At 43.0% G+C, this 70,009-nt stretch overlaps 1 protein-coding gene across 1 annotated transcript; it reads left to right on the top strand.

Annotated features, from left to right (window-relative positions):
* The first annotated feature begins 6,302 nt into the window (after positions 1-6,302).
* LOC132830756 (beta-1,4 N-acetylgalactosaminyltransferase 2-like) lies at positions 6,303-29,315 on the top strand. Its single transcript, XM_060848593.1, has 9 exons — positions 6,303-6,316; positions 6,389-6,495; positions 6,587-6,624; positions 11,214-11,394; positions 16,147-16,254; positions 16,338-16,525; positions 21,454-21,594; positions 22,996-23,221; positions 29,076-29,315. Exons 1-9 carry the CDS (start codon positions 6,303-6,305, stop codon positions 29,285-29,287), a joined length of 1,215 nt encoding a protein of 404 aa, XP_060704576.1. The 3' UTR covers positions 29,288-29,315.
* The last annotated feature ends 40,694 nt before the right edge of the window (positions 29,316-70,009 follow it).

Raw genomic sequence — 70,009 nt, forward strand, 5'->3', positions numbered from 1 at the left:
AACTATTCATTACTTGCTAAGCAAGAATCTGCCTATCTCTGCCTTATAAATATGGAAGGACTCTGCTTTGAATGCTAAAGTCTCGTGAATTTTGTGAGAACAATTCTACCCTCAACTTTGTCTTAAATGGGTGGCTCCTTAGTTTGAAACAGTGACCCCCCCCGATTTCTAGATTCTAATTTCAAATTGTAGATTCAAATCATCCTGAGAAACAGGGCTAGATTTGAATGTGAGTACAAAAGTCAAGAAAGTGTACTGGAAAACATTTCTGCAGCTTGGATAATGGTTTGTAACAACATTTGAAACTTAATCCAATTTTAGGTGGAGATTCCGATTAATCAGCAGAAATTTGATTCAGGTTTGTTGCAGATTAAATGAATCAGAGTATACTCGCTAAGTGGTATATAAAGGGCCCTCTTGTGGCGCATTGGTAGTGTCCCTATGCGCGGGCCAAGAGAGGATAGAAAGCTTTATTTCCACCTCCAACTCCATTTTGATTTAATCCCCTCCATCTATCCCTAACCCTCCTCACCTTTTGAGGATGGCATTGCCCTGCACAGGATTTGCTTGCTAATGTTCAGTTGGCCTCATGGGTGTTCTCCTGCTGGTGGACAATAGAGAACAAAACTCTTGCATAATGGTGTCATTTCAAATAAAAACATAATGAAGTAGATACTGTATCACTATACATTAAAATATGCAGACTCAGTTCTATCTCACGACATATATAAAGATGGATAGAGCAGGGTGGGAAATGGATGCTGCAGATTCCAGGGCTTAGATCTTTCATTAAGATAAGACAAGGCGGTAAAAGAGGGGGAGGTGTGGCCTTGTTAGTCAAGGATAGTATAACGGTGGCTGAAAGAACTTTTGATGAGGACTCGTCTACTGAGGTACTGTGGGCTGAGGTTAGAAACAGGAGAGGAGAGGTCACACTGCTTGGAGTTTTTTATACGTCTCCGCAGAGTTCCAGGGAGGTGGAAGAGAGGATTGACAATATTATTCTGGGTAGGACTGATAGGAACAGGGTGGTCATTATGGGGGACTTTAACTTTTCCAACATTGACTGGAAATGCTATAAATCTAGTACATTGGATGGATCATTTTTGTCCAATGTGTACAGGAGGGTTTCCTGACACAGTATATCAAAAAGCCAACAAGAGGGGAGACCACACTGGATCTGGTGCTTGGTAATAAACCAGGCCAGGTGTTTCATTTAGTTGTAGGTGAGCCCTTTGGAGAGAGTGACCATAATTCAGTTATGTTTAGTTTAGCGATGGAAAGGGATAGGTACATGCCACAGGTCAAGAGTTATTGAAGGGGCAAAGACAATTATAATGCAATTAGGCAAGAATTAGGATGCATAGAATGGGGTAGCAAAATGCAGGGGATGCAGACATTGGAAATGCAGAGCTGGTTTAAGGAACAGATGTTGCATGTCCTTGATAGGTAAGTCCCTGTCAGGCAGGGAGGAGGTGATAAGGTATGGGAACTGTGGTTTACGACAGAAATTGCATCTCTTGTTAAGCAGAAGGAGGCTTGTGTTGATGAGGCAAGATGGTTCAGATTAGGCGATGGAGAGTTACAGATCAACTAGGTAGGATTTAAAGAGACAGTTAAGAAGAGCAAAAGGAGGGCAAAAGCAGCCTTTAGCAAATAGAATAAAGGATAACCCTAAAGCATTCTATAGGTTTTCGCAAGGTTTGTGAAGGTTTGTAGCTCAGGTTAAGGTTTAGGGTGTAGGTTTGCTCGCTGAGCTGTAGGTTTGATATCCAGACGTTTCATTACCTGGCTAGGTAACATCATCAGTGGCGACCTCCAAGTGAAGCGAAGCTATTGTCTCCTGCTTTCTATTTATAGCTTTCTCTTGGATGGGGTTCCTGGGATTTGTGGTGATGTCATTTCCTGTTCGTTTTCTGAGGGGTTGATAGATGGCATCTAGATCTATGTGTTTGTTTATGGCATTTAGATCTATGTGTTTGTTTATGGCATTGTGGTTGGAGTGCCAGGCCTCTAGGAATTCTCTGGCATGTCTTTGCTTAGCCTGTCCCAGGATAGCGGTGTTGTCCCAGTCGAAATGGTGGGAATGGCCTCCGCTATCAGGATTCATAGCAGAAGCGGTAATGCAAAGGCTAGAACAAACAGCCCTACCAATCATCAAACCAAAAATCTGCGTTCGCTACATAGATGACACCTTTGTCATCACAAAACGAAACAAGATAGAAGAGACATTCAACATCAACAACACCCTCACAGGCATAAAGTTTGCCAAGGAGGAAGAAACTGACAACAAACTCCCATTCCTGGATGTCACAGTAGAAAGAAAGGACAAGGGAGAACTACAAACCTGCGTATACAGAAAACTGACAAACACTGACCAAATATTCAACCACACCAGCAACCATCCTAACACACACAAACGAAGCTGCATCAGAACACTATTCCAACAAGCCACCACACACTGCAGCAACTTCGAACTTCGAAAAACAGAGGAGAAACACCTATACGACGTATTCAAGAAGAATGAATACTCAAAAATCACAGTGCGCAGATTCCTCAAGAACAGACCACGACAAGCATACAAAATACAGCCAGAAACCCTGACCACTTAACCATATATCAAAGACGTTTCAGAAATGACAGCCAGACTACTGAGACCCCTCGGAATCCTAGTAGCACACAAACCCACCAACACTCTCAAACAAAAACTAACAAACTTTAAAGACCCAGTACAACCCATGGACAAAACCAACGTCATCTACAAAATTCCATGCAGCGACTGCCACATACACTACGTAGGACAAACAGGAAGAAAGTTAGCCACCAGGATACATGAACACTAGCTAGCCACAAAAAGACACGACCCTCTCTCCCTCGTAGACCTACACATGGATGAAAAAAAAACACCATTTCGACTGGAACAACACATCTATCCTGGGACAGGCTCAGCAAAGACATGCCAGAGAATTCCTAGAGGCCTGGCACTCCAACCACAACGCCATAAACAAGCACACAGATCTAGATGCCATCTATCAACCCCTCAGAAAACAAACAGGAAATGACATCACCACAAACCCCAGGAACCCCATCCAGGAGAAAGATATAAATAGAAAGCAGGAAACAATAGCTTCGCTTCACTTGGAGGTCGCCACTGATGATGTTACCTAGCCAGGTAATGGAACGTCTGGATATCAAACCTACAGCTCAGCGAGCAAACCTACACCCTAAGCTTTCTATAGGTATATGAGGAATAAAAGGATGACTAGTGTAGGAATAGGGCCAGTCAAAGACAGAAGTGGGAAGTTGAATGTGGACCCTGTGGACATCAGGGAGGTGCTAAACGAACATTTTTCATTGGTTTTCACTCAGGAAAAAGGAGAATATTGTAGAGGAAAAGAATGAGGTATAAGATATTAGACTAGAAAGGATCAATGTTAGTTACGAACAGGTGTTACCAATTCTAGAAGGAGTGAAATTAGACAAGTCCCCTGGGCCGGATGGGATTCATCCGAGGATTCTCTGAGAAACTAAGGAGGAGATAGCAGAGCCTTTGAGTCATCATTGTCTACAGGTTTAGTACCAGAGGACTGGTGGATTGCAAATGCTGTGGCCTTGTTCAATAAGGGCAGTAGAGATGACCCAGGTAATTATAGCCCAGTGAGCCTTACCTCTGTTGTAGGAGATGCTATGGAAAAGACGATAAGAGATAAGATTTATCATCTAGCAAGCAAAAATTTGATTTCAGACAGCCAACATGGTTTCGTCAAGGGCGGGTCATGTCTTACAAACCTCATTGAGTTTTTTTGAGAAAGTGACCAAGCATGTAGATGAGGGTAGGCAGTTGATGTGGTATACATGGACTACAGTAAAGCCTTTGATAAGGTTCCACGTGGTAGGAACCTGTTGGAGAAAATGCAGAGGCATGAGACTGAGGGAGATTTAGCAGTTTGGATTAGAAACTGGCTTTCTGAAATAAGGCAGTGAGTGGTGGTTGATGGAAAATATCCAGCCTTGAGTCCAGTTACTAGTTCTTCTTTTGGGACTACTGCTGTTTGTCATTTTTATAAATGCCTTAGACACAGGCATAGATGGATGGATTAGTAAATTTGCATATGACACTAATGTCAGTGCAGTTGTGGACAGTTTGGAAGAATCTTACAGGTTGCAGGGGAACTTGGATAAACTACAGAATTGGGCTGAGAGGTGGCAAATGGAGTTCAATGCAGCTAAATGTGAGGTGATGCTCATTGGGAAGAATAACAGGAAGGCAGAGTACTGGGTCAATGGAAATATTCTTGGTAGTGTGGATGTGCAGAGGCATCTTGGAGTCCATATACATAGATCCCTGAAAGTTGCCCCCCGGGTTGATCATGCTGTTAAGAAGGCATACAATGTGTTAGGTTTCATTGGTAGAAGGATTGAGTTCCGGAGCCGCAATATCATGCTGCAACTATACAAAACGTTAGTGCGGCCACACTTGGAATATTGTGTACAGTTCTAGTCACCTTCTAGTTCAGGAAGGATGTGGAAGCATTGGAAAAGGTGCAGAAGAGAGTTACCAGGAAGTTGCCTGGTCTGCAGGGAAGGTCTTATGAAGAAAGACTGAGAGACTTGGGTCTGTTCTCATTGGAAAGAAGAAGTCTAAGAGGGGATTTGATAGAGACATACAAGATGATCAGAGGACTAGAGAGGGTAGACAGCGAAAGTCTTTTCCCAGGATGATGACGTCAGCTTGTACGAGGGGACATAACTACAAATTGAGGGGTGACAGATTTAAGACAAATGTCAGAGGCAAGAATGCCCTGCCTGCAAATGTAGTTAACTTAGTCTCATTAGGGAGATTTAAACAATCCTTGGATAAGCACATGGATGATGGGAGGGGATAATGTAAGGAGGGGTGGGGGGGAGCTGAGAATAGTTCACAGGTCGGCACAACATCGAGGGCTGAAGGGCCTGTTCTGCGCTGTATTGTTCTATGTTCTATATATAATACAAACATTAGCAATTTCTGAGAAGATTTGTAGCTCAGGTTGATGATAAATATGTGAGTTAGCTCACAAAAGAGGAGGAGAATGACGTGACAGTTGAACATACAGCTAACGGACAGCTTCAAACCAGCATCTACAGAAAAACAACATACACAAACCATATACTTTGCTTCTGAAGCAATCATTCCAACATCCACAAACAGAGCTGCATCAAAGCATTATTTCAAAGAGCTACATCACACTCCGGCACCCAAGAACTACAAAAGGAGAAGAAAAATCTCTCTGCAATGTTTTCAAGAAAACCAGGTGCCTAGTAAACACAATTCACCGATTCCTGAGAAACAAACCTAAACAAGCAGATAAACACAACCAAAAACTATAGCCACATTACCTTACATCAAAGGCATACGATAAAAGACTTCCAGACTAATCAGACCCCTTGGCATCATGGTAGCCCACAAACCTGCCAACACACTTAAACAGCAACTAATGAACCTAAAGGATCCATTAGCTGATACCAGCAAAATTTGCGTTATTAACAAAATACTATGCAAGAACTATAAAAAGCACTACATTGGACAAACAAGCAGGAACTTGCCATCAGGATACATAAACACCAATTTGCCACCAGAAGATATGACCCAATATTACTAGTTTACATACATACAGACAAAGAAGGACACCTCTTTGACTGGGACAACACACACATCCTAGGACAGGCCAAACAAAGACACCATGAGAATTCTTAGAGGCATGGCATTCTAACCAGAATTCCATCAATAAACACATCAACCATCCCTTGAAAAAAAGAACTGGAAATGACAGCACCCACCTTAAGAAAGCAAAACCTAGAAATAAAGAGGCGGGACATACCACCAGCACTTCACCAGACACTCTCACTGATGATGTTGCCTAGTATGATGACAAAACGTTTGAAAACAAACTTTCAGTTCAGCCAGCTAACTTACATGCTTACAATATATATGTATATATATTAGCACAGGTGATTGGGAAAAATATATAACAAAGGGCATTTTTCAGCCCTACAAAAGATGAAAAATATATATGATACTGGTGATTTGAGAAAAAAAAGGGACACAGGAGTCTTCTAATGGTGCAGTGGTAGTGTTCCTACCGTGTACTGAGAGTCTCAGGAAAAAGTGGTACGTAAGGGGGCTCCTTGTGGCACAGTGGTGGTCTCCCTACTCCTGTACCAGGCGACATAGGTCCAAGTTCCACCTTCTCCAGAAATGGTAATAAAACCTCTGAACAGCCCGATTAGGAAAAATAGGTTAAATTAAATAAGTGGTATACATGGTGATTCAGAGGTATGTCATTATCAATCTGAACAGGTTGATTACAAATATCTACGTGGTATATAATTAGCTATTTTTACACAGGATCGAGTCACCTTTGAAGAAGATAATCACAGCCCAACCCAATTCCCCACTAAGCTATCCTATCCATGGAGTTGAAGTATTGCCATTACAGTCCATTGTCATTCCAGGTGAGAATATCAGCTTAAGTTTCATGAAAGCAATGAATGTTATTCTTTTTTTACTTTCCCATTTTGTATAAAATACAATCTCTTCTTTTAGGTTTGGGTGTGTTTACATTTGGTAGACGGAACTATTCGGTAGGTACATCTCTTGTTTCTTTCAAGTTTTTTTTATATATGAAACTATGCCTGGCAACAATTCCATTGGTACTGATAGACTTCCTGCGCCATGTTCAAACTGCTCGTCTGTGTCTGGAAGTCCAACATGGACTGACGAGGCTCAGTAGAGGTGTTCTTACCTCAGAATCAGAAGATGGTCGGCCCTTGTCTGGGCATGTAATCAAGGCCAAAACTACAGTGTATTACTGAGAGATTCAGGGACACTGCCCTTTAGATGAGATTAGATTCTATTCCTGTTAATTAAACTCACTTTCACATCAAGAACAGAATTATCCAATATTTGGATTAATCAAATAAGTAAGAGTGAAGTATGGATGCAAATGTCATGATAAAAATGTAAAAATATTCAGAATTATTTCAACACTATTCACTTTTGTATCATTTCCTGATGAGTTGAAACAATAATTTGCCTAACCACCTTACAAAGCTTGATTTGTTTTCAACTAAAAATGCCAGCAAGAAAATAACATATTGCACATGCAAATTGTAAAACTAAGAGAACAAAGAACAATACAGCACAGAAGTAAGCTTTTCATCTCTCCAAGCCTGTGCCAACACATTTTGCCTTTCCATACTAAAATTGTCTTCACTTACAGGATCCATATCTTGCTATTTCCTCCTTATTCATGTATTTGTCATCTATTTGCTGTCACCACCTCCCCTGGCAGCACAGTCCAGGCGCTAACTACCCTTTGTGTGAAAAATTGCCTCGCACATCTCTTTGAAACTTCCTCTCTTGCACCATGAAACTGTGTACCCTGGAAACTGACACCTCCACTCTGGGAAAAAGCCTCATACATTGTACTCTCTCCATGGCATTCATGATGTTATAAACTTCTATCAGGTCACCCCTCAAACTCCTGCATTCCAGTGAAAATAAACCTTGCCTAGCCAACCTTTCTGCATGGCTAAAATCCCCATTACCAGGCATCACCATAGTAAACCTTATCTGTACTGTGTCCAAAGTATCCACATCCTTCTGGTGGTGTGGTGACGAGAACTGTACACTGTTTTCTAAGCATGGCCTAACTAAAGTTCTACAAAGCTGCAGCATAACTTGTCTCTCCTTTATACTCAATGATCCCTTCCTATGCCGAAGCCAGGTCACTCCTGATACCATGTGACTTTTGTACCAGTCTGCCATGGGGATATTGTCAAAAGCTTTACTGAAATCTATGTAGACAATATCAACCATTTTTCCCTCATAAATCATCTTTGTCACTTCCTCAAAAAACTCGATCAAATTAGTGAGGCACAACCGCCCCTGCACAAAACAATGGTTTCTATCACTAATAAGTCCATTTGCTTCAAAATATTTATAGATCTTGTTCCTGAGAATCTTTTTGAATGGTTTCCCCATCCCAGATGTGACACTTACAGGCCTGCAATTTCCCTGCTACCATTCTTTAGCCAATGTTGTCCCATTGTTTTTCCCCAGTTCTCTGGGACCTTACCTGTGGCCAAAGAAGATACAAAGATTCTGTCAATGCTCCAGCAATTTGTTCTCTTGCCTCCCTCAATATTCCAGGATTGATCCCATTGGGACCTGGGGACCTATCTACCTTAATACTTTTTAAGGTGCACAACACCTCTTCCTTCTTCATAGCAACTTGGCTTAGAAACTCAACACTCCCTTCCCTGAGATCATCCTCCACTAATTCCATCTCTTTGATGAATATCAGCTCAAAGTATTCATTTAAGAAATTATACTCTCAAATCACAATTAACAGTATCAACAGCAAAGACTCAATGCTTTTTTCCTTTGCCGTTCCTTTATCAGATTTTGGTGTACATGTCTTGATTATCCTCAGTTAGATCTATTACTTTGAAATGAATCAAACTGTACTCACTAAATGGCATATAAAAAGGCCTTTTACGGTGCAGTGTTAGTGTCCCTGTATCGAGGCCTGGAGGCCCAGATTCAATTCCCACATGATAATTTTATATTACTTTTGTGTCTTCCTGTTTCTTTGTGCTCTCTCTCTCTCCATTCCTCTCTCTCTCTCTCTTTCTATCCCTCTCTCTCTATATCCCTCTCTCTCTCTTCTATCTCTCTCTCTCTCTCTTTCTATCCCTCTCTCTCGCTTTTTATCTCTCTCCCTCCCTCTCCTTCTCACTCCTGCTTCAATTCTGGGTCCCTCCTCTCCATGATTTGGTGTCAAATTGTCCCATTTGACAAAAGAAGATGAAAACCAAATCATATCGAAATAACTCCATGAGAGGCTGGTATCCCACATCAAGTTACAATTATTTACACACGAACCATCCAATACTTTATTACTGCCTCTTCAGAGTCAGCTACCAAAGTGGCAGTATCTCTGACACTCCTGTTTTTATCTCTCAGCGAGGGCTCTCTTATTGGATCAGATTAAGGGCCCAAATCAGGGGACTCATATTCTATGATGTTCACCTGGCAGATCTTGTAACAATCATTACATCCCTCCCCCTCTGAGTCCAAGGGCATTGGCCAGTGCTTTATCTTGGAGAGCCTCCTGGGATGTTTCAGCACTGGGGCTGGTTCCTTCGACTTAGCATAACCGGGCAGGAAGTAATGGAAGGGAGGTCACCTCTTCCACCAGGAGCATCTGGGCAGAATTTCACTCTCGCCTTCCGGCGACAAAGTTGTCGAGGCTGTTACGTCCATCATGCCCACCTCTGATTCCGAAAACTCATCAATGCTGGGCTTGTTTTGCTCCTGCAATGTTTGCAAATTCATATGGCCCGCGTGTTTGTCCATGACCATCACACCTACCTGAACTATCTATGTCACTGATTCTGACCTCCCATCAACCATGCCTCTTACCTGTGTGGGACCTTTTTCACGATTCTTGCACCAAACATTGCCCCCCGTAACAAACCGTCTCTCTCACCTATGTCTGGATTGGCATTCCTGAAGCCATTTCATCCTTCCCTCCCTCCCTGCATGTCCAGAAAGATCAGAATTAACTTGATGCAGAGTCATCTCCCCACTAGCAAGTCAGATGGAAATATCCCTATAGCTGCATGTGGGGTGATCCTATAACCAAATAGGAATTGGATAAAGTAAATTAATATGCTATAGCCAAGTTTACGGAAGGCACAAAGTTTGGTGGGGGGTGGGGGGGGCAAGTGTGAGAATAACAGAGTGTAGAGAGGGACATAAATAGGTTGAGTGAATAGGAGAAAACCTGGCAGATGGAATATAATGAAGGATAAACTGAGAATATGTATTTTGGCAGGAACAAGAGAGGAGGTGAATATTATGTATATGGAAAGAGACTGCAGACAGCTGCAGCACAGAGTGACGTGGGTGTAATACTTAAATTCCACAAAAAAAAATCTACAATCAACTTTAGCAAGTTATAGGGTAGGCAAATGGACTGTTGGCCTTTATTTCAAAGGGCTATCAGTATAAAAATAGGGAAATCTTGCTAAAACTATACAAGGCATTGGTTAAACCACAGCTGAAATGTTGTGAACAACTTTATTCCCCTTAATAAGTTTAATAAGTTGGGCCTGTGTTCACTGAAATGTAGAAGAATGAGAGGTAACTTCATTAAACATATAATATTCTTTGGGAGCTTGACAGGGTAGATGTTGAGAAGCTCTTTCCCATTGTCTCAGAGCTTCTAGAGTCAGAAAGCATAATCTCAGAGTAAGGAATTTCCTAGATAGAAGAAATTTCTAGTCATCTCTGTCCTTTCAGAGAGTAGGGAATCTGTGGAGTTCTTACGACAGAGGGCTTATAGATCGTGGGTTGTTAAGTATGTTCAAGGCTGATATAGATAAATTTTTAATCAATAAGGAAATCATAGGTTATGGTAAAAGGCAGGAAATTTGAGTTGAGGATTATCAGATCAGCGATTATCGCATTGCATGTCAGAGGAGATCTCCCAACTTCTAATGATCTTACATCTTATTGTCTTATAGATACAAGACAACACATAACAGCTCAACAGCACCTCTGCAAATACATTCAAAGATTTAAAATGAAAAGACTTAAGATGTAGCATTTTTCAAGATCACCAGACATCTGATGCATGCAAGTGCATTCAATATTGCAATGTAGGAACCATTCCAGCCAAACGCTAGACAAATGATGATCAGATCATCAGTTTTTGTGATGTAGGTTTAGGGGTAAATGTTAATCAGAATATCACAGATGACACACCTGTTCTTCGTTATTTTATATCTCTTCAAGCAAGTTGATGGTACCTTAACTGAATACCTAATATCAAAAGACAACATTCCAACAATGCAGCAATCCCCCAGTATTTTATCAGAGTGTCAGGATTGCTTGTTGCACTCAAGACCAGAAGTGGAGTATGACTCTGAAGCAGGCAACTCAGAAGCAAGTATACTACCAACTTAGCCATAATTGTCATTCACTTACACTCTATTCAAATAATAAATAGTGTGATCATTCACTCACAAGAGTTTAAATATCACTATCTTTTCCAGATGCTCAGCTGCACAAGCATCTGTAGCATTCTAAAGATGTCTCGCAAACTCTACACCACATTTTATGCATTTGTGTGAGCTTAATTATCTATTTTCTTGTTATTTAGGTGAAACTAACAGCTACACAAGGAATATTTAACACAATTGCTGAGGTCCCCAATGGTGTGTTGAAAGGATTAGGTGAAAAAGAGTTAATATTAAAAAGCCCAAACTTGGAATTCATTAATGCTGTGCTTAAATATATTACTTACACAAGCACAAAATACCACATCAATACAGTTGATATAGGTAAGTACAGCACTTAATGTTTTATCTGTTAATATAGTCTCAAAATTCCTTTCCATTTAATATGAAGGTGAAATCAACCCCATAATTGACAATTTTATCTGAAACTTCCTAACTGACGTATGCATCAAAAACAAACTTCATTTTCATTATTGCGCAGTTCAGGCCATTCAGCCCCCGATGGATTTTCAGTTATTATTGCTTCACTATGCTAAGATAAATTTTCGCTAACAAAATGATTGCCCTTTGTAAATCAGAAACTTCATTTTCTAGTTAGCACTGTCCAAAGTTCTGAATGCAGATCTCCCCAGTCATTAAGACATCTACTTTAATAAAAGCTGCATTGTTCATCCCTGTCACTGCCTGAGCTCACTGGCTCGTGACAGCTTATCAATGGACTTTATTTACCTCTAGCTTTACTGACTCCAAAGTGCCTCACATCAGACTTCCATCTTCCATCCTTATAAAACTGAGTTGATCCAAACTTCTTCTCCCAGATTCCCAAGTTTTGCCATATCCAGTTTACCCTTCTTTGATTATTGACCTGCATTGGCTTTCAGTCCATCTATTCCTTGATTTTAAAATGTTGCTCCTTGTTTGCACATCTCTGTACAGCTTCAAATCTACCTCTCTAACCTCCACCTGCCCTGCTATAGTCCAGATCCCATACACGCCTCAAATTTTCACCTCCCACACAACTCCAATTTTAATCTTATTTATGGGGCACCTTCAAGTGTTCAGGCCGTAAATACATAATTATGTCCCAAAACAAAACACAAAGCCCACACTGAGAAATCGTAAAACTTGACCTACTCTTGGGAAATAAGGCAGGGCAGGTGACTGAGGTGTCAGTGGGCGAGCACTTTAATTCGATTAGTTTTAAAATAGTGATGGAAAAGGATAGACCAGATCTAAAAGTTGAAGTTCTAAATTGGAGGAAGGCTCATTTTGACGGTATTCGGCAAGAACTTTCAAAAGTGGACTGGGGGCAGATGTTTGCGGATAAAGGGATAGCTGGAAAATGGGAAGCCTTCAGAAATGAGATAATGAGAATCCAGAGAAAGTGTATTCCTGTTAGGGTGAAAGGAAAGGCTGGTAGGTATAGGGAATGCTGGATGACTAAAGAAATTGAGGTTTGGTTAAGAAAAAAAAAGGAAGCTAAAAAAAAGGAAAAAAAAGGTGTAGACAGGATAGATCAAGTGAATCCTTAGAAGGGCGTAAAGGCTGTAGGAGTATACTTAAGAGGGAAATCAGGAGGGCAAAAAGGGGACATGAGGTAGCTTTGGCAAATAGAGTTAAGGAGAATCCAAAGATTTTTTACAAATACATTAAAGACAAAAGGGTAACTAGGGAGACAATAAGGACCCTCAAAGATCAGCAAGGGAATCTTTGTGTGGAGCCGCAGGCAATAGGGGAGATACTAAACAAGCATTTGCATTAGTGTTTATTGAGGAAAAGGACATGGAAGATATAGAATGTGTGGAAATAGATGGTGCCATCTTGAAAAATGTCCATATTACAGAGGAGGAAGTGCTGGATGCCTTGAAACACATAAAAGTGGATAAATCCCCAGGATTTGATCAGGTGTACCCCAGTTCTCTGTTGGAAGCTAGGGAAGTGATTGCTGGGCCCCTTGCTGAGATATTTGTATCATCGATAGTCACAGGTGAGGTGCCAGAAGACTGGAGATTGGCTAACGTAGTGCCACTTTTTAAGAAAGGTGGTAAGAACAAGCCAGGGAACTATAGACCGATGAGCCTGACATCAATGATGGACAAGTTGTTGGAGGGAATCTTGAGGGACAGGATGTACATGTATATGGAAAGGCAAGGACTGATTAGGGATAGTCAACATGGCTTTGTGTGTGGGAAATCATGTCTCACAAATTTGATTGACTTTATTTTGAGAAGTAACAAAGAGGATTGATGAGGGCAGAGTGGTGGACGCGATCTATATGGACTTCAGTAAGACGCTCGACAAGTTTCCCCATAGGAGACTGGTTAGCAAGGTTAGATCTCATGGAATACAGGGTGAACTAGCCATTTAGATACAGAACTAGCTCAAAGGTAGAAGACAGAGATTGGTGGTGGAGGGTTGCTTTTCAGACTGGAGGCATGTGATCAGTGGAGTGTCACAAGGATCGGTGCTGGGTCCACTACTTTTCGTCATTTACATAAATGATTTGGATGTGAGTATAAGAGGTACAGTTAGTGGTACAGTTAGTAAGCTTGCAGATGACACTAAAATTGGTGGTGTAGTGGACGGCGAAGCAGGTTACCTCAGATTACAACAGGATGTTGACCAGATGGGCCAATTGGCTGAGAAGTGGTAGATGGAGTTTAATTTAGATAAATGCATTTTGAGAAAGCAAATCTTAGCAAGATTTATACACTTAATGGCAAGGTCCTTGGGAGTGTGACTGAACAAAGGGACCTTGGAGTGCAGGTTCATAGCCCCTTGAAAGTAGAGTCACATGTAGATAGGATAGTGAAGAAGGCATTTTGTATGCTTTCCTTTATTGGTCAGAGTATTGAGTACAGGCGTTGGGAGGTCATGTTGTGGCTGTACAGGACATTGGTTAGGTCACTGTTGGAATATTGCATGCAATTCTGGTCTCCTTCCTATCGGAAAGATGTTGTGAAACTTGAAAGGGTTCAGAAAAGATTTACAAGGATGTTGCCAGGGTTGGAGGATCGGGAGAGGTTGAATAGGCTGGGGCTGTTTTCCCTGGAGCATCGGCGACTGAAGGGTGACCTTATAGAGGTTTATAAAATCATGAGGGGCATGGATAGGATAAATAGACAAAGTCTCTTCCTTGGCACGGGGGAGTCCAGAACTAGAGGGCATAGGTTTGGGATGTAAGGGGAAAGACCTAAGGGACAACTTTTTCACACAGAGGGTGGTACGTGTATGGAGTGAGCTGCAGAGGAAGTGGTGGAGGCTGTTACAGTTGCAACATTTAAAAGGCATTTGGATGGATATATGAGTAGGAAGGCTTTGGAGGGATATGAGCTGGGTGCTACCAGTTGGGACTAGATCGGGTTGGGATATCTGGTTGGCATTGACAGGTTGGACCGAAGGGACTGTTTCTGTGCACATCTTTTATCTGTGACTCTCAGTCTTCATCAAATAAACACTCACTATACAGGCAGAGCATTTTGAAGTAGTTTCTGTTCCTGGACCAATTCACTCATATAGTATCACATATAGCAAAATATCAGCAGATGCACCATTTACTGCAGACCCCAAACATCAAGATCAGTGAAATGAGTGTGTAAGCATCTTCAGCTTTCATGGCCAACTAAATATCCACAAAAAAAAAGGAAGACATGATTCAAGAAGTCAAAATGTACTTTTCAAACTGGAATATTGCAATCAGCTAAGTGGTTTAAGTCACTATCCCATGACTGATCGCCTATTGGCATTCCAATATACTGTACCAATGACTGATAGGGTTTGGCATGTTTCCTGTTTACTAACCATGTCACTCTTATTGATGTCGCTCGGGGAGGCATGAAGAAGGAGCTTTTTATAGCCCTCATGGCTGCATACTCAAAAGTTCTATCATGAAACTGGTGCTAAACTCATTTCATTCATTAATTCTTGCAGAAAGAGCTCAAACTTAGGATCAATTGAGACAAAATATCTTGTAAAACATTAGCCTGGCAGTCCAAAAAGGAACAAGAGGTTAGATGGTCATGACAAAAATGATCTATTCTGTAATAAAATAGCCAACATTTCAGGATGAGGAGGATAGTTGTAATAATGGTCTGAGGATAACATGTTTTGCTTGGAAGATCCAGAAATGTCCTCCCTTTCCCAACGGCACAGATACAAATCATCATCAGATTCAATTCATTTCACTTTATATCAAGAATTGGCTGACATCACTGGCCCTCAACAACTTTCTAACACTATCAATGAAGCTTTGTATTCCAGAACTAGCTAAATTTTTTCAGCACGTCTGCAACATTGACAGTGTGGAAATTTCCCCAGGTATGTCCTGTGTATAAAAACATCTGAAACCCAACCTGGTCAATTATCACAGCATCAGCCATCTACCCATCGACAGCAAAGTAATGAAAGAGATTGTTGACAGTGATATCAAGTGGCACTTGCAAAGGAATAACCTACTGATTGATATTCAGCTCGGTTTGCACTGGTGCATGTTGGCTGCTGACTTCACTGTACCAGTCAGGCCAAAGCAGCCCTTGATTGGAATCTCAAGAACAATCTTCAACATTCACTCCCTCCCCATCTGACAGACAGTAGCAGCAGTGTGTACCATTGACAAAATGCATTGCAGTAACTTACCGTGCTTTTCCAACAGCACCTTCGAAACCTGCAACCTCTACCACTGAGAAGGACAAGCATATGGGATCACCTCAACTTGCAAGTTCTCCTCCAAACCGCTCACTCTCCTGGCTTGGAACTATATCACTATTCCCTCAATATTACTGGATCAAAATCCGGGAACTCTGTTCCGAACAGGACCATTGATGTCTCACAGCCCAAGAGCTGCAATGGTTCAATAAGGCAACTCACTGTCCCCATTGTTAGTTATTGTTCCAATACATGCTAGCCAAGGCAGTGATACTTACACCCATGAAGGAATTTTAAAAAATCAGTTGTGCATGTCTTAAATGTTTTCTGCTTTTTTTTTGTTAAAATCAGTCAGTGAATTTTCATAAATCTCCTACTTGGAAAATGTATTGTTTTGAACTTAATTTGCATTTTGTTTTATCTTTGCTAAAGTGTCTTTTCAGTTTGAAGAACATGTTGCTGAATTCCCGATTATTATTAGGCAGCCCCCAGTGCCACGGTTGTTTGATCCTGGACCAGGTAAACTTGGTTTTAATTTGGGTCATAAACATTAGAGGTTTGATTAATATTTTCAAATAAAATTTGTTTCTCTAACTAACTTGGATTGTCTTCCCTTATTCCAGATAATGACATCAATTCCTTGGTAACCATTACAACAAAGACATTTTTAAGATATCATAAGCTTCGAATCTTGATAGACAGCATTCGGAACTTTTATCCAAACATGACGATAATCATTGCAGACGACAGTGAAGTTCCTGAAAAAATTGAAGGACCCCACATTGAACAGTACATCATGCCATTCGCAAAAGTAAAATAAAGATTTCTGTATTCAATTTATATTTTATACAGACTTGAAACAGAAGTTCGATTTGAAAGCACAATTCAACAAGTTGATATTATATATGACACCATTGCTGATTTCTAGTCTGTCACACCTTAATGAGGTACAGAATACTGAAAATCGAGTCTTGATACTCTCAGAGTCATTACAAAAGTTAAAGATTTTAAAACAGTATGTGAAATTCTCAATTTACCTGCCTTTCTAAACCCAGTTTGACAGGAAGAACGGACCGGGATTCTATACTTAACAAGAATGACTATTTCTTACAAATCAATAGATTCTACCTACAGGCAAACAGCTATGAGCTATTGACATCTAACTTGACTAGTTGTAACTGTAAACCCCTTATAAAGCTCCCCCTGCATACTCATTCAAACAAACAAAAATATTGCATTCTAGGTAGAAGGAATAACTGGGAAGGCAAGTCAATGGCCCCTGTTCACAGGGTTTGCTGAGATGATCATTTTATTTGTCAGAATTTGTTGTTTTTCAATCTCTTTTCTCCAAGTACTTTCACATCCTTGCAAGAGGCACAGAGCAACTGGCTCACAAATTATAAAGTCTCTGCCTTTGTTGTTAAAAGCAACAGCTTACAGTGACTGGTGAGGGAAAATAAAATTGGCTTTCTTCAGACTGCAGAGAGATGTACCACTTCCCCTTCTGGAACTCTAAAACAGGAGCAATTGGTCAGTTCATGAACTGAACCAGTCAACAGATGATGTTTAGGGAATTGGAAGAGGTATTTATTCTGAGATGTTCAGTTAATTAAAAACAAAAACACCTTCCCATTCTATCACATTAAATCTCAAGCTCTAAATTCTTCAGATGTGAGCTGCTTTCCATGAAAACCAATCTGGAAATGGAAACATCAAAAGCAACTTGCATTTGTATACACATATAATCAGTGTCAGCAACATTTTTTTCAAAACCCTTTTCCAATTCAACACATTTACTACTCTTCATTGGTTATTCTTACTGATAATGTTTGCCCCTTCTACTGTTTTTTAAATTGAGTTACCAATCCCTGTGATCTACTCCATTTTCTTTCAGCACTGATTAGAATTTAATCCAGTCAACCTGATCAAATGCTTTTACAAAATCTGCTGAACAAATACATTCCTGTCCAAACCCTAAACTGTGTTCACTCATAAATCTTGTTCTATCTATTGCTTACCATTTTCCACGTCACCCTGGAACACAAATGCGTCACTTTTTATTGGGGATGGGCTGGGAATGCTAACATCAGTCTCACTTGCAGAAGAGAAAGCACTTGTAGTAATCACAGAAAAAATGATTTACCAGAAACAATGGATATTTCAAGAGCAACAAACATGAGCTTTGAACAAAGTGAACATTGACCAAATTAATCCAAAAGAACACTATCTCAAATTTGAAGTCTCAAAAACAAAATCTAAAAATCACGAAGAAACTTTCCTATATTTAAGAAGGAAAAAAAAACTAGAACTGTATAATGGAAATTGTAACAGAACAAAAAGAAGAAAGATCATTAGGCAAGTCCATATTTGCTGAGCAGAGATATTTATGGCCAAATAAGGATATTTGAGCCAAAGATTACTCTTGCTATAATGTTACAGAACTGCACCTCACTGGGGTATGAATAACACAATGTGGGTGGCATTAAAATAATTTGTATGGAACACTCTGTCAAGCAAAGGACTGCAAATGTTGGAGATCAGATTCAAAGGTGTGATGCTGGAAAAGTCCAACAGGTCAGGCAGCATCCAAAGAGAAGGATAGTGGATGTTTCAGGCATAAGCCCTTCCTCATGAAGGTGGGGTGGGCGTTCCCAAGGGGACTGAGAGAAAAATGGGAGGGGGAGGGGTAGGAAGGAGGTAGCTGGGAAGGCAATAGGCAGATGAAGGTGGGTGGTGATGATAATAGTTCGGAGTGGAGGGTGGAGCGGGTAAGTGGGAAGGAAGATGGACAGGCAGGACAGTTCAAGAGGGCGGTGGAGGGTTGGATCTGGGATCAGGTGGGGGGAGGGGACATGAGGCTTGTGGAGGTTTAACAGTTCATCAACTTCATGAACACTTTCCATCCTGACCTCAGGTTCACCTCGGCCATCTCAGACACCTCTGTCCCCTTCCTGGACCTCTCCATCTCCATTTCCAGCGATAGGCTCAACACAGGCAGCTACTTCAAACCTACCAACTCCCACAGCTATCTGGGCAACACTTCCTCCCACCCTGTCTCCTGTAATAATGCTATTCCTTACTCCCAATTTTACTGCCTTCACTGCATCTGCTCCCAGAATGAACAATTCTGCTCCAGAACATCCCCGGTGGCTCCTACTTCAAGGACCACAATTTTCCCTCCCACATGGTCAACAGTGTCCTCCAGCACATCTCCTCTAGTCCCCGCACATCTCCCCTTGAACCCCATCCCTCCAACTACAACATGGATAGAACCTTCCACCCCACCTCATTGTCAGGTACAATGCATCACCCTCCGCCCTTTCTGCCACCTTCAATCAGACCCCATCACCAGAGATGTAGTTCCCTTCCCACCCCTATCAGTATTCTGAAGAGACTGTTCCCTCCGTGATTCCCTCGTTAGGTCCACATCACCCACTAACCAACCGTCCACTCCCGGCATATTCCCTTGCCATCGCAAGAGGTGTAAAACCTGTGCCCGTACCTCCACCCTCACCACCATCCAAGGCCCCAAAGCATCCTTCCACATCCAGCAGAGATTTTCCTACACATCCAATCACCTCATCTACTGTGTCCGTTGCTCTCAATGAGGTCTCCTCTATATAGGAGAGACAGTACATCAACTTCGGAATGCTTCAGGGAACATCTCCGGAACATACGCACCCAACAGCCCCACCACCCCACAGCCGACAACTTCAACTCCCCCTCCCAATCCACCAAGCACACGCAGGTCCTGGGATTCCTCCACCTGCCAAATCCAAACCACACGATGCCTGGAGGAAGTATGCCTCATCTTCCGCCTTGGGACCCTCCAAACACACTCATCAATGTCCGCTCTCTTGAACTATCCTACCTGTTCATCTTTCTTCCTGCCTATCCGCTTCACCCTCCACTCCGACCTATCACCATCACTCCCACCTGCATCTACCTATCACCCTCCAAGCTACCTTCCCCCCAGTCCAACACCCCTCTCCTATTTATCTCTCATCCCCTTTCAGACCCCCCACATTCCTGATGGAGGGCTTACGCCTGAAATGCTGACTCTCCTCCTCAGATGCTGCCTGACCTGCTGTGCTTTTCCAGTGCCACACTTCTTGACTTTGTGAAACAAGGTAGAGCATAACTCACTGACAGAAACACAGCATGTGGTCATCAACAGTCACAGAAGATAGATTATTGATTACCAATATAATATAAAATATACCTATATTATATAAAATTATATAATTTTGAGTCTGGTATAAAATTATCATCTATGATAGCATTTATTATGAGCCTGAAAAATGTCTTTGACTTGTCTGTTCTTGAACCAGTCTTACTCAAACATAGCTATCATCATGTGGCAGAAAGATACACAAAAATCACGAACTAGAAAGCTGAATAAACAACTCAAAAAACAACCCAGACAGAGAATGATTATAGTCTGTTTTGGAAATGGCTGTCAATGATGGTACAATTAAAATTGAGTTTGTGCAACAGTCCAGAATTTGACATGCACCAGGATCTCATTGCATTGCAGGATTGGACAAGAATCCAGCGATGGGGAATTTTGTGGGGTTGACAGGACAGGGGAACGCTGTGTGGATTTGGAAATACAAATTTCATGCTTGACAGGCATTTGGAAGTGGAACTTCACGTGATTTTTTTTTGTCTGATGGTTTTGTTTAATACTTTATCTACTTCGTCAATCTCATCTTAAGGAGGTCTCTTGTCTATTCCAACATAGCCATGGTCAAAGCATGAGCAGCATTGCATCTTCATTCTGAGTTTGTCTGAGGATTTCATAAAGATGTCATGAGACATCTTTGGAGGGATGTCGTCTTGTCTCCCAGCAGCCATCCCATGGACCTTGGGAGGATGCTCTCAGTTCTCCAATATGGAAGAGTCATTGCAGCTCCCATGTCACTTGATGCAATCATAATTTGCGTGAAAGCTTTCTTGGCAGGTGAACTCTGCAGGTTAGCGATAGTTCACACTCAAACCAGTGTGGGTTCAGTCAATAACACCTTGAACCTGGGGAAGACTGAAACTGTGGAGAATCCCATTTCCCAAGCTGCTTGATTCTCTTTTTCATGGGTGAAGTAAATGAAAATCTGCACTCATAGAAAACTGGCATCAGTTACCCCCCACATGCATTTTATGGGTGGAGGATTGGCAACTGCCACACAGGCCCCCAGTTGGTCATTGAAATGAATTGCTGACATAATGATTCAGGGTATCTGTGACCTGGATGGCCACAGGGCTGAGATTGTAGCCCACTCCTTCTAAGTCTAATTCCTACTCCAGCAGGTGACATAATTTAGTGATGACAGTGTAAAATAGCCTTACTCTTTGACAACTAAGGACAATGATGGCGAGACCAATATATGTGGGGATTCAATATTCTCCTCTGGATGGATCTTCACTTGCTGCCTCAATCTCCAGATGCTACGCAACTGCAGCTGATGTTTGCTGTTGCTGTTTTCTCCTTATACAATGTCTTTGTAGTTCGATCAATGGCATAACAATTGCAGCCACCATAATCTGTATGCAAGGTACATGAGGAGATAATCTAGGATGAACATAAAAGAAAGGTAATACAGCTTTATTGAAGGAAATCCTGAGCTCTTACATCAATAAAAATTAACCCTCAAAAAGTGTAGCGTTAAGGCTTCCAATTTCAAGAAAGCAAATTCTCCTCATTTATTGATTCTGAAACTCTTGCCATTTTATTCTGCACAGGGATGGTTTGCTGGAAGAAACTTGGCAGCTTCTCAGGTCACAACTAAATACCTTCTTTGGGTGGATGAAGATTTTTTATTCACAAAACAGACAAAAGTGGAAAAGTTGTTGGAAGTATTAGAAAACACAAACTTGGACGTGGTAAGAATGGAACTGGATGGAAAGTGAAAGAATTTTCTGAAATATTTCAACCTGATGGCAATTTAATTTGAAGCATGTTTTTTTCTTTCTTTTGTTTCTCCTTTTCTTCTTCCTTCTGTCACTCCCTTCCTTTTTTAGTCCCCCACCCTCCTTTCCTTTCACTCTGCCTCCCTCACTTCTTTGAAATTATAGAGATCAATGTTTTCTTCATGTTTAGTCACAAAAATGATTTCCAGAGCTCCAAGTCAATCATAGATTAAAGCTTGAGATTAATTTTATCAATGTTTCATTTATCTCGCACTCAAAGAAAGGATAGGTTTCATTCAGCTAAAAGATTAAAAAGCTGAAAAACTGAAATGGGGTCTCAACTTATCTTGGATCCAGCAATTCCCAGTTTTGGCAAATGTGGGAGAAATGACTGTGATCAATTCTGTTCAGGACAAGCTTGGCTATTTCATTATTTTAAAGAGTGTTTGTACCTTCATTTTAAGATTCATTGTTTTTCCAGGAATTTCCTTAAAAGGAGGCAGGAAATATTGAATACAAAAGGAACATGCCTTTATTGTGTTGATTTTGGTCAACAAGGAAAAGGGATTTTACTTTTCAGCCTAACATCCTGACCGCCATCACTCTACCTCAAAATCAGACACTCTGAACTCGCATCTCTCCCAACCCCCAGTCACCACCAGGACTGAACTCAGTTACAACTTCGTGCTGAAGATGTTCTTTCATAACTGCTGCTAGTTTGTCATTTGCAAAGAAAAATGCAGGACATTTCAGAAACCTATTTTTGGAGGCGCTTACCTCATAATGTTTGAGGAAGGGATGAGCAATGGGAGGAAGGAATGTAGAAGGAATGTAGGAAGTGAGGGAAGCAGAGTGAAAGGGAAGGAGGGTGGAGGGCAAGAAGTTGGAAAAGAGAAAGAGAGGTAGGAAGGGACGGAAGTCGGAAAAAAGAAGGAAAGGAGGGTGGAGGACAAAAAGAAGGGAGGGAGTGACAGAAGGAAGAAGAAAGGGAGGAACAATGGAAAGAAAAGAAGGAAAGGAAGAAGGAAACAAGGAAGTGAGGGAGAAAGTGGGGAAGGACGGGAGGATACTACACAGGTATCTGCTTCTTTAAACCTATTCAAAAGAGGAAAACCAAGACCAAGCCTTCTCAAAGTGGAGACTGAGGAAACATGGATTTGTGAGCTGTAACTTTGAGATGCTTTGAGGCAGGAATGGCTGAGCATCCCCCATCCTACCTCATTTTATGGGTCTCCAGTTTTCAGCAAGAGACCATGACAATTATAAATCCTTAAAATGTGCTCACAGTGATCCTTGTGATAATAGAGGAAGTATTTCATTGAGGAAAAAAACACCATATTTTATCTCTAATCACTTGAATTATAACCTTCACAGGTTGGTGGCTCAGTAAACGGTAATCGTTTCCACTTTAGGCTGTGGTATGAATATGGAAATCCTGATGATGGAGAATGCTTGTTCTCAAAGGCTGGGGGCTTTCATCCCTTGAATGGGTTTCCAAACTGTGTGATAACCAGTGGTGTGGTCAATTTCTTTCTGGCCAGGACATCCAAGATATTGAATGTTGGATTTGACCCTCGATTAGCCAGGGTAGCTCATTCAGGTAAGTGAACCATTCAGTTGTGCTGCTCCTCCATCACTACCCTCAGTAGATTTGGTGATAATCAAGTTTTATTCTGATTTGTTTGTTTTCATGTTTCAGTAACAACCTTAGGGAGTCAAAATGTATGATGAACATGGGTCAGGGGTTTTGTGACAAAATGAGGTGGGATCCAAGGATTGTGGGCACAAAACATCCTTCCACCAGCTGCCCTGCTCATTCTCGGCATAGTCAAAAGTCTTGGAGATTTTCCAGGAGGCCACATTATATCTACAATGGAAGTGAACCAATTAAAGCTCCTCTCCTGATCTGACTGAAAATTTCCAGTTAGCATATTGACCGAACAGTGGCCAAAACAGGGCCAGAGGAAGGGAGCAGCCAGCCAGTGACAAGCCAAGGTCTAACCTTCCAGATTGCTTTAATCCCAAGTCTCCTCCACACACTATCACTACCAACGATGAAGAATAACCAGAGCTGCAGTTCATCCCATCCTCAAAAGGGTTCCCCTTGGCAAAAGTGATCCATCAGCCTCAGGAATTTTTACTTCCACACAATTTAAACAGTTGAAAGATCACCTGTACTCTTTCACTGCTAGAGTCCTACCTATTGGCCCTTCAATATCAGCAACTGTCCTTACTAAGACTGTGGAAACACCTCCAGTTATCAATTAATAAAGCATGCAAAAATTATGCCATTCCAATGCATTGCAGAACTCTGACCCAGAGCTGATCCCAATCCCGAACAGAAAGTTCAATCCATATTTTCAGAAAATCTGTCTGCTTTGACAAAATATTAGATTTGATTTAACTGTAAATGATGCATCAAAAAGGAAAATTCAAAATGAAACCAAAATGAAAGTTGCCAATCTGAATACAGAAACTTAATATTGTCTTGTTCTGCACATGAATGGTTTATTTAGATAGTTTAGGAATCTTTACAACTATTGATATTTTGTATATTTTACCATAGCAGTAATGTCTAGTGGTTAATTTTACATGGTTGTTTCACATTGATCTGAAATTCCAGATTATAAATTTAGTAAAGGATGAGTCACCATAGGCTCACTCTCTCATTGAGGGAGAATATCTAGTGGTGATTTTAACCTAATGGTTAAGTTAGAGGCTTGAATTCAGAAGGTATCTTGGTGAGGTGGTCATGTGGACAAATCCCTTCTGGAAAAGCTAGAAAGTTCGGAAGCATTTAGATTTTCAAACTGTCCTGTTATTTCTTCCTTATGAAATGGTCTCTAACATTTTCCCATTCACTGACATTCTTTATCAATCCCCACCCGACAAAGATATTGTTAACACAGATGCAAATTAAGTACAATAGTGGACTAACCTGCTCATTGTTTAGCTTCTCTGTGAGGCCCAATGTGGTTCAGTATCTGGGAAAGCTTCAGTGCCAGTTCAGTTCCTCTTTCTGCCTGGTAAAATCTGTGACCTGTTTGCAGATGCCTGGCAATGATGGAGAATATGTATTATTTGCTTTTCTACTTGCTGCCACCAGACAGTATATATGCTCTCTCTGTGTGAATATGGAATATTTAGAATCTGCTGCAGTCAAGAAAAGTGTAACCTTATTCAGAGACATCTCACTATCACCTATAGTCAGGAGATTGTGCAACAGACAAGATCATCTGATATAATGTCACTCCCATGATGATGCATTATCTCCATAACATATTAGCTACATAGACGCAACCTGTTAGAGTCATAAAGTCATACAGCACTGCAGCAGACCATTCGATCCAACCAGATATCTCTCCAACCCTTTCTTATACATGTACTTACCTTAAACACGCATCCATCGCTTCCTCGGGAAGTTCATTCCACACACAAACTACCCTCCCTGTAAAAGAAATTGACCCTAATGTCCTTTTTAAATCTTTCTCCTGTCACTTTAAAAATATGCCCCCAGTCTTGAAATCCCCACCTTAGAGAGAAGACACCTACCATTCACCTTATCTATACCCTTCATGGTTTTATACACCTCTAAATGGTCACCCCTAAACCTCCTATGCTCCCATGAAAGAAGTTCCAGTCTATCCAGCCCCTCCTTATAAAAATCAAACCCTCCATTCCCAGCAAGATACTGGTAAATCTCTTCCAAACCCATCTCCGCTTAAAAATATCCTCCTGTAATAGGGCAACTGGAACTGGACACAGTGCTCTAGACCAGCATGCTGTACAACCTCAACATAATATCCTATATACTGTTAGATGACAACAACCACACGGAGATGAGGAGATTTTCTTGTAAGGGTGAAGTGTTATGATCTGGAATTCCCTGCCTTATTTTGCAGTGAAAACAGTTCCCTTAACAAATTGCCAACTTAAATGGTTGCAGTGAAGTGGAATGAAATAGCTGAGTACCAATAATCCCTATTTGAATAGAATCCAGCAAGAAAGGCTGAGGATAGGACTTTAAACTGTGTGTGTGTGTGTGTGTGTGTGTGTGTGTGTGTGTGTGTGTGTGTGTGTGTGTGTGTGTGTGGGAGGAGGAGGGGTGTATGCATTCAGTTATTGGGGAAATTAGAAAGCTCAATTTAAAGGAGCAGGTAAGAGTGCAGGTAAGCAATGCGGCGCATGGTTACCAGACAATAAAGGTGAGGGATAGAACAGGTGAATATTTTTTTGCACCAACGAATTATAAAGAAGTAGACAAATTTAACAGTGAAACAAATTTAAAAGCTTTGTATGTAAATGAATGAAACATTCACAACAAAATTAATGAAATAATATAAACAAAAGAGTACGATTTGGTAATAATTACTGAGACAAGGAGACCAGGTCTGGGAATTAAATATCCAGGGGTACTCAGCATTTCGGAAAGGAAGGGAGGTGGGGGTAGCCTTGCTGGTGAAGGAAGGGATCATGCTGTAATAGAAATGAAAAAAAGAACAGGAGATCAAGATATGTAATCAGTCTGGGTAGAAATTAGAAATAGCAGTAGGATTAATCTAAAAGTCTCCTAGGAGAAAGTGAGGACTGCAGATGCTGCAGATCAGAGCTGAAAAATGTGTTGCTGGAAAAGCGCAGCGGGTCAGGCAGCATCCAAAGAGCAGGAGAATTGACGTTTCGGGCATGAGCCCTTTTTCAGGAATCAGCAGGAGAATCGACGTTTCAGGCATGAGCCCTTCTTCAGGGCTTTCCTAAAGAAGGGCTCATGCCTGAAATGTCGATTCTCCTGCTCTTTGGATGCTGCTTGACCTGCTGCGTTTTTCCAGCAACACATTAATCTAAAAGTCCCCAAACAGTGGCTCTGCAGTGGGGCACAGTATAAACCAGGAAATATTAGAGGCTTGCAAGAAAGGTTCAGCAGGAATCATTGATGATTTGAACATGCACATAGATTGGAAGAATGAAATTGGCAAGGATAGCCTGGAGGCCGAGTCCATTAAAGATTGTATATTTGAGCAGTATGTTGTGAAATCAACCAGGGAGCAGGCTATTTTGGATTTGGTATTGTGTACTGAGGAGAGATTAATTGATGACATCATAGTTAAGGATCCTCCAGGGAGTAATGACCATAGTATGATAGAATTCAAAATCCATTTTGAGGGTGAGAAAGTGGAGTCCCCCAGTAGTGTTCTGAAATTAAACAAAGGAAATGATATAGACATGAGGATAGATTTGGCCTGAGGAGATTAGGCAGGAAGGCTAAATAGTAAGACAACAGATTAGCAGTGGCAGGTGTTTAAAGAGCTACTCAATTCCTCACAAGTAAAGTATATCAAAGTGAGAAAGGGCAGGGAGTAAAAACATCCATGGCTAAACAAGAAGGTCAAGGACAATATAAAGTCAAAAAGTAAAGTATACTATATTGCAAAGACTAGTGGAAGATTGGGAAACTTTCAGATATAAAGGATACTGAAAAATTAATAAAAAGAGCTAAGCTAAATTTTGAAAGAAAACTAACACAAAATATCAACAAGGATAGTAACAGCTTCAATTGATATAAGAAAGGAAAGAGAGCCATTAATGTGAATGCTGATTCCTTGGAAGATGAAAGCAATGAGTTAAAAGAGGGGAGCTGGCAGAGATCCTGAATCAATACTTTGCCTCAGTTTTCATGGTGGAGTACAATAGTACCATGCCTGTTAGAATGGGCAAGTTGGAGATAATAGAAAGGGCAGAACTTAGAACAATCACCATCGATCGGTAAAAGTATGATGCAAACTATTAGGATTGAAGACAGACAATTCTCACAGGCCTGATGGCCTACATCCTAGGGTATTAAAGGAAGTGGCAGCAGAGATAACCATTGGTTAAAATATTCCAAAATTCTCTGGACACAGGAAAGATCCCAATGGATTGTAAAATGGCTAATATAATGCCCTTATTCAAAAAGCAATAGAGGCAAAATGTGAGAAATTACAGACCAGTTAGTTTTACATATGCTGTAAGAAACGTGTCAGAGTCAACTATCAAAGAAGCAATATTAGGATATTTGGAAAGTCAAAATGCTATCCATCAGAGTCAGCATGGTTTTTTGAAAGGCAACTCGTGTTTGACTAATTCGCTAGAGCTCTTTGAAGAAGTAACAAGCAAAGTGGATAACGGGGATGCTGTAGATGTAATTTATCTGGACATTTGGACTGCGTTTGATAAGGTGCCACAAAGTTGGATCATATGGGATTAGCCTGGATAGATGAATGGCTGATGGGCAGAAGACAGAGAGTCTGAACAAGTGTTTTTTTTTTCTGGATGGCAAGCTGTAACTAGTGAGGTGCCATAGGGTTCCATTCTTGGAGCCAAGCCATTTACAATCTGCATTAACGACATGGATACAGAGAGGAAGGCTCTTTAGCCAAATTTACAGATGACACAAAAAATATGTGGAATGGTAAATTGCAATGAAGAAATAACTTTACAAATAGACATTGATAGTTTAGGTGAGTGGACCAAACTGTGGTAGATGGATTGAATGTGGATAAGTACAAGGTTATGCATTTGGGTCAAAAAACTGGAAAGCGACCTATTATCTTAATGGGGAGAGACTTCGGGATGCTCTGGTGCAGAGGGATCTAGGTGTATTTGTTCATGAGTCACAGAAAGCTAGCAAGTGGGTACAGCAGTTCATAAAGAAAGTGAATAAAATATTAACTTTTATAACCTCAGGAATAGAATATAAAGGTAAGGAAGTATTGTTGCAACTGGTACAAAGTATTGGTGAGACTGCACCTGGAGTATTGTGCACAGTTTTGATCCCCTTATTTGAGGCAAGATGGAGTGGCATTGAAGGCAGTTCAGATGAGGTTCACTAGATTGACCCCAGAGATGATGAGTTTGCCAGATGAAGAGAGATTGAACAGTTTAAGCCTACACTCTCTGGAATTTAGAAGAATGAGGGGAGGTATTCAAATATTTGGATGAGAAGTCATAGTATTAGGGTAAGGGGTAGAAAATTTAAAACAGAGTTGAGCAGAAACTACTTCTCCCAAAGAGTTTTGGATGCTGGGACAATGAGTAAATTTAAGGAAGAGTGAGACAGAATTTTACTTGGTAATGGATTGAGGGATATGGAGAGAAGGCAGGAAAATAGAGGTGAGGGGCATATCAGCCCCTGATTGAATCTCAGAATGCAGAAGGTCTTGTGGATCAAAGCCAAACAAAATCAATGAACTTGGTTTGGGTTCTGTTTTGAGGATTGGGATATACTAAGCACAACCTTCCCATGGAACATTTAGTGGATGGAGGAGATATTGTAATGTGTGGATGTTTGTTCGGTATGTGAAAGAATTGGGCTTGTTACATGAAATAACCTTTTTTCATTCTATGCTATTCTATTATGATGCTTGACCTTTACAGCCTAATGTTTTCACAAGTAGAACTGAATTTGAAATCTTTCCTAGAGTTTTTCATTGACGGACTCGGCAGACTGCTCGTGGGATCATGTAATGATGTCATTGTTGGACATCAGATGCGCCAGAGTCCAAAAAATGACACACAGAAAGCAGTTGAACAAAAATATGCAAGGTTTCGACGGCCCTCTAGGCATGACGCAGATTTCAAACTTGCATTGCATTATTTCAAAAACCATTTAAAATGTTACACCAAGATTTAATGGGTAAGATTGTACATTTCTATTCCTGATGAAGGGCTTTTGCCCAAAACATCGATTTTCCTGCTCCTCGGATGTTGACTGACCTGCTGTGCTTTTCCAGCACCACTCTAATCTAGACCCATAATCTTGACGGACCAATCCACTAGCTGTATCTCATCACTATCTCCTTCAGCCTCTCCACTCCCTTGATGTTATTGGGCTGCTTCTTTAATAACCACTCCTGGATACAGTGAACATTTCGGCAATTCAACATTTCTTCTTTTTCTTTCATGGAATGTGAGCATCACTAGAAAGACCAGTAAATGTTGACCATCACTGCTGCCTTTGAAAAGGTGTTGACAATCCACCCTCTTGCACTGCTGCAGTCCATTTAGTAAACATCAGGAAGACGGAGGGTACTTTCTTGCTTCCCATCACAAATAGAAATGATCGCTATAAATTCTGCCTCCTCCCCAATAGTTTCAACCAAAGAGATCTTGGTATCCTATTTTGGTATCCTGAGCTTTGACCACATATGATGTCGATTATCAAGACCACCTACTTCCTCTCAACTATTTCGTCAGCTCCCGAAACCCTCACCCATACCCAGAACCTTTTTGAAGGTTGGACATATAGAGTAAGCAGCGCTGAAAATATGTTGCTGGAAAAGCGCAGCAGGTCAGGCAGCATCCAAGGAACTGGAGATTCGACGTTTCGGGCATAAGCCCGAAACGTCGAATCTCCTGTTCCTTGGATGCTGACTGACCGGCTGCGCGTTTCCAGCAACACATTTTCAGCGCTGATCTCCAGCATCTGCAGACCTCACTTTCTCCATATAGAGTAAGCAGCCAGGAGTCGATCTGTAGATGGTCTACAGTAGAGAAGATAGTCACCTGAAGCCAAATATAGGTGACCTTTGATAGTTGCACATTGTGACCACAGAGAAGCTGGAGGCGATGGCCCATTGGAGGAGGGGTGTGGGGTGCTTTCTTTTGCCAAGAGAGATGATGCGCCCCGGACCCTCTTAGGGATGGTTTCTTTCCGCATGTTTGCTCACCTCCAACTACTCAACTATTCAAATACTCTTCTGACGGCCTTCCTTGGTGCTACCTTCCATTAATGTGAACTCGTTCAAAGTTCTCTTGGCCATATTTTGACACATGCCCATGTCCCATTTATACATCATTTATTGCCCACTAATCGACATTGGTACCTTGTACATTAATGCCTTAACTTTACAATCCTCAGCTTTAAAATCAATCCATACTCTCTGCTTTTCCTATCTCTTGTAACTCCTCAATCTTGACAATCTTCCACAAATTCTGATTTCCTCCAAGTCTGACCTCTTGGGAAACCTCACATCTATTGCATCATGCTGGCAAATATGCCTTCAACTCCCCTAGCATACACTCTGATATTTCTCTCTAAATCATTCCTTAAAGTCATTTTGCCTGACTTTACATTTTGTTGAAGTTCATGTGATGTGCCTGGGGCCTTTTATTGTATATGTTGCTAAAAATTGAAGATGATTAATTATACCTGATTGTGGTTCTTTGAAACACTTTGGAATGTCTCTCCTAAAGATGCAAATTATTTTTATCATTAATTTTGCTTTCTCAATTTCCTACTCTTTATAAAATGGATGTTGTGAAATTTGAATCTGTGCAATACTAAATTAAAATGTTGAAAATCTATTATTACAAATAAAGTATCTTCATGATCAATGCAAATACATGTTGTGATTTGAATTAATATAATTATCTACATGTTTATATTCATTTTGATCTTTATTTGAACAGTCATAAGATGTCGCAGCAACACATTTTATCAAAGTAACAAAAACTATCTCCCTGATTGACAGCAGTCAATATTAATGAGCATTCAAGTGTCATAGAGTCTGTGTTTTACAGCATGGAAAGAGGCTCTTCAGCCCATCATGTCCATATCAGTCACCAAGCACCTACCTACTCCTGACGCACTTTTCAACACTTGGCTTGTAGCCTTGTAAGCAATGGCACTTCAAGTGCTTATCAAAATATTTCTTCAATATTGTAATTGCTCCCACCTCTACTACCCTTTCAGGCAGTAAGTTCCACGTACCCACGACTTTATGGGTAAGAAAAAGAATACCTTCTAAACCTCTTGTCCTCTATCTTAATACTATGTGCACTGGATATTAAAGCCTTTTCATAAGGGGCAATTTTATTCTTATCAATCCTATCTGTGCTGCTCGCCTTAATAAAGATTCTCCTCAGCCTTCTCTGCTCTAAGGAAAACAACTCCAGCCTATTTACTCACTGTTCAATGCTAAATCAGTCCAGTTCAGGGAATCTCCTGGTGAATCTCCTCCCTACCCTCTGGGGAGTAGTCACTTCCTCCTTGTAGTGTGGTAACCAAAGCAAAATACAGTGCTCTAGCTGTAGCCTAATTAATGTTTTCTACAGCTCATCTTAACCTCCCTGCTTTGGTATGCAATGGCTTGACTAGTAAAAGCAAGTATTCCATATGCCTTAACTTTCTGATTGTGTGGTGCAGGAAAAAGCACAGCAGGTCATGAAGGGTCCTGCTGGAAATGGGTGGACGCTAGGAAATCTTTTCCATTAGCGAGGAGACTAAGACCGGTGGACACAGCCTTAAAATTAGAGGGGGTCAATTCAGAACGGAAATGCAGAGACATTTCTTCAGCCAGAGAGTGGTGGACCTCTGGAATTCATTGCTGCAGAGTGCAGCGGACGTCGGGACGCTAAATGTCTTCAAGGCAGAGATTGATAGATTCTTGATGTCACGAGGAATTAAGGGCTACGGGGAGAATGCAGGTAAGTGGAGTTGAAATGCCCATCAGCCATGATTGAATGGCCTTACTTCCACCCCTATGTCTTATGGTCTTATGAAATTAGATTAGATTAGGTTACTTACAGTGTGGAAACAGGCCCTTCGGCCCAACAAGTCCACACCGACCCGCCGAAGCACAACCCACCCATACCCCCACATTTACCCCTTACCTAACACTACGGGCAATTTAGCTTGGCCAATTCACCTGACCCATACATCTTTGGACTGTGGGAGGAAACCTGAGCACCCGGAGGAAACCCACGCAGACACGGGGAGAATGTGTAAACTCCACACAGTCAGTCGCCTGAGGCGGGAATTGAACCCGGATCTCTGGCACTGTGAGGCAGCAATACGAACCACTGTGCCACCGTGCCGTTGACTCTCCTGCTCCTTGGTTGCTGCCTGACCCACTGTGCTTTTTCAAGTGCCATACCTTATTGACTCTGATTGTCCAGGATCTGCAGTCCTCAGTATCTCCTGATTGTTAGTGTCTCATTAACTAATTTGCTCATTCGTGATTGCTGTTTGCTTGGTTATCTTTTGTCCTTAATTTACTTATGAAATATATTTGAACTTTCCTTTATTTTACTTATCACTGTTTTGGCAAGTCACCTCTTCACTTTCCTTATTTTCTTTTCACAACTCTCTGCACTTTTTATACTCTTAGTCATAGAGTCATAGAGATGTACAGCACAGAAACAGACCCTTTGGTCCAAATCATCCATGCCGACCAGGTATCGCAAATAACTCTAGCCCCATTTTCCAGCATTTGGTGCACATCATTCTAAACCCTTCCTATTCGTGTAAGCATCCAAGTGCCTTTTAAATATTCTAATTGTACTATCCTCCGCCATTTCCTCTGGCAAGTCATTCCATACATGTGCCATCTTCTGCATGAAAATATTGTCCTTCAGGTCCCTTTTAAATCTTTCCCCTCTCATCTTAAATCTATGCTCTCTAATTTTTTCATTCAGAGGAAAATGCATCAACTACTCACCCTATCCATGTCCCTCATAATTTTATAAAACTCTATATAAGGTCAACCCTCAGACTCTGATGCTCCAGAGAAAATAGCTGCACCATACTCCCTATTGCTCAAACCCTCGAACGCTGACAACATCCTTGGAAATCTTTTCTCAACCCTTTCAAGTTTCACAACATCCTTCCTATAGCAGGGAGATCAGAATTGCACAGAATTGGTCCACAGAAGTGGCCTAACCAATATCCTGTACATTCGCGACATGACCTCCCAACTCCTATACTCAATGTTCTGATTAATTAAGGCAAGTGTACTAAATACCTTCTTTACTGTTCTATCCACCTTTGACTCTGCTTTCAGGAAGTTATGAACCTGAACTCCAAGGTCTCTTTGTACAGCAACACTGTGCAGGATTTTACCATTAAGTCTATAAGTCCTGCCCTGATTTGCGTTTCCAAAATGTGACACCTGACATTTATCTAAATTAAACCCTCTCTGCCACTTCTCAGCCTGTTGGACCATCTGATTAAGATCCCATTGTACTCTGAGGCAACATTTTTTACTGTCTACTACAACTCTAATTTTGGTGTCATCTGCAAACCTACCAACCAAACCTCCTATGTTCACATCGAAATCATTTATACAAATGACAAAAAGCAGTGGACCTAGCACCGATCCTTGTGGCACATTGGTGGTCACAGCCTCCAGTCTGAAAAACAACTCTCTGCCACACCCTATGCCTTCTACCTTTGAGCCCATTCTGTATCCAAATGGCTCACTCTCCTTCTATTCCATGGGATCTAACATTGCTAACTAGTCTACTATAAGGAACTTTGTCAAATGCCATAGAGATCATGTCCACCGCGCTGTCCTCATTTATCCTTTCACTTCTTCAAAAAACTTAATTTAGTTAATGAGACACAATTTCCCATGCACAAAGCCATGTTGACTATCCCTAATCAGTCCTTACCTTTCCAAATGCATATAAATCCTATCCCTCAGGATTCCCTCTAACAGCTTGCCACTACCAACATCAGGCTCACCAGTCAATAGTTCCATGGCTTTTCCTTACTACCTTTCTTAAATAGTTGAACCATTTTTCTGGTATCTCATCTGTTGGTATTGATGATTCAAATCATAGTCATACAGTCATAGCCTTTGTCCAATACATCCATGCTGACTAGATATCCTAAACATTTGGCCCATATCCCTGTAAATACTTTCTATTCAAATACCTATCCAGATGCCTTTTAAATGCTGTAATTGTACCTGCTCCACCACTTCTTCTGGCAGCTCATTCCATACATGCAATGCCATCAGTGTGAAAAAGATGCCCCTCAGGTCCATTTTAAATACTGCCCCTCTCACCTTAAAAGTATGCCCTCTACTTTTGGAATCCCCTACCCTGTACAAAAAGTCCTTGGTAATTCACACTATCTGACCCCTCGTGATTTTATGAATCTCGAAAAGGTCACCCATCAACCTCCAACTCTCCAGGGAAATAGCTCCAGTCTATTCAGTTTCTCCCTATAGTTCAAACCCTCCATCCCAGCAACATATTTGTAAATCTTTTCTGAACCCTTTCAAGTTTAATAATGTCCTTCCTATATCAGGGAGATCAGAATTGAACACAGTATTCTACAAGTTGCCTCACCAATGTCCTGGATAACTGCAACATGATGTCACAGCTCCTACACTCAATGCACTGACCAATAAAGGCAAGTGTGTCAAATGCCTTCCTCACCACACTGTCTACCTTTGATTCCATTTTCAAGGAAGTGTGCACATACATCCCATGCCCCTTTGTTCGGCAACACTCTCCAAGATCCTACCATTTATTGAATAAAACTCCCCTTGATTTGCCTTTCCAAAATGCAAGACCTCACATTTGTCTACATTAAACTCCATCTGCCACTCCTCAGCCCTTTGGTTCAATCCCCAAATGTCGTAATGCACTGTAAGGTTCTATGTTCTGACCTTCTTCACTGTCCAATCCACCACCAATTTTGGTGCCATCTGTAAATTTACTGAATATACCTTCTCTATTCACATCCAAATCATTAATTTAAATACCAAAAAGCAGTGGACCCAACACCAATTCTTGCTGTACACTGCTGGTCACAGGTCTCCAGACTGAAAAATAACTCTCCACCACCTTTCTCTGTCTCCTACCTTTAGACAATTTTGTATCCAATTGGTTAGCTATTCCTGGAATCCATGTGATCTAACATTGCTGACCAGTCTATCATGTGGAATCTTGTCAAAAGTCTTGCTGCAGTCCATATAGGCAACAATTATCGCTCAGCCATCAGCAATCTTCTTTGTCACTTCTTCAAAAACCTCAGGCAAGTTCATGAGACACAATACACTAAGCCATATTGACTCTCCTAAATCAATCCTTGCCTTTCCCTCAGAATCTCCTTCAACAACTTGCCCACTACCGACGTCAGGTCCTCTGATCTATAGTTCCCTGACTTTTCCTGACCACATTTCTTAAATAATGGTACCACATTAGCCAACCTCTAATCTTCTGGCACCTCACGTGTGGCTATCGATGTTACAAGTATCCCATCAAGGGGCCCAGCAATCTCTTCCCTCGCTTCCCAAAAGATATATACCCAATCAGGTCCTGTGGAATTTTCCCCCTGCATTTTAAGGCATTCAACAGCTCCTTCTATGAAATATGGACATTTTTTAAGATATCACTGTTTATTTCCCCAAGTTTTCCAAATTTCATATCCTTCTCCACAGTAAATACTGGCCAATGACATCTGGTGACTTAACCCCTGATGGCTCATGAAAGCTTTCACTCATTTGTCTTACCCATTAATACGGTGCATTCCTCCACATCGAAGATTCTTCATACTTATTAGTTCAAACCTTCACCATTGCAGGAATGTTATGCACTCTCACTTTTTGAAAGGCTCCCTTTGCTCTGATGTAAATTTTCCCATCAGAAGCTCCTCGCAGTCCACCTTGGTCTGATCCTGTTTTATCATATTAAAGTCAACCTGCCCCAACCCCACCCCCACCCTTGTGTAATTATGGTTTTTTTTGGTCCAGCTTTGCCTCTTGCCATGACCACCTTCAATTTGAATGAGTTATGGACACTATCACCAAAATGCTCCTCAAAGGACACTTTACCCGTTGCTGGCTTAGTTCTATACAATTAGGTCCAGTACTGTTCCCACCTTTGGAGGACATTCTGCGAGCCGGTGTAGAAAGCTTTCCTGGATATGTTTTAAGAATGGCTGAATATTCCAATTAATATTGGAAAAGGTGGAAGTCTTTACTATTATCATTCTCTTTTTTAACACTTCTCTGAAATTTACCTAAGTATCTGCCCTTTTACCTTTTCTTGACTGTTTGGGGATCTATAGTACATTCTGAAAAATGTCATTGCACCCTTTTTGTTTTTATGTTCAACCCATATAGCCTCAATAATGGAACCACCAAAGAGTTTATCCCTCCTATATGCAGTACTTGATAAATGCTATAACAATACTTGATTAATATTGCAACACCAGATCCTCTTTGACACTTCTCCCTGTTACACCCAAACGTCATTCATTGAAAGTTAATGAATATCATTCACTAAATTTCCGAGAGCCATTCTATTATGCAATATCACAGCTAAAAGGATTGTAGAGGATTACTCAAATTTTTCACTAGATAAAGACCAATAACAGGAATACAATCAGGTCAGGGATCAAAATTCACACCAAAATTATTCAAGGACATTGTGGACAACTTAGCAATAAAACAATTCAAGTCTACTGCATACCATGCAGAGTCGTGGGGAGCAGTAGAAAGGTGGCATCAGACATTAATGACCATGTTGCAGGCTTAGAGAAGGTGCAAAACTTGGCCTACTCTTGGGAAATGAGGCAGGGCAGCTGACTGAGGTGTCAGTGGGGGAGCGCTTTGGGGCCAGTAGCCATAATTCTATTAGTTTTAAAATAGTGATATAAAAGGATAGACCAGATCTAAAAGTTGAAGTTCTAAATTGGAGAAAGGCCAAGTTTAATGGTATTAGGCAAGAACTTTCAAAAGCTGACTGGGGGCAAATGTTCATAAGTAAAGGGACGGCTGGAAGTTGGGAAGTCTTCAGAAATGAGATAGCGAGAATCCAGGGAAAGTATATTCCTGTTAGGGTGAAAGGAAAGACTGGTAGGTACAGGGAATGCTTGATGATTAAAGAAATTGAGGGCTTGGTTAAGAAAAAGAAGGAAGCATATGCCAGGTTTAGACAGGACAGATCGAGTGAATCCTTAGAAGAGTATAAAGAAAGTAGGAGTATACTGAAGAGGGAAATCAGGAGGGCTAAAAGGGGACATGAGATAGCTTTGGCAAATAGAATTAATGAGAATCCAAAGGGTTTTGACAAATACATTAAGGACAAACTAGGGAGCGAATAGGGCCACTCAAAGATCAGCAAGGAGCCAGAGAAAATGGGGGAGATACTAAATGAGTATTTTGCATCAGTATTTACTGTGGAAAAGGACATGGAAGATGTAGAATGCAATGAAATAGATAGTGACAGCTTGAAAAATGTCCATATTACAGAGGAGGAAATGCATGAAGGTGGATAAATCCCCAGGACCTGATCAGGTGTATCCTAGAACTTTGTGGGAAGGTAGGGAAGTGATTGCTGGGCCTCCTGCTGAGATATTTGTATCATCGATAGTCACAGGTAAGGTGCCGGAAGACTGGAGGTTGGCAAACGTGGTGCCACTGTTTAAGAAGAGTGGTAAGGACAAGCCAGAGAGCTATAGACCGGTGTGCCTGACGTCAATTGTGGGCAATTTGTTGAAGGGAATCCTGAGGGACAGGATGTACATGTATTTGGAAAGGCAAGAACTGATTAGGGATAGTCAACATGGTTTTGAGCATGGGAAATCATGTCTCACAAACTTGATTGAGTTTTTTGAAGGAGTAACAGAGAAGATTGATGAGGGCAGAGCGGTAGTTGTGATCTATATGAACTTCAGTAAGGTGTTCGACAAGGTTACCCATTGGAAACTGGTTAGCAAGGTTAGATCTCACAGAATAACGGGAGAACTAGCTATTTGGATACAGAACTGACTCAAAGGTAGAAGACAGTGGGTGGTTGTTGAGGTTGTTTTTCCAGAATGGAGGCCTGTGACCAGTGGAGTGCCGCAAGGATCAGTGCAGAGTTCTCTGCTTTTCTTCAATCATAGAAATGATTTGGATGCGAGCATAAGAGGTACAGTTAGTAAGTTTGCAGATGACACCAAAATTGGAGGTATAGTAGACAGCAAAGAAGATTACCTCAGATTACAACAGGATCTTGATCAGATGGGCCAATGGACTGAGAAGTGGCAGATGGAGTTTAATTCAGATAAATGTGAGATGCTGCATTTTGGGAAAGCAAATCTTAGCAGGACTTTTACACTTAATGGTAAGATCCTAGGGAGTGTTTGCTGAACAAAGAGACCTTGGAGTGCAGGTTCATAGCTCCTTGAAAGTAGATTTACAGGTAGATAGGATAGTGAAGAAGGCGTTTGGTATGCTTTCCTTTATTGGTTAGAGTATTGAGTACAGGAGTTAGGAGGTTATGTTGTGGCTGTACAAGACATTGGTTAGGCCACTGTTGGAATATTGCATGCAATTCTGGTCTCCTTCCTATCGGAAAGATGTTGTGAAACTTGAAAGGGTTCAGAAAAGATTTGCATGAATGTTGCCAGGGTTCGAGAATTTGAGCTAAAGGGAGAGGCTGAACAGGCTGTTTTCCCTGGAGCGTCGGAGGTTGAGGGTTGACCTTATAGATGTTTAAATAATTATGAGGGGCATGGATAGGATAAATAGACAAAGTCATTTCCCTGGGGTCGGGGAGTCCAAAACTAGAGAGCAGAGGTTTAGGGTGAGAGGGGAAAGATATAAAAGAGACCTAAGGGGCAACTTTTGCACGCAGAGTGTGGTACGTGTATGGAATGAGCTGCCAGAGGATGTGGTGGAGACTGGTACAATTGCAACATTTAAAAGGCATTTGGATGGGTATATGAATAAGAAGGGTTTGGAGGGTATGGGCCAGGTGCTGGCAGGTGGGATTAGATTGGGTTGGGATATCTGGTCGGCATGGACGGGTTTGACCGAAGGGTCTGTTTCCATGCTGTACATCTCTATGACCCTATGACTCTATTTGCATTGGTTGGGAGCTCTAGAATTAGGGAGTACAATGAGAGCTTTGAGGAGCAGGAAAACAGGCTTGAACAGATTGAGACTGAGGAAGTTGGTGTGTTGGAAATTTTGACAAACATTAAGATTCATAAGTCCTGAGGGCCCATCCAAAGTTATTGTAGGTTGCTCCAGGAAGTGAGAAAGCAGGTTGCTCAGCTGCTGGCGAAGGTCTTTGCTTCCTCACTCTCCATGGGAGTCGTACCGGAGGATTGGAGGGAGGCAAATGTTGTTCCTCTTTTCAAGAAAGGGAAAAGGGAAATTCCTGTCAATTACAGACCAGTCAGTCTTATGTCTGTGATCAGCAAGATTTTGGAAAGAATTCTGAGGGGTAGGATTTATGACTATTTGGAAAAGCATCGCATGACTAAAGGCAGTCAGCATAGTTCTATGAGGGGCAAGTCATGCCTCATAAATCTTATTGAGCTCTTTGAGGAGGTGACAAGACAGATCGATGAAGGTTGAGCAGTGGATGTGGTGTACATGGACTTCAGCAAGGCATTTGATAAGGTTTCCCACAGTAGGCTCATTCATAATGTCAGGAGGTATGGGATTTTAGGGGTATTTGGCTATCTGGATTCAGAGTTTGTTGGCGGCAGAAGGCAGAGACTGGTTGTAGATGTTGAGTATTCTGCCTGGAGATCAGTGGTGAGTGGTGTCCTGCCATCTCTGTTCTTGGGCCTCTGCTCTTTGTAGTTTTTATAAGTGACTTGGATGAGGAGGTTGAGAGGTGGGTTAGTAAATTTGCCAATGACTCAAAACTTGGAGGTGCTGTTTATAGTATCGAGGACTATTGCAGACTGCAGCATGACATTGACAGCATTCAGAGCTGGGCTGAGGAATGGCAGATAGTGTTCAACCTAGATAAATGCAAAGAGATGCATTCTGGAACATCAAACTTAAATGCTGAATATAGGATTAAAGACTGGATTCTTGGCAGTATGGAAGAACAATGGGATCTTGGTGTTCAAGTGCATAGATCCCTCAAAGTCGCCACTCAAGTGGATAGGATTATTAAAAAAGCATATGGTGTTTTGGTGTTTATTAACAGGGGGATCAAGTTTAAGAGCCACAAGATTTTGCTGTCACTCCACAAAGCCTTGGTGAGTCCCCAGTTGGAATATTGTGACTAGTTCTGGTCGCCTTATTATATGAAAGATGTGGAGGCTTTGGAGAGAATGCAAAAGAGGTTTACCAGGATGCTGCCTGGACTGGAGGGCATGTCTTACGAGGAGAGGGTGACTGAGCTTGGACTTTTCTCTCTGGAGAGAAGGAGGAAGAGAGGTGACCTGATCAAGGTGTACAAGGTAATGAGAGGCATGGATAGAGTCGATAGCCAGAGACCTTTCCTCAGGGCAGGATTGAGGGGTCATAGTTTTAAGGTGTTAGGAGGAATGTACAGAGGAGACGTCAGGGGTAGGTTCTTTACGCAGAGAGTTGTGAGCACTTGTGGTGGAAACAAAGCGACATTTAAGCAACTGCTGGGCATGCACATGGACAGCTGTGAATTGAGGTGGTGAAGGTCAAGTTATTTAATTTGAGATGACGATTAATCTTCGGCACAACATTGTGGGCCAAAGAGCCTGTGCTGTGCTGTACTTTTCTATGCTCTACAATCTGAGAATTAAGGCCAGACCATCCAGGAGAGATATTAAAAAACATTTCCACACACAAAGGGTGGAAGATGTTTGGAACTCTTCAACACGAACAGTAATGGATGCTGAATCAGTCATTAATTTTAAATCTAAAATAGATAATTTTTTTATTAATCAAAGGTGTTAAAGGACATGGGCCAAAGGTAGGTCTGCAGAGTTATGCCACAGATTAACCATGACCTCATTGAATGGCAGAACTGGTTTGAGTGATCCGATGGTCCACTCCTGTCCCTATGTTCCTATGTTCTTCTCTCACAAAACACTTGAAATCGGGCCTCTGGTTCTCGATCCCTTTATGAGCAGGAACAATTTCTCCCTACCTCCTCTACCTGTCACCTTAAACCTTCTCTCAGATCTCCTCTTAGCCTTCTCCTCTTCAAGGAAAACAATCTTAATGTCTCCAAGCTCTGCTCAATAACTGCAGTTGCTTATCTCTGACACCAATCTCATAAACCTCAGTCAAGCCAGATTTTCCATTTGTCCATTAAGAGCATTATGACGCTGAGCCACCTTTGGTCCCAGGCTCAATACAATGAATCCAATAAACTGCAAGTCTCAAGTCAATGGCTTTTCTAGCTCACCTGATCTGGAGAGATGAGCACTTGGTCAGTTCACCAACTGAGTCAGCCAAGAGGTGAGGCCAAGGGAGCAGGAAGTGGGGTGTGATTCACATCAGAGTCCTGATTTTCTTGAGATGCTCCGGTAAGTAAATGTGAAAAAACTTCGTCTTACATCACATGGAACCTCAAGGTCTGATTCTCTCAACGTGAGCTGCTTTCAGTGTAAATCAGTCTTGAATTGATGAGTCAAACAGCAAATATGGATTTATATTGATATATGCTGAGAGGTAAATCAAATCCTTTGTCAGACTTGTGTTCCAGTTACATGGTTGTTTCTATTCTCACTGTTGCTGTTTATTCCTGTACAGCTTTTTCTTTGAGTTGCCTATTGCTCTTGTGTACTCTGCTATCTTTCAGCATTATCAAGAGCTTAATCCAATTAACCCAATCAAATGCTTTTTTCAAAATCTACAAGACAAATATATAATTCCTGTCTCACCCTAAACTACGTCCCCTCAATAATTGTACAATACCAGTTGCATCTCTTGTCTCTCTTCCTCCCAGGAATCCAAAACTGGTTGTCTTTAATTTGATTCTGTGACATCACACCCAAGCTCTTAGTCATTATTTTATTATTATTAGGTACAGAGTGTGAATAATACCTACCAGACTAAAGCTACTGGGATGCATTTGCCACTCAGTCCTTTTGAGTGCAAGTCCTGCTCCAGCAGATGTCACAGCTTAGTATTCTTGGTTGGGATCATCTTTCAGGGAATTGAAGAAAATAACAACAAGGCCTATCTGTCAGTAAATGCAGGTGTACTTACTTCAAACCATTTCAGCTCTCCACCATTCTCTGGTCTGCTGCAATATCCTGCCATAAGAAAGGCAACATGTCAGATGTTGTGCACCACTGTGTGTGTGAGGTTAGCCTGCCATTGTTATATAGCTGGAAGCAATCATTGGTGGGTGCACAGTGAGAACATCAGGAGGAGTGTGAGTTGGAGTGCTTGTAATTACATCAGGAGTTCTGACTAATGGGAAATTCTGCTGGTTAAGTATTAGGAACTTGATTATTTGATTGGTGTTTTGTCAGTGATGTAGTGGGAAAGAGATGTTACAGAAAGATACATTCACTGACATTGAGCACCCACATGAGTTCATTAAGGTTCTTGTGACACTGCTCCTGGATCCTCAACATTAAATGGCAACAACTGACATCTGCCAATGTCTCTCTTGCCCTTTCTGAGAGTGGTCCTTGAGGGCATCCTTTACCCAGGACACAGTGGCATGCCTCCTATTGACCACAGATACAATCAGTATCTCAAGCACCAGACATTCCTTCTGCATCTGTCTTCATTTTTCCATGTTTTTAATCATAACATTGTTATTTAGTGCCATTTCCCCTTAAAAGGGTCAAAAATTCTTTAATAACTTGTGGCTGACTTTAACATGTAATGTTCACTCAATATCCCCCAGCCCTTGCATATTGTAGAGGCAGCCAATCACACAGCAGATATTGAGCCCTACACTACATCGTAATTGGGTGTCACCAACACACTTATGTGCATCTCTAATGAAACCAATGGGACCATATGTCCACTGGTAACCCCAGCACCTGTAAGCTAATTTTTAGGCTAGTTCTGCAGGTATTAGCTAATTGTGTCTTTTTTCTGGGATTTCTCGGAGATAGCTCCCTCATTGTAAAACTGTACAATTCTCCAAAAGACTGCAACTCCTGGTCGCTGTCAACTGGTATGCCATTCAAATTTTGAACAGGATCCTTCCAACATTGGACAATTCACAATTCATTTCGGTGAATTGAAAAAGTAGGAGGGGATGTGGTGGAAGTAAATGTTGGAAAATAAATGAACTCCATGTCTATTGTTCATACCACTTTAAGCTAGATACTTCTTGTAACATAATTGTGGCTAACCCAATTTCAAAGAACCAATTTCTCCTCATTTATTGATCCTGAAACTCTTGCCATTTTATTCTGCATAGGGATGGTTTGCTGGAAGTAACTTGGCAGCTTCTCAGGTCACAAGTAAATACCTGCTTTGGGTGGATGAAGATTTTTTTATTCACAAAACAGACAAAAGTGGAAAAGTTGGTGGAAGTATTAGAAAACACAAACTTGGACGTGGTAAGAATGGAACTGCTTGGAAAGTGGAACAATGTTTCACAAATACTTCAACCTGATGACATTTCATTTTTATGTTTCGAGAAATGAATTTTAATTTGCATATAAAATATTGCGATTGATGTTTTGTTCATATCTATACACACAAGTAAGTTTGACAGCAGGTAGCCTGTCATTCAGTGAGAAAAATAACTCCCATCTTGCAGTTAGAAAATTGGAGGATATTTAGGAAACCCATTTTTCCAAGCTCTTAACTCATAATGGTTTACAGAGGGAGGGAGAGAGGAGGGAAGAAAGTGAGGGAGAGGTGCAGGGATGTTGGAAATAAGAAAGGGAGGATGAAAAGAACAAAGAAACATCTGCCATTCAGAAAGTGTTAGAGTGTATTACAAAGGATATAACAGCAGAGCATTTACAAATACATAATAATATAACCAAGCAGGGTCAGCATGGCTTCATGGAAGGGAAATCATCCCCGACAAATTCATTCCAATTCTTTGACAAAGTAACAAGCAGCATTGAAAATGGGGAACCAGTAAATGTAATATATTTAGATTTCCAAATGGCGTCTGAGAAGGTAACGCACAGACGACATCATTAGATAAGTGCCCATGGTGTTGGCAGTAGTGTATTAACATGGATAAAGGTTTTGCTGGTAGAGAGAAGACAGTGTTGGGATAAAGGGGGCACTTTCAGGATGGTAACCTGTAACTAGTGCAGTTCTATAGGAATCAGTACTAAGGCCACAATAATTTAGATTATGTTTTAAGAATATATATTAATAACTAGGATAATGGAAATGGATGTACTGTGACCAAATTTGCAGATTACACAAAAGTAGATGTGAAGGCAACTAAAGAGCATAACACAAGATGTTTATAGTGATTACAAACAGATGGAGCGGATGGGGGCAACTTGTCAGATGGAATATAATGAGGGAAATGTGAGCTAAAGCACTTTCGAAGGAAGATTAGAAGAGTTGAGTATTATTTAATTGGGAAAAGACTGCAGAAAGCTGCACTACAGAAGGATTTGGGAATCTTCATGCATCCATCACAAATAGCTGACAATAAAATTCAATAAGTAATCTCGAGGGCAAATGGAATGTTGTCTTTTTAATTCAAAAGGAAGGGATTATAAAAATAGGGAGGTCTTAGTAAAAATATACAAGGCACCAGCCAGACCACAACTGGAATACCGTGAATGGATTTGGTCCCTTTATAGAAGGAAAGATGAAGTGTCATTGGAGGCAATCCAGAGAAAGTTCACTCGGTTGATTCCAGGCATGGAGGGAAAGTCTTATGGAGCGAGGTTAAGTAGATTGTGCTGGCACACGTCAGAATTTAGGAGAATGAGAGATAAGCTTATTAAAACATAATATTCTTAGGGGGCTTAACAGGGTAAATGGAGCGACATTTCTTCCTCTTGTGGGAGAGTCTGGGACCAGAAGGTGTAATCTCAGAGGAAAGGGTCATCCATTAAATCCAGTGATAAGGATTTTTTTTCAAAATGCAGTGAATCTATTAAATTCTTGGCTGCAGAAGGCCATCAAGGCTGGACCATAAATTATATTCAAAACCAATGTACTAACTTTTAATCAGAAAAGGAATCAAGTGTTATGGTGATAAGGCAGGAAAATGGCATTGAGGATTATCAGATCAACCACGATCTCATCAAATGATAAGGCAGATCTGATGGGCTGAATGGTCCACTTCTGCTCCTATGTCTTCTGGTGTAAAGGTCTGAGAAAGGACAGGAGAGAAGAGAAGGATATAGGAAGGTAAGAATGAAGGGACGAAGGAAGTAAGGAAAAGAAAGAGGAGGCCAAGACAACGAGGAAAGGAAGAATGGTGGCTCACTGGTTAGCACTGTTGCCTCACAGTGCCAGAGACCTGGGTTCAATTCCAGTCTCAGGCGATTGTCTATGTGGAGTGTGCACATTCTCCCTATATCTGCATGGGTCTGCTCAGGGTGATCCAGTTTCCTCCTGCAGAGTTTGGATGTGCAGGTTGAGTGGATTGGCCATGCTATATTACACATAGTATCCAGAGATGTTAAGGTGGATGAGCCATGGGAAATTCAGGGTAGGGGGTGATTCTGGTTGGGATGCTCTTAAGTGGGTTAGTGTGGACTCGATGGGTTGAATGGCCTACTTCCACACTGTAGGGATTCTACAACTCTCGGAAGGGAGGAAGAAAGGATATTTCACACATATTTGGTTCTTTGAATGTGATCATGTGATGGAAACATCGACCCCAGCATCCTAAGGTAAGTATCAGGATGCCAAGTGGGGTTATGAGCTGAACATTTGGTGTCCTTTTCAAGTTTCACAATATCTTTCCTGTAGCAGGGAGACTAAAATTGAATGCAATACTTCAGAAGTGGCCAATCCAATGTCCCATACAGCTGCAACATGGAATTGAGGATGATTTAGCAGCCTGAACCAGAAATTGGCCAGCTGAAAGAAGACAGAGGGTCGGTTTTGGGTCCACTGCTGTTTGTCATTGTTTTAAATGACCAGGATTAGGGCATAGAAGGATGGGTTAATAAATTTGCAGATGTCATTAAGGTCAGTAGAGTGTGGATAGTGACTAAGGATATTGTAGGTCACAGAGAGACATAGATAAGCTGCAGAGCTAGACTGAGAGATGGCAAATGGAGTTTAATATAGAAAAGTGTGAGGTGATTCACTTTGGAAGGAGTAACAGGAATGCAGAGTACTGGGTGAATGGTAAGATTCATGCCAGTGTAGATGGGCAGAGAGAGCTCAGAGTCCAGGTCCTTGAAAGTTGCTACACAGCTTGATAGTGTTGTTAAGAAGGCATACAGTGTGTTAGCTTTTATTGGGAGAGGGATTGTGTTTCAGAACCTTGAGGTCATGCTGCAGGTGTATAAAATTCTGGTACATCAGCACTTTGAGTGTTGCATATAGTTCTGGTCATCACGTTATAGGATGGATTTGATTTATTATTGTCATATATTGAGATACAATGAAAAGTATTGTTGTGCATATTACCCAGACAAATCATAACTTACGTAAGCACATCAGCGTAATACAACAGAATGCAGATCATAGTGTGTTACAGCTGCAGTGAAGGTACAGTGAATGGTTAACCCGACCATATAAGAGGTCAGTTTGTAAGTCTGATAACTGCTGGGAAGAAGCTGCTCATGAATCTGTTGGTACTGTTTTCAATTTTTTTCTCTTCTACCTTTGGAAGAGGGTGGGAGAGAGTATAACTGGAGGGGGAAGAGTCTTTGATTGTTTTGGTGGCTTTCCTGAAGCAGTGGGAAGTGTGGACAGAGCAAATGGAGGGAAAGTAGGTCCGTGTGATGGTTTGGGCTGCATTCACTAATCTCTGTAATTTCTTGTCATCTTGGGCAAAGCAGTGCCACACTAAGCTGTGATGTATCCAGATGGGATTATTTCAATGGTAAACCTCTGCAAACTGGTAAGGGGTTATTGTGGAATTTCCTTAGCCTTCTGAGGAAGTAGGGTGTTGGTGTGCTGTCATTACTGTAGCATTGATGTGGATGGGCCAGGACTGATGCTGGTGATATTTACTCCCAGGAACTTGAAGCTGTCAACCACCTCCACCTCAGCACCATCGATACAGATAGGGGACTGTCCTCCACTCTGCTTCCTGAAGTCAATGGCCATCTCCTTCATTTTGCTGACATTGAGAGAGTGATTGTTGTCTTTACACCATGTCACTAAGCTGTCTATCTTTTTTCCAGTACTCTACCTTGTTGCTGTAATCAGCAAACTTGAAAATGAAGTTAAAGCTGAATTTGGCCAAACAGTCATGAGTGTATAATGAGTATAATATAGGACTGAGTATGCAGCTTTGCACCGATGTTGAGGGTTATCGTGGAGGAGGTCTTATCACCTATCCTCATTGATTGCTGTCTGCGGATCAGGAAGTCGAGGATCCAGTTGGAGAGGGGGGAGCAGAGTCCGAGGTTTTAGAGTTTGGAGATGTGTTTGTTTGAAATTATGATACTGAAGGTGATTCATCAGCTAAGGGAGCTTTTACTTCCTTACAGTTTACACCAATATTCTTTCACTGCACAACTCCCACATGTTGGCCCTTCAATAATACCAACTGTCCTTATTATGACAGAGGGTTCACCCTGAACAAAGAACAAAGAAAATTACAGCACAAGAACGGGCCCTTCGGCCTCCAAGCCTGCACCATTCCAGATCCTCTATCTAAGCCTGTCACCTATTTTCCAAGGATCTGTATCCCTCTGCTCCCTGTCCATTCATGTATCTGTCTTGATACATCTTAAATAATGCTGTCTTGCCAGCCTCTACCACCTCCTCTGGCAACGTGTTCCAGGCACCCACCACCCTTGAGTAAAGAACCTTCCACACATATCTTCCTTAAACCTATTCCCTCTCACTTTGAAGTCGTGACTCCTAGTAATTGAGACCCGACTCTGGGAAAAAGCTTCTTGCTATCCACCCTGTCTATACCTCTCATGATTTTGTAGACCTCAATCAGGTGTCTCCTCAACCTTCATCTTTCTAGTGAAAACAATCCTAATCTAGTCAACCTCTCCTCATAGCTAGCACCCTCTATACCAGGCAAAATCCTGGTGAACCTCCTCTGCATTGTCTCCAGAGCATCCACATCCTTTTGATAATGAGACAATCAGAACTGTACACAGTATTCCAAATGTGGCCGAACCAAAACCTTACCAATCAGTAATATGAAATGCCAACTCTTGTACCTAATACCCCGTCCAATGAAGGAAAACATGCTGTATGCCTTCTTGGCCACTCTATCGACCTGCATTGTAACTTTCAGGGAACAATGGTCTTGCACATCCAGCTCTCTCTCTCTCTACATCAATTTTCCCCATGACTTTTCCATTTACTGCATGGTTCACCCTTGAATTGGTTCTTCAAAAATGCATCACCTTGCATTTGCCCAGATTGAACTCCATCTGCCATTTCTCTGCCCCCTCACCAATCTATCTCTAGTCTGTTGTATTTTTGACAGCCCCATTCACTATCTGCTACTCCACCAACATTAGTGTTATCTGCAAACATGCGAATCAGACCACCTATACCTTCCTCCAGATCATTTATGTATATCACAAACAGCAGTGGTCCCAACACGGATCCCTGTGGAACACCATTGCCACAGTTTTCCATTTTGAGAAACTCCCTTCCACCACTCCTCTCTGTCTCCTGTTGCCCAGCCAATTCTTTATCCATCCAGCTAGTCCATCCACTGGACCTCATGCAACTTCACTTTCTCCATCAGCCTACTATAGGGAACTTCATCAAACGCCTTACTACGGTCCATGTATATGACATCTACAGCCCTTCCCTCATCAATCAACTTTGTCACTTCCTCAAAGAATTTGATTGTTAGTAAGCCATAACTTTCCCTGCTCAAAACCATGTTGTCTATCACTGATAAACCCATTTTCTTCCAAATGGGAATAGATCCTATCCCTCAGTACCTGCTCCAGCAGCTTCCCTACCACTGATACCAGGCTCACCGGTCTATAGTTACCTGGATTATCCCTACTACCCTGCTACAAGACCTTTCAGAGCGCTGCTCATTCATCAGGTAGCTGTGGAACATGATCATAAGACACATAAGAATTTATAGCAAAAAATTTCAGTGTCATGCAACTGAAATGGCATATTGAACAAACCTAGATTGCTGTTAAGTCTTTCAGCTTTTTGAATGGGTTGGAGGTTTTGGTTCATGAATATGTAAATCCCAGAATTTATTTCAAGTTGCATTCTAGATATAACTGAAGGTTTTATAATAAAAAGGTGACATCTCAGTTCAGAAAATGCATTAAAGGTGTGAGGTTAGAGTTCTGTATGCGTCCCAGTCTTGAGTAAGACTGGTTCAAATTCCAAAGTAAGAAATTAGAAAATGTCCTGCAGATTGTGTGTTTTTTGAGCAAAATAGAATATATCTGCAAATATAATTCAGCAAATGCATTCTCAGTCTTTGAGGATGCCAGAGCTCCCGATTTGCAACAACGCAAACAATGCAGAGTGATCAAGCAGAGGCTGACAGCCAAGATTGGAACCTATGAGGATGGCCTCAACTGGGACCTTGGGTTCATGTCACACTACAGATGCCCCCACGACACTCTGCATTCACACACACACAGTCAAGCAGACCCTCTCGCATGCACACGCTCTCTCTGTCATTCAAACACACACAGATATACCCCACACAATCACACCCACGTACACATCCTCTCACAGGCTTATACTCCATCACATTCACATACACACTTTACCAAACATGCACTCACACAGACACACATTCTCTCACATGCATGTACACTCATACGCACACACTCACATGCACACTGTCTCTCTCTCTCTCTCTCTCATGCACAGACGCACACATATAAGTCTATAGGGTATATTTGCATTTGCACGTTTACTCCAGTTGGCGTTAGGTGTTCATTTGTCTGGCTGGGTGGAAGTCTCTGAGGGCTCCATTACTCTCATTCATGAGGGCGTGGCTTACCGCATCTTCTGGGCAGTGGATGGTGTGCAGTACCACTTGTGCCACGAGGTGTGACTCATAAGAAAGAACTGCCCCTCCAGAAGGGAGCCCAGCCCATACCAGGAGTTGCAGGTGGCACCACTGCACTCATTCCCCTTCCCCCTAAGACAACACCAAAGGCCCCATCAGCAGGGTCTAAGTCAGGGGCTACTAGTGCTTTGGTCTCTGGCAGGGAGGGTGAGCATCCAACCGGGCAGAAGGTGCAGAAGAATACACAACATATCGAGCCTGCTCCTGTGGAAGTAACCCCATCCCCTACCTTGGAATGGGACCCTCGACCTGGCCCACCCCAGCATGACAATGCTCCTGTCACCACGCCAGCATCACCCTGGTGTGGGAACCCTGAACCCCAGCCCCCTGATTCTGTTCCTGATCCCTGCCCCTTTGTGGTGACCCCTGTGGCATTCGTGTCTGACCCTCGCCCTGTGACACCTGACCCTGGGATCCTTGAGGCTGAACCCTGCCCCTCTTCTCCAGGCCCTGGTTCTGATCCTGGGGAATCTGTTGCTGCTGGTGCTGCTGCTGCCCTCCGTTCCTGCAGTTGCTGTGTCTCTGGGCCTTGCCCCACCAACCATCACCTGATAGCCCAGGGGTGGGACAGGAAGTGACATGGATGGCTCTCCATGCCATTGCCACTCCCCCAGGCAATCATATTCCGAGACAAGTTTGGGGGGGAGGAACCTCAGACCCCATGACCACCAGAGCGACGGGGAGGGGAGATTGTTCCCCATGGCCACTGTTACATAGGGAAGAGACGTCGCCCCACCCAGGAAGGCAGGATTTTTCTGCGGCATGACAATGGCGCTAGCCCTTTCCTGAATAGGTTCCCCTGCTGCTGTCATTCCCTGGAAATGAGTCTGTGCCCCACGTAGGCTGTGGTGCAGGCTGTAATTATAATTTTAACACCATTGGGTCATTGAGTGGTGGAGGGGAAGAAGTTGTTCTCCTCACTCCTTTCTCCCAGACTGTTTTTCTGGGTGCCTTGGTCCTGGGGGAGGACCTTATCTCCCGAAGAGCTGGGCGTCCCGGTGTCGGGAGAGGAGTGGGTCCCCGAGCTTCTGCTGCCTGATGACCAAACTTTGGGGCATTCTGGGAAGGGATGCACTGAGGAAGTTACCATCGGTGACCCTGAGGGTGGGGTCACTGGGGGTTCGAGGCCAACTGGCAGTGCCAGACCAGCCCCCACTCTCATGGTGAGGCAGGGGCTGGTGACCGAGGGGACATCCCGGGTGAGGGTTTGGGCTTGTTCACTGAGGGCAATGCGGAGTCCGTCTGCAGCGAAGGTTTTGAGTCCCAGGTGACCCCACTGAGCTCCCCCTCATCTCCCTCGAGGAATGCTGGGAATTTGTAGAGGAAACTCGCAGTCGCTGAATAGAGCCCAACTGGCACTCGAACACTGGAGCTCCTTCGAACCAGTGTACTGGTTGGTCCAGGCTGCTCGCAAATGAGCGAAAGCGTGTCAGAAACTTCCTGGCTGCACTCCTGGTGAGGGCGAAGGATTTCTGCGCCCCCTCCATTGTCCTCCCAGTAACTGTATGTGTAGGTTTATGGTGGTGGTTGCACAGTATAGCTGACACGAAGACCACTATGGCCAACCTCAACTTCACCGGCAGCAGGGAGTCACAGCGCAGATTTCCGACCTTCTCGATCCTTCGGGATGGGAGGTATGTAGTGTGCTTCCTGCAAGAAACCCACACTACCCCGGAAGACAAAGCCACCTGGCTCCTGGAGTGGCAAGGAGGGGTCTACATGAGTCACCTCACCCGCAGATCTGGCGGGGTGGCTGTCTCGCTGGCCCCACATTTTCTGTCAGAGATCTGTGCCGTTTGCTTCACCTGACAGTTCAGCGGTGGCGGGGGGGCGTGCGTGGTGCTTCACTTAGTGAACGTCTATGTGCGTGGTGCTTCACTTAGTGAACATGGAGAAGCATCCACTCATCTCGTCTCCATCGACGAGAACCAACGCATCGTCCTCAGGGAAGATTTTAATTGCATCCTTAAGGACAGGGACCACGGTGGGCCTGGAATGGTTGGGCGTCGGGGAGGAGGTTGGGGGACTTGATCAAGTCCTTCAAATTGGTGGACATCTGGCAGAATCTCCATCCCGACTCCAATGCCTTCACCTTCATGAGGCCTGGAGTTCGGACTGTCCAGAATCGACTGTCCGTACGTTTCGCGGGCAAACGCCTCCTATTTTCTGACAGCCTCCATGCGGCAGATGTCGTGCACGGACCATCACCTGGTTTGGGCGGAACTACTTCCGTTCGGCGCCCGGCTCGGCTCCGCGTACTGGCACTTTAACAACCGTCTGCTGGAGAACGAGCGGTTCTGGGGACTCGTTTCGGCGTTTCTGGGCTGGCTGGAGAAGGAAGTGGGGAAGCTTTCCCTCCCTGAGGCAATGCTGTGACATGGGCAAGGCTCATGTCCGCGTTTTCTGTCAGGAGTACGTGAAGGGGTCAACAAAGAGGTGGAAATCCAGGATTGAGGAATTGGAGAAGGTGGTGTTCGACCTCGAGCCACGTCTCGGTCAGCCCGACGCGGACCCAACACTGCGCAGGGTGTACGAAGAGAAGAAGGCTGCACTCCGGTACCTGCAGCTCGTCGGGCTTCGGGGCGCGTGCGAGGTCATGGATCCAGTTCCTCCAGGAGCTGGACCGCGGCTCCCCCTTCTTCTACTCGCTGGAAAAAAGGCGTGGCACCCGTCAGCAGCTCCTCATGCTGCTGGCTGACAACGGCTTCCTTGTCTTGGTTCTGGAGGGTAACAGGGCCCACATTTGATCCTACTACACAGCTCTGTTCTCTCCGGATCTATCCAGCAAGGTTGCTCACACAGTTCTGTGGGAAGACCTGCTGCAGCTCAGCCCGGAGGACGCCGGAAGACTCGATGCTCCTGTTACCTTAGAGGAGCTGACTGGCGCCCTCGACCAGCTCTCAAGGGGCAATCCCCGGGGCTGGACGGGTTGACTGTGGAGTTCTTCAGGATGTCTGGGACGTCCTGGGGAGCGACTACGCACAGGTCCTGGGGGGAGTGTTTTAATGCCGGATAGCTGCCCTATTCTTGGCGCAGGGCGGTCATTGTCATGCTGACAAAGAAGGGGGACCTTCGTTCTTTGAAGAACTGGCGTCCGGTCTCCCTCCTCAGCACGGACTACAAAATCTTCGCCAGGGTGTTGTCTTGCCTGGCTTCCGTGCTGGCCCACGTGATTCACCCGGACCAGTCCTACACTGTCCCGGGTCAGAGGATACACGACAACCCGACCCATTTCTGTCGACGGGCTGGTCTGCCGAGCGCCTATTTGTCTCTCGACCAGGAGAAGGTACTCGACAAGAGTATCTGCTCGGGACTCTGTGGGCATTCAGATTTGGGACTCAGTTCGTCACCCGCATCTGACGTTTGTACGCTGCCGCAGAGTGTCTGGTTAAAGTTAACGGGTCCCTGACTGCGTCCCTTTGCTTCGGGAGAGGAGTACGTCAAGACTGCCCCCTGTCCGGCCAGCTGTATTCCCTGTGCGTGGAGCCTTTCCGGCGCCTCTTGCGGAGGAGGTTGTCGGGGCTGATTCTGCGCGGTGTGGGCACAGGGGGTCCTCTCGGACTACGCCGACGACGTGCTCCTCACTTTCACCGACCCGGCTGACCTGGGGAGGATGCGTGTGTGCCAGGCCGTGTACTCGGCATCGTCTTCCACCAGGATCAACTGGGCCAAATGTTCCGAACTACTGGTCGGTCCGTGGTGGGTGGACTCCCTGCCGGAGGAGTTACAGGGGTTCAGCTGGAGCACCACCCATCTCCTCTACCTGGGGATCTACCTCAGCCCGGCTGAGAAATCCTGGCCGGCCAACTGGCAGGAGCTGGAGGTCAAAGTTTCGGCTCGCCTAGGCCGCTGGACAGGACTGCTCCAAGTGCTATCTTACAGGAGCCGAGTGCTGGTCATAAACAGCTGGTGGCCGCCATGCTGTGGTACCAGCTGGTCCCTTTGGTCTCTCCTCCTAGTTTTGTCGTTGACATCCAGAGAACATTGGTTCACTTCTTCTGGGACAAAAAGATGCACTGGTTCACTGCGCGGGTTCTGAGTCTCCCTATTGAGGAGGGCGGTCAGTTGCTGGTGTGCGTCCGCACCCAGGTCGCGATGTTCAGCCTTCAGTCCTTGCAGCGATACGTTTACGTCGAGCCTCCTCCTAGGTGGTGCGCCCTGGCGACGTATTTTTTCCGCCAGGTGCGTGACCTCAACTACAAAATGCAGCTCCTTTTCGTTTACTGTGACGGTTTGGAGGTCGCCCTCAGGACGCTGCCTGTCTTTTACCAGGACCTGATCACTGTCTGGAACGTGGTCAAATCGTGCTGTGCCTCCCCTCTGGCAGGAGTAGCGGCTGTCGTCAGGGAGCCGTTACTCAGGAATCCACACCTCCGTACTTGTGGGTTCGTGTGGCTGTCGGAGGGGAGGGCCGTGGCGGCGAGGGTGACCAGGGTCGGGGACGTACTGGCTGCCGGGCACCTGGGCTGGATGCTGCCACAGGACATAGCGAGCAGGGCAGCGTTGGACGTCCGGTATGTGGCCACTGCCATTTGAAGCCTTAAAACAGCGGTGCTCAGACCCGACGTAGTGCACCAGTAGGAGGATGCTCAGGTGTGCGGTGGAATCACAGCCCCGCTCACCCTAGACTGGACGGAATTTCACATTGGCCTCAAGGTCCCGTACTTCCCACGGGAGCCTGTGCCCCACAACCTGAGCTGCTTTCAGAGTTTTAATTTTGCCTGTTTTAGTGATGTGTCACGGTGAGCTCCGTACAGACTTCTGCTGCTCACAATCCATCTCCTTTGCCTCATCCACCACCCATCACTGGGCGGTGGGGCTCCCCAGTGGAGAGCTCTTTACGCGGAAGTCGTCCCCCTTTCTCTCGGGGATCTGGAGGGTGCTGCACGCAGCGGTCCCCTGCGACCACAGATTGCGGTGATTCACGAACTCCCAGCCCAACTGTTTGTTCTGCGGTGCTGTGGAGTCTGTGGACCACGTGTATATTGGGTGTGGGCACTTGCACTCCCTTTTCGATTTTCTTAAAAACCTTCTTCTCTGCTTTTGGTTGTACTTCAGTCCCACGGTCCTGATGTTCGGGCACCCACTACGGAGGAGGGAGGGCAAGTCTGAAGACCCCCTTGTGGGTCTGCTTCTGAGCCTGGCCAAACTAGCCATAAACAGGTCCAGGCAGTGGGCCGTGGAGGGGGTCAGAGCCTGGGGTGTCCCTGGAAAAGGAGTACACGGTGTCTACCAACACCCTCGAGCTGTTCAGGGAGAGGTGGGTGTCGTGGGGAGTGGAGTGCATTACTTCCCCCTCCAACTCTATTTTGATTTAATCCCTCCCCTCCCCTTCACTGTTTGATCACACAGCATTGCCCTTTGATGTGAAGGGCACTGCTTGTCACTGGCCAGTCGGGTGTTTCCTTTCTTCCTGGTGGTGGAAATTGCATCAAGATTTGTGCACCTTGTGTCTCTCACTGTGTCTCACACCTGCACATACACAACATGGGTGCTGGGGAAAAATAAGCACTCCCACAGTGAGGCAGTAGTGTGGGGGTTTGAGGGAAAAAAAGAAGAAAATTAAATAAGCTGGAGTTTTAGAAGTTCCATTTACTCCAAGAGTTGGCTCTGAGGGATCTGGATCAGTGTCAGGGACCCTCCATATGGAAATAAAGGATAGGATACCAGTGTCTGTGCAGTTATTTCACACAACATCTTATAGGAAATGGGTTGATTTAGGAATTCTATTTCTAACACCTTTGAAAATGGTGGAAAGACACTTTCGCAGTTTACAGCTGTTGGTAAGGCTGAAGTGGCAAGAAATGGGGGGAAAGCTTTCAAAAACTAAGTCCCTGGGTCAGATGGGATCTATCCTAGGATCCTTTGGGAAGCAAGGGAAGAGATTGCTGAGTCTTTGGCATAGATCTTCAAATCATCATTGTCTGCAGGAATAGTGCCTGAGGGCTGGAGGATAGCAAATGTGATTCCCCTGTTCAAAAAGGGTAGTAGAGACAACCCTGGTAATTACAGACCAGTGAGTCTCACTTCAGTTGTTGGTAAAGTATTGGAAAAGGTTATAAGAGATAGGATTTATAACTATCTAGAAAAGAATAATCTGATCAGGAACAGTCAGCATGGTTTTGTGAAGGGTAGGTCGTGCCTCACGAATCTTATTGACTTTTTTGACAAAGTGACCAAACAGATAGATGAGAGTAAACCGGTTGATGTGATGTATATGGATTACAGCAAGGCGTTCGATAAGGTTCCCCACAGCAGGCTATTATATAAAATGCGGAGGAATGGGATTGTGGGAGATATAGCAGTTTAGATCAGTAATTGGCTTGCTGTAAGAAAACAGAAGTTGTAGTTGATGGAACATGTTCATCTTGGTGTCCAGTTACTGGCGGCGTACCACACGGGTCGCTGTTCATCATTTTTATAAATGATCTGGATGAGGGCTTAGAAGGGTGCGTTAGTAAATTTGCGGACGACACTAAGGTCGGCGGAATTGTGGATAGTGACAAAGGATGTAGTAGGTTGCAGAGAGACATAGATATGATGCAGAGCTGGGCTGAGAGGTGGCAAATGGAGTTTAATGTGGACAAGTGTGAGGTGATACACTTTGTACAAAGTAATAGAAAGCAATGTACTGGGCTAATGGTAAGATTCTTGGGAGTGCAGATGAGCAGAGAGATCTCGGTGTCCATGTGCACAGATCCCTGAAAGTTGCCACCCAGATTGACAGGGTTGCTAAGAAGGCAAACAGTGTTTTGGCCTTTATTAATAGAGGGATTGAGTTCTGGAAACAGGAGGTTATGCTGCAGCTGTACAAAACTCTGGTACAGCCACACTTGGAGTATTGTGTACAGTCTTGGTCACTGCATTATAAGAAGGATGTGGAAGCTTTGGAAAGGATGCAGGGGTGATTTTCTAAGATGTTGCCTGGTATGGAAGGAATGTCTTATGAGGAAAGGCTGAGAGCCTTGAGGCTGTTCTTGTTAGAGAGAAGAAGATTGAGAGGTGACTTAATAGAGACATACAAGATAATCAGCTGGTTAGATAGGGTGGACAGGGAGAGCCTTTTTCCAAGTATGGGAACGGCAAACACGAGGGGACACAACTTTAAAGTGAGGGGAGATAGGTATAAGACAGATGTCAGAGGTAATTTCTTTACTCAGAGAGTAGTAAGGGTATGGAATGTTTTGCCTGCAACGATAGTAGATTCAGGAGAATTGACGTTTCGGGCATAAGCCCTTCTTCAGGAATGAGGAGGATGTGCCAAGCGGGCTAAGATAAAAGGTAGGGAGGAGGGACATGGGGTAGGGGTGTTGGGAATGCGAGAGGTGGAAGGAGGTTAAGGTGAGGGTGATAGGCCAGAGAGGACTGGGGGCGGAGAGGTCGGGAAGAAGATTGAATGTCAAGAAAGCAGTGCTGAGTCCGAGGGTTGGGACTGAGATAAGGTGGGGGGAGGGGAAATGAGGAAGCTGGAGAAATCTGCATTTACCCCTTGTGGTTGGAGGGTTCCTAAGCGGAAGATGAGGCGCTCTTCCTCCAGGTGTCGTGTTGCCATGGTCTGGCGATGGAGGAGACCAAGGACCTGCCTGTCCTTGACGGAGTGGGAGTGTGAAAGCTCAGCCACGCTACCTGGCTTTCTGTGAACGCCTGTCCAAGAACAGAGAACCACCACTTAATTAATACACTTCAACAGTACTGTTTTTATTCAAGACTATCAGTATATGAATATACTAACAAGACTTGGGAGAGAAAAGCCACTCAGACCACACTGGTTACTAGAGAGTGGATTCTCTCACCGTAGATAGGGAAAGTTGTTACATTTATACATAACTTCTCACGCAATACAGAGTCCCGTGTCATTAAGCTATCACAAAGTATATTAATCAAAGTATACTTAATTGTAAGCTTACACATCAAAACATGCTTTAAATCTAACACACAGACACCAGCACCCATCTGGTTAAGATCTTAACACTATCTTTAAAGTCTGACATTAACTCCCATTATTTTTCTAACCCTTCAAAGCAACAGTCAAATCTCAGAGATGCTCTTTAAATGTAAACATTCAAACCTCATTAGTGTGTTACAACTAGACCATAAGGCTCCAGTACTCTTCTGATGGCTGCCCTTTGACCTAATGCTGGTACTATGTCATTCTCAGATCTGTGGGATTGGACATGTTTACCCAGCCTGTGCAAGTTGCTGTATTAGCAATTTGTTCGCTCAGGATGCTGGGCAATATAGCCAATGTGCTTCAGCCATTTTAGTTAACATTCTAAGCTCCATTTTCTATATGGTCACTATATCTATTTCCAACTTATCATTCCTCCCTTTTTATCATTTCATGATAACCTTCAGATATTAATACGTTGAAGTCGAGCAAACTCTTTTTCTGTTTCTACATCTAAATTGCCATCAGTCAAAAGTGTAGGTGTCAATCTGTTCTCCTATGTCCATATAGGGCTTGTCTCCTTTTTACATCGGTGTCGTGCGGGACAAGTTTGACAACTTCTCTTAATAAGGGCCCAAGCGATTTGAATACTAATACAAATGCCAAGAATGATGGCCAGAATGGAGAGAATGTCCAGCCCAATAGACTTTAGCAATCCCAATAGCTGACACAGTAGGTTCCACCAGGCACAGGCCTCCTTTGAGTCTGTATGGTCCAGATCATATGCTTTAGTGGCAACATCGTTAATTAGTGAAGGGTCATTATATACAGCCGAGCTCTCATCCTCAATATAGGTACAACACTCTGGGCCAATAACTGCACATGCTCCCCCTTGGCTTGCTAAGAGATAATCTAAAGCCATCCTATTCTGTAAGGTCATCATTCGCAGGGCAGTCTGCTCGTGTTCCAAATGATCCAGGGCATCAGCAGTGGCCTTAGCCATTTCCTCAAGCTCGTGACTGAGATCACGAATCTGGTCCAGAGCTTGCATGACCCCATAATTGGGCAGAAGGGCGCCAAAGAATCTGCTCCAAAATGTCTGTTGATGGAACAGATCTCTCCTGCCTCGAGCATGAGGTTTGTAATTTGAATTGAGATCATGCCACTTCTTCCATTCGCTGTTAACCTCTGGGGTTGAATTCAATAACCGGAATGCTGGGAGGTGATATATCAGCGCACAGGTGCCCTTAAAGTTAATAGGTAGGTATTCATAGGCTGTGTGATTGCATAACCAAAATGTCCCGTTAAGTGCAGGCGTAATATAGTGTTTAGCGTGGAAGAGGACAGCACCCATGAGGCTTGTAGGGGCGTCGGGACGAGTCTTTTCATTAACACAAAGGTCCCAATCGTCCTCCGGGAGGCCCCCAAAGGGGTCTGACCTGGTTTGATCATGAGATATTATTACCTGGCATCTACTGTCTTCTAAGTCTCCCATGGCATGTTTTCCTGTATCACTATGAATGCACCATTTAAATTCTGGCACCACTGCTACTACAAAACCTTTTGGTACCACTTGCCAGGTGTCATAGCAACGCCTGAGGTAACCATACTGGATCGGGTATTGGTCAGAAATGTCTCTATAGGGAATAATTTTTGGGGTTTGTTGGGTACGCCTGTAGGTAAGACTGCATAATTCATCCTGACCAGTAGGGGCCGCCATCATGAGGAATCCGGACCCTACCGGGTGTGGGCCTGGGACACATCCTACTTTGGTATTCTTTCCTTCATCAGTCTGATTGTCAAGATGAGTTTTTACTTTTTCAAGGAAGCCAGTAAAGGTGTTGCCGATAAGGCTCGTTGCTTCCGGTAAATTGCTTCTTTTCTTTCGGTGGGTCTTAAGAAAACGGTGCAGTGTGCGGACGAGATTTTTAAATTTTAAGTAACCGGGAAAGTTGAACAAATAGTCTCTAGGGTCCGCTGCAGTATTATTCACAAAGGCATGGCAGCACGCGCGTGTATCATTTAAGTACGTATAGGTATCCTCGGATTTGGTGCCATTTCCTCGTGGGCATACATACATTACTTCCTGGCAGATGCCAGTATTATGAATTGTTATATTACTGGGACATTCTGTCCTAGCATCCAGAGTTGTAATATTATATCCAGGGCACCACTGTTGAAGTCCTGTTAGGTTTTGCAAATGCTGTACGCAATCCTGTGACCAGGCAATATTTTGGACAACTATGCTGCTATAATTAGAAGTGGCCTTAGAGTAATCAGGAAAACCAACCAAGGGACAAATTGTCTGGTTAAACCCACTGTTACCTGGGCCATGACGATCACACGTGGCATTCACTCTGACCTGAGCTATTCTCATGGGGCCTGTGTTATTCAGCGTTATGCTATTGTCCTGTCTCCATACCCACCAATCCCTGATGAGGTTGCAAGGGGTAGCTAGGGTCTGACTGGACTCACTTATATTATTAGACTGGGTACCTATCACTCTGGACAGTGATAAACTCATTGGGGGGTGCTAATAGTCAGTGCCAAAATTTCCTGTGGTTTCCATGGCATAAAAATTTCTAGGGTAAGAGGGTGAAGAATCGCAGCGACAGGAGGGACAGCGTTCGGCTGGGCGGGGACTCTTACCCGTCCCGCTTGAGGGTTAGGAACAGTACGCATAGGGAACATGTGACCTGAGGGCTCCTCTCTCTCTGAACTGTCATCGTCAGCCTCCTCTGTCCAAGGGTAGGGCAATTGCAGTTCAGGTTCACACTGTGGTGGAGGCCGATATCTTTTTTTACCTGTGCTTGGGGCAAAACTCCTTTCACTACGTGCCTCCTGGGGTGCTGTACCCGATGGAGGGGGTTGGGGAGGGGATTCCACATTCCTAGAACTAATTCCCTTATCCTCCCACCCTGCACCCAGCCTCAGGTCTGACAATGCCATCTCCACCGCTTGGTTGGCCAACCGTTTGTTCTTATTAATATTTTCATCAAAATTTGCACATGCAACCTTGAGCTCATGGAGGGTCAAAGGAAGCCCATCCTTAGTGACACTTAACCCCCTTTTTGTAGCATTATGTAACCAACTGTTGTAAACCTTCTGCTCGTGTTGTTGTTTAGCTTCCTCTTTCTTTTTTAAGCATGCATCTCTTAGTTTAGCCATAATTTTCTTACCCTTCTTTCCCCCTGTTCCCTTTTTCCATACTAACTCCGTAGCTCTTTTTACAATCTCCAATTTCCACGTACCTCCTGCAGGCCATTCATCAGGTCCCAATTTTTCTGTTAACCATCCTGACAATTTCCTGAGTGACTGTACATCCTCAGGATATTCTGCGCAGACTGTTACAATTAATGATCCCGGATCCTCACATTTGTCCATAAACTGTCCCATAATATTCCCTAAACTTTCCCTAACCTTTTGTGAGTGTTGCTTTTATGAGATCCTGCTCAAGGGTCTTTAAACCCACTCACACACACGTACGTATCTAACTATTCTTACTTCTTACCGCGGTCCCAGCGCCTTTTTTTTTCCTACCTTCTATAGCACTCCCAGTGCTTTTGTGGTGGTCCCTTTAAAAAGCTGTTCACTGGTTCGTTCTGGATCCCGTCCGGTAGCAGCTCCTGCTGCGGTGAGTTGGATCCAGGTCCGCCCCTGACTTGGGGAGACCCTAGTCGCGAGTCCCAAACGGTATACTCACGTCCTAGTTGGGCCCGTGTCCACCTTGCCACAGCAAGACCGTGTCCTGTTCAACCGTCACCAGGAGCCGCCTTCCGTTGGGATCCCACCGCTGCCACCAAAATGTGAAAGCTCAGCCACGCTACCTGGCTTTCTGTGAACGCCTGTCCAAGAACAGAGAACCACCACTTAATTAATACACTTCAACAGTACTGTTTTTATTCAAGACTATCATTATATGAATATACTAACAAGACTTGGGAGAGAAAAGCCACTCAGACCACACTGGTTACTAGAGAGTGGATTCTCTCACCGTAGATAGGGAAAGTTGTTACATTTATACATAACTTCTCACGCAATACAGAGTCCCGTGTCATTAAGCTATCACAAAGTATATTAATCAAAGTATACTTAATTGTAAGCTTACACATCAAAACATGCTTTAAATCTAACACACAGACACCAGCACCCATCTGGTTAAGATCTTAACACTATCTTTAAAGTCTGACATTAACTCCCATTATTTTTCTAACCCTTCAAAGCAACAGTCAAATCTCAGAGATGCTCTTTAAATGTAAACATTCAAACCTCATTAGTGTGTTACAACTAGACCATAAGGCTCCAGTACTCTTCTGATGGCTGCCCTTTGACCTAATGCTGGTACTATGTCATTCTCAGATCTGTGGGATTGGACATGTTTACCCAGCCTGTGCAAGTTGCTGTATTAGCAATTTGTTCGCTCAGGATGCTGGGCAATATAGCCAATGTGCTTCAGCCATTTTAGTTAACATTCTAAGCTCCATTTTCTATATGGTCACTATATCTATTTCCAACTTATCAGGAGGAAACCTTTGATGCTGCCTGACCTGCTGCGCTTTTCCAGCAACACATTTTTCAGCTCTGATCTCCAGCATCTGCAGTCCTCACTTTCTCCACGGTAGTAGATTCGCCAAGTTTAAGTGCATTTAAGTCATCATTGGACAGGCATATGGACGTACATGAAATAGTGTAGGTGGGATGGGATTCAGCTTAGTATGACAGGGTGGCCTAACATCGAGGGTTGAAGGGCCTGTACAGCGCTGTAATTTTCTCTGTTCTATGTTAAAACTGAAGTGAAAGGAAAGCCAGTGTGGACGAATGGTACAGAGGTTGTATGCGGTGGGGCATGTGGGAGTGGGGAAGGGAGGGGGTGGGGTGGTGGTGAGTGATCAGTTAGGGTGTTCGCTTGGTGAAGGAAATGACTGACCAGCCTAGGACATGGGTTTGTATTAGTGGCATGACAAGTGAGCACAATGGTGCAGGAGGTGAATGTGTCAGATGGCTTCCCCTATTAACGGGCCAATAACCAGGCAGGACTTTATTCCTGCAGTAAGTTTGGGGGGTGGGGGTAAAGGATATGGGCTAATGGAGTGTAAATGGTATGTCATTCCTGATGACGAACTTATGCTTGAAACTTCGATTCTCCTGCTCCTCAGATGCTGCTGACCGGCTGTGCTTTTCCAGCACCACACTCTTCAACTAAACATGGTATGGGCTGATTTACATATTTGGAGTCTTTTACATTAGTTTTTCAGAGATTTATTTATTCGGTATTTGTCATTCAATGATTATACCTTTTCAAAAGAAAAAGTATATTTTTTGTTTGGAGAACATACTGCTGTTTTTCCGATCATCATCAGACAGCCCCAAATGCCAAGGTTATTTGATCCTGGTCCAGGTAAATTTTATTTAAATTTGATCTATAAAAAGAAAATTAGTGTCAGTCACTGAAGATTAGCCAATTTTTAAGGCATAGCATGAATCACTTATGCCAATAAGAGATTATAATTTAGTTTCCAACTAATTTGTGTGATTTCTGAATTTTCATTAAATCTCAAAATTATCTTTATTGAGTCAAACATTGATCATCATGCCTGAATGCAATTGCTGTTACAACTAATTTCAGTTTTTTTGAAATGTTTATTCCTGACAGCAACATCAACTTATTGGTTACAATAGTGACAAAGACATTGTTGTGGTTCTGTTCGCCGAGCTGGGAATTAGCGTTGCAGACGTTTCGTCCCTGTCTAGGTGGCATCCTCAGTGCTTGGGAGCCTCCTGTGAAGTGCATCTGTGATGTTTCCTCCGGCATTTATAGTGATTTGTATCTGCCGCTTCCGGTTGTCAGTTCCAGCTGTTCGTTGCAGTGGTCGGTATATTGGGTCCAGGTCGATGTGCTTATTGATTGAATCTGTGTGTGCCATGCCTCTAGGAATTCCCTGGCCGTTCTCTGTTTGGCTTGTCCTATAATAGTTGTGTTGTCCCAGTCGAACTCATGTTGCTTGTCATCCGCGTGAGTGGCTACTAAGAATAGCTGGTCGTGTCGTTTCGTGGCTAGTTGGTGTTCATGGATGCGGATCGTTACCTGTCTTCCTGTTTGTCCTATGTCGTATTTTTGTACAGTCCTCGCATGGGCTTTTGTACACTACATTGGTTTTGCTCATGTTGGGTATTGGGTCCTTCGTCCTGGTGAGTTGTTGTCTGAGAGTGGCTGTTGGTTTGTGTGCTGTTACGAGTCCTAGTGGTCGCAGGAGTCTGGCTGTCAGTTCAGAAATGTTTTTGATGTATGGTAGTGTGGCTAGTCCTTTGGGCTGTGGCGTGTCCTCATTCCGTTGTCTTTCCCTTAGGCATCTGTTGATGAAATTGCGGGGGTATCCGTTTTTGGCGAATACATTGTATAGGTGTTCTTCTTCCTCTTTTTGTAGTTCTGGTGTACTGCAGCATGTTGCGGCCCTTTGAACAGTGTCTTGATGCACCTTCTTTTGTGTGTGTTGGGGTGGTTGCTATCGTAGTTTAGGACTTGGTCTATGTGTGTGGCTTTCTTGTATAGCTTTGTGGTTAATTTTCCGCTCGATGTTCTCTGTACCATCACGCCGAGGAATGGGAGTTGGTAGTCCTTTTCTTCCTCTCTCATGAATCGGATTCCTGTGAATGTGGCATTGATGATCCGGTGTGTGTTCTCTATTTTTAATGATTACAAAGGTGTCATCTACATATCTGACCCAGAGTTTGGGTTGAATTTGCGGTAAGACTGTTTGTTCTAACCTTTGCATTCCTGCTTCTGCTATGAGTCCAGAGTTGGGTGAGCTCACGGGTGTGCCGTTGATTTGTTCATATATTTGGTTGTTGAATGTGAAGTGTGTTGTGAGGCACTGGTCCAGTAGTTTGAGTATGCCATCTTTGTTGATAGGTTCCCCGTCTTGTTGCCTGTTCTGTACGTCCAGCAGGTTGGCTATTGTTTCTCTGGCTAGGGTTTTGTCGATAGAGGTGAACAGTGCCGTTACATCGAACGAGACCATAGTTTCTTCCTTGTCTATGTATATATTTCTGATGATGTCCAAGAATTCCTGTGTTGACTGTATAGAGTGTCTGGAACCACTGATCAGGTGTTTCAGTTTATGCTGTAGTTCTTTAGCCAGTTTGTGTGATGGTGTCCCTGGTAATGATACTATGGGTCTGAGTGGGATGTCTGATTTGTGCACTTCAGGTAGTCCATAGAATCTGGGGGTGTTGTTGCTTTCAGGTTTCATTCTCTGTAGGTCAAACCTGGTTATCTGTCTGTTTTTTTTGAGGTTTCTCAGTGTGTTGTTTATCCTATTGGTGAGCTGTGGGGTGGGGTCAAACTCCCTCTTTTGGTAGGTGTTGGTATCTGCAAGTAGTTGTTAAGCTTTTTGGATGTATTCTGTTTTGTCCAGGATGACCGTCATTCTGCCTTTGTCTGCCGGTAGTATGATTATGTTCTTCTCGTTTCTTAGTGCTTTTAGTGCTTCCCTCTCCTTAGGGTTGAGGTTATGTGTTTGACTTTTCCTTGTTATCAGGGGTATGATACTTTGTCTCACTGTTTGTTGTGTCTCTTCTCTCAGTCCATTGTCCCTGAGTGTGCATTCTAGTGCTGCTAAGAAGTCTGCTGTCTTGGCATCCCTGTGGTTGTAGTTGAGTCCCTTGGCCAGTATTGTTCTTTCCATGTCTGTGAACTGTCTGTGGGAGAGGTTTCTATCCCAGGAGTGTGTTGTGGTGTCCTCTCTGCTGTGTGTTAGTTTGGCCATTTTTTCTTTTAGTGCCATTGCTTTGCGGTGTGTGGTCCTGTTCTGTACTATGGTGATTGCCTGTTCTATGGTCCGAGTCCATTCCTGAGTGGTTTTTTGAAATTAACGATTTTTGTTGCGCAATTTCTTGTCTGTATTTGTGAAGTCTGTTGTGTGCATCTATAATTATTACCTGGATCATCCTGAATCTGTTATGTCTGGCTGTGTCTCTGGCTTGTGGATTGTTGACCGGTGGTCTGTATCTGACACATGGTGGAAAGATTTGATTCTTATGGCATTTGTGCAGGAACCGGAATTGTTCGTACGAGGCGCTTAGGCGGTTGGCACAGGATTCCCATTTCCTGGCTTGTCTTAGCGTCTCTCGCCCGTAGGTGTTCAAAGTTTGCGAGAAGATTTGTAGCTCGGGTCACATTGTGGTGGTTCTGTTCACCGAGCTGGGAATGCTTAAGGTGCTTAAGATGCTTAAGATATCATAAACCTTGGATCTTAATCAATAGCATACATAACTTTTACCCATAAATAACAATAATCATTGCAAATGACAGTGAAACTCCTGAGAAAATTGAAGGACCTCACATTGAACAATACATGATGCCATTTGGAAAAGTACAGTAAATCATTTTTTGGTCATCATTTGCAGCACTGATAATTTAAACCAGAATTATGTTCATACAATTCTATTTCCATCAAGAGTTTCTAGTCTCTATTGAATTGGTATTACTAAAGTTTCAATGCTTCCCTCAGATAATATAAATATCTTGTTTATTTAATGTGCACTTTTTTCTTTATTCTTTCATGGGATGTAGGTATCACTGGCAGGACGAGCATTTGTTACTCGTCCCTAATTTCTATAAAATGTGAAGCTTGCTAGACTATTTCAGAGGACAGTTAAGAGTCTACCACATGTTCAAAGTCTAGACTCACACGTAGGCAAGAATGGGTCGGAATGGCAGATTTCATTCCCGAAAGGGCATTTGTGAACCTGTTAGATCTTTATAACAATTGATGATCGTTATCATGGTTACCACCACTATTTCATATTCCAGATTCATTCACTGAATTTAAATTCCACCAGCTGTCATGGTAAGATGTGAACCCAAATACTCAGCGTATTAGCCTGAAGCATTGGGTTATTAACAGAAGTTAAAATCTTGGGGCATCATGGTGGCTCAGTGCTTAGCGCCATTGCCTCACAGCACCAGGGACCTGGGTACGGTTCCGGCCCCATGCACCTGTCCATGTGAAGTTTGCACATTCTCCCCGAGTCTGCATTGGTTTCCTCCCGGAGCTCCGGTTTCCTCTGGAGTTGCAGGTGAGGTGGACGGTGGTGCTTAATTGCTCATCCTGTCCAGGGATTTGTAGGTAAAGTGAATTAGCCAAAGGAAATGCAATAGTACAGGGATTCTATAGAAAGTGCTAGAGAAATTCTGAGGAAATGTCAGGAAAAGTTATGTGGAATTTGCAGCAAAGCCTCTGTTCACAAGGCTTTCGAAAGATACTCAGACGGAACATCTTTATTTTTCCATTCCTTTCTTTATGGATGCTGCCCAAGCTGCTATTTCTCCAGCATTTTCTGTTTCTATGTCCATTCTCCATACCCACAGTAGTTTGCTTTTCCCTCTGAACTATTACCCCTGTGACATCACCATTGCGCCACAACCCCCACTCAATCACAGAAGTAAATTAGATTTCCTACACTGTAGAAACAGGCTCTTCAGCCCAACAAATCCACACCAACCCGCCAAAGAGCAACCCACCCAGACACATTCCCCCTAACTAATGCATCTAACACCTAAGGCAATTATAGCATGGCCAATTCACCTAACCTGCACATCTTTGTGACTGTGGGAGGAAACCTATTAAGACATGGGGAGAATGTGCAAATTCTCCACAGATAATTGCCTGAAGCAGGATTTGAACCCAGGTTCCTGGTGCTGTGATGCAGCAGTGCTAACCACTGAGCCACCATATTCATTGCTGTGGTGCAGGAGAAATCAGTATCAATTAGCACGGAGAAATGTGCTCAATGAATCACCGACACTTTATGTTTCAAGTGTGATTATTTCAAATTCTGGAGACATAACAAATCCCTTACCACATTTTTCCAACACATCTACCAACTTTTCAAGCTTTGTTTCTTCCGTGAATAAAAAATCCTCATCCACCCACAGAAGGTATTTCGTTGTGACCTGACAAGCCGCTCGGTTTCTCCCAGCAAACCAGCCCTGAGATGAAAAAAAAGGCAGCAAAGTGAAGATCAGTTAATGTAGCCAGTTTTGTTACTGACTTTCTGTATGCATTTACAAATCCACATTCATTTAATCATTCATTCTCAGCTCTTTACGAATAAGATAGCAATGCAACAGAAACAGTTTCAAAGACTGGAAATTGTTTAATTTAGATAAATGCGAGATGCTGCATTTTGGGAAAGCAAATCTTAGCAGGATTTACGCTTCAAAATGTAAGCATCTAACAAAGCAGAACAGGTACCTTCAAATCAGAAGGTAATTTTGATGAAGAGTGTCATTCCACCAATTCACCCAATTAGAATGATTCTGAATGACTCCCATTTCGGTCCTTAGTTGGAAACTACTTCCAGAATTAATCCAGGGATTTCTGCTTACAGTAATTGTTTGGGAAGTTCTTTGGACATGTTGATTATCTCTATCTGAGTTTCCTGATTGAAGTTTTCAAATTATATTTTTCAAGGTTGAATAAGTGGCCTGTAAGTTTCTCCTAGAGTTTTATCTCAAGTATTATTCTTGGTACGCTTGCCAGGTAAATTATATTGGTAAATCCATTCCTATAAATATTCATGCCCAATTAAAATTCTAGTTTGTCTGCACGCCTCACACCAACATTACGAAATGGGGTGTGGAGATAGATACAAGTATCAAGACAGGTTGAAATCCTTTACAGTATAGGAGGTTAATTAGGATTGATCACATTCTTAACAAGTTTGCAAAAACATTATGAAGGAGAAATCTTGTTCACACAGAAAGGAGCAGTAATCCAAAAGTTAACACATTTGATGAAGAACCAATGCCAACATGAGGAAAATGCAGTAAGTATTATCAGTTCGAGCGTAGCGTAATCTGGAAGGGTGCTGGAAGCAAATAATATTAACAACTTACAGAAAAGCATGTAGTGAATACTTAAAGAGGAAAACTATTAATGTTTTCATGGCTCTTTCAAAAATATTTGTGCCTGTACAACAGGGTTTGGGGTTCACGCGAAAGCTCTTTCAAGGAAGCTATTTCCAAACCTAAATCAACCTTAAATAAGAACCCAGTGCCTTTAATTTAAAATAGTACTTCAAAGTGCTTTACAGAAACATAAGGAAGTTTAAATATCAATACGTAAAGATATGTGAAATCGAACTTCAGAACAATCTTTCAATACACAATTTGTGGAAAACTCTGGGACTTAAAAATAACTTAGTCGAAGGTCGGTAAACATCTTGTTCGAAGGCTTGCATTGAAACCAAAAACAGTCGAACGGGATGCCACAGGTTTTAGTTTTAAGACCACTATTAGATTCATTACAACCTAGATTTAGAAACTAAATATAACATTGGCAAAAGTCCAAAATTATACCAAGCTCTGAGTATGAGTCACAAAATTCACTATTGGTTGAGTAAAATGTGGGCAATAAAGTGGGTAGTGAAATTGAAAGACTATGCTAATGGTAGGTTCCCTGGGCAGTGCTATCGAACAGAGAGAGACTGAGAAGTCAGGTACATAATTCTTTGAAATTTGCTTCACAAGTTGACAGGGTGATGAAGAAGGCATTTATCATGATTGCCTTCATTGCTCAGGCCTTGGAGTACAGGAGTTGGGATAACATGTTGAGATTGTGCAGGAGATTGGTAGAGTTTTACGCCAATAAGTAATAATTCTTGTTAAGTTCAGAAATCAAGTCTTGGCACTTTCAGCAGAGGTCATATGACTGCAGCAAGTCAGAGCCCAAACAAGTCTAAAGTGGTTGTTCCTGAGCAGACTCAGCTTCTCACTGTGTGTGGACAGGCATCTCAGTCAACCCACATACACAAGCTCAGGGCGAAACACAGGCACATAGGCTGTCAGTGTTAATTTGAAGACATTCTCTGCAGTGTAGCCTACAGGTCAAGGCAATC

The sequence above is a fragment of the Hemiscyllium ocellatum genome, chromosome 32 (assembly GCF_020745735.1).
Source record: "Hemiscyllium ocellatum isolate sHemOce1 chromosome 32, sHemOce1.pat.X.cur, whole genome shotgun sequence".
Lineage (NCBI taxonomy): Eukaryota > Metazoa > Chordata > Chondrichthyes > Orectolobiformes > Hemiscylliidae > Hemiscyllium > Hemiscyllium ocellatum.

Bases quoted from the DNA above. Each gene is read 5' to 3' on its own strand.
- LOC132830756 (XM_060848593.1), top strand. The intron at 16,255-16,337 runs GTCATAAACATT...CCCTTATTCCAG, and splicing joins TAAACTTGGTTTTAATTTGG to ATAATGACATCAATTCCTTG. The intron at 16,526-21,453 runs GTAAAATAAAGA...TATTCTGCACAG, and splicing joins ACATCATGCCATTCGCAAAA to GGATGGTTTGCTGGAAGAAA.